This window comes from Lissotriton helveticus, chromosome 2_1 (assembly GCF_964261635.1).
Source record: "Lissotriton helveticus chromosome 2_1, aLisHel1.1, whole genome shotgun sequence".
NCBI lineage: Eukaryota > Metazoa > Chordata > Amphibia > Caudata > Salamandridae > Lissotriton > Lissotriton helveticus.
In genome coordinates, this window is record NC_136059.1 from 1554842635 (window position 1) to 1554914723 (window position 72089).

Consider the following 72089-nt stretch of genomic DNA (forward strand, 5'->3'; position numbering starts at 1 on the left):
CCCGTCTCTAGTGATTCTAGAAACATCGAATGTAAATGTGGGGCTATCGTATCTGGGCGGAGTTTGTAGAGCTCAATAGGAAGCCCGTTGGGGCCTGCGGCTTTCCCGGAACGAACAGAGCGGATAGCAATCGCGACCTCCTCCACTGTGGGCGGCGCATCAAGAAGTTCCCTCTCGGGATCAGACAGACAGGGCCGCGCAATATCGCGCAAGAGCAAGTGGGAGTCCTGTTCAGGTCTGTCGGACACAGGGGAGTACACTTCCTGGAAATAATCAGCAAAACATTCAACTATTGCAACCGGATCAGTGTGACTCACACCATTCACATCCACAATAACAGGAACCACTCGACTCGCACTCTCCCTCCTATCCAGCCAGGCAAGCAGTTTCCCTGCTTTGTCACCAACATCATACAGGCGTCCCCGCTGTTCCCTGTTCATCACTTTCGCAGCATCTGTGACCAACGCTCTATATTCAAATTGCTTAAGACCCAATAGGTGTAACCCATCTGGGGTGACCTCGGACTCCAGTTCTCCCTCCAGAGCAGTAATTTCACCCTTAAGCCGGACGATGTCCTCTCGACTACTCCTCTTAACGTTACTAATCAGGGAGAGGGCCTGGCCCCGGATAACAGCTTTATACGCCTCCCACAATGAAACCGAGGAGGATACAGAGCCAACATTCTCCGCAAAATAATGGTCGAGCGTCTTAATCAATTCCACTCTAACTTTGGGATCACGGAGGTACCAGGGGTTAATCGGGGCCACACGACCCTCCGTCCCCAGTTGCGCATCTACCACCAACCATATCGGAGAGTGATCTGATATACCTCTCGCAAGATGCTTTACCTCCCGTATTGCAGAGGCCTGGGAAGAGGGCATCAGAACATAGTCGAGTCCCGAGAGACTGCCGTGTGCCCCAGAATGAAAAGTGTACTGCGAAGTCCCCGGGTGAAGCAAGTGCCAACAATCGGTGAGCCCCAGAGTCTCGAGGAAGTTGCTTAACCATGATTGAGCCTTTGTAAGTTCCCAGGGAGGATAGCGATCACACATCCCCGAAACTACGGAGTTAAAATCCCCGCCCACCACCAACAAACCCTCTGGGACTCCCAGGATAACCTTTCCTAGGTCAGCATAGGTAGTAGTCTGGAGGCCAGGTGGTATGTAGACAGAGAGCAGGGTTATCACCTTCCCCTCCCAACGCCCAACAATGGCGGCATATCGTCCCCTATCGTCAAGGATGGTCTCATCAATAGCAAGAGGGAGGGAGTTTCGGACCAGAATGCCCGCTCCCCTGGATCCAGAAGTGAAACCCGAGTGTGCCAGGAGACGATAGCCACGCCTATTCAACGCATGGCACGTATTACCAAGCAAGTGCGTCTCCTGGAGGAGAACAACATCAGGGGAGAGACGTCTCAACAGCTGCAACACCACTCCCCGTTTTATCCTATCCCCCAACCCGTTGACGTTCCAACACAACAACTGAAGTCCCCTACCCCCCATCCCAGTATGCAGCCCCGCCCGCATCCCACACCCAGCGCAACGCTGTACAATAAAAGCTCGACATTACTGTGCCTTGTGAATAAACATGAAACCTAAACTTCAAACCCCCTTTCCCCAAAAAAACCCCATACATCTCACCCCCCTCCCCGCACCCCTGCGTGAGACTAAAAAGCCACCCCAACTTGCAGTGTGCCTGTCGCCCAAGTACCCAACTAATCTACGAAAAGAACCCCTGAGGAGGAAGGGTCACCCACCCCCCGCCCACCCCCAATAGGAAGAAACGTTCGCAAGCAATAATATCGTGGCATCAAACCACAGCTGAAAGTCAAGTCAATGGAAAGGGGGCCGATCAAGATCTCTATTCTTGTTCCGCCAGGCCGCCTTCTGCACCTCCTGAAAGTCCAAAGTTCCCAGAGTGTTCCTGCCCCGCAGGCAGCGAGTCCAGCCACTCACTTGCGGCCTCAGGATGGTCGAAGAAAAGTGTCCGTTCTTTATACACCACACGTAGACGGGCCGGGAAAAGCATATCATATTTCATATCCCTGTCTCTCAGCCTCTTCTTCACTCCTTGGAAACCAAGTCGCTGCTTCTGGACCTGCTGGGTAAAGTCCGGGTAGAAACTGACTGTAGTATTCTCGAAGGCAGTCGGACCCGACTGGCGTGACGTTTGCAGGATCGCATCCCTGTCCCGAAAATAAAAAATCCGAGCGATGATGGGACGCGGAGCGGCACCCGGCTTAGGCGTGCCTCCAGGGATCCTATGCGCACGTTCCACAGCAAAGAACTTACTAAGGCCCTTGGGTGCTAGATGGTTCAAGACAACGTCTTCCACCAGTAAGTCCACCGGAGAGGCCCCCAATGTTTCCGGGACACCAATCAGGCGGACGTTGTTTCGCCGGGCCCGGCTCTCGAAATCTTCCAGGCTTCGAGAAAAGTAGGCCTGGGCGGTCCGTAGGTTACCGACCTCAGCCTGTAGATCGGAGACGTCGGTCGTGAGGCTAGATGTCTTAAGATCGAGGGACTTAACCCTTTCATTGGTCTTTGCAAGGTCAGCCCTGATCAAGGTAACATCAATAGCGACAGTGTCCAGTTTGTGGGACAGGGCCTCATATTGTTGTCCCACTGTGGCCTTCATCGCAGAAATGGCGCCCATGACGTCCCGTAGCGACAGGTCCTCACGAATCGAGGATTCGTCTGCAGCAATAGTCGGGGATTTAGTCGGTCCTCCAGGAGAGCCCTTGGTGAAGGTATATCTATCCATGACATTCGATTGCACGGAATTCCCCCGGACACCCGGCTTGGTCTTGCGTTTTTCACCCTCAGGCTTGGTGGCCATTTTAGATCTGGAGCCCCGGAGGGAAGCCTGATACCGGGTAAAAATGGCTACAACCAAGTCGCCCGCATCAATGAGAAGGATGAAATACGGGCCTCACACCAGGCAGTGAACCAAATGAACCAGAGGCACTGCTCCGAGAAGTAGTAAGGTGGGAGGCAGTCGGGACAGGCCACTCAGGCAGAGTCAACGAGGCCCCTGGGTGAGAAACGAAACCGAAAGTAGACGACCGAGCCGAGATGACTCGGGTGGTCCGTTGTTGTTCAATTGCCGTCCGGCTGGCAGAGAAACAGAGCCCGGGCAGTGCCATGGAACAGGCCTGAAAAAGTCAGAGATCCATATCTTCGGCTCCCAAAGTCCAAATCAAAGTCTGTAAACGGATAATTGATCAGCGGGGTTGTGCCAGTAACAACCCGTCGTCCAAATCAGGATAGAAGTCAGGATAGTCGGTGGAGGTGGCGAGGGTCCGGGAGCCCTGTGCTCACGCGACCATCTTGGTTGCGCACGAAGCTCCTCCCCCCGTCCTATTGCATTCTTAATTGCTCTCTTAGATTCCCCCATTCCCCCTTGGTGTGTGCACCTGCCCCTGCCCTTGTTCCAGATGAATCCTACCCCTGTCCCATGTCCTGTGTGCCCCTGTCCCCGCCCCCCCCTTTACAGGCAAATAGGTCAGTGCTGACCTATGCATGGCTGCTTCCTAGCCCGTCGAAGTGTCGCAACCCCCTCCGTCCCGTTTCCAGTAACCTTACTAATTTCCTTGAAGTGTGCTTTTATTATCTGCTACAACTCCCGTTAACCACCTACCACAAAAAAAAAAAAGAGAAGAAGAGAAGACCCCCTCCCAATTACTACATCACAACCACAAAAAAAAAACACCCCCCCCTTTTATGTCCAGAAAAAGTGACCAAATTCCAGTGTCTTATATCTTCAATGTATTCAGGGGACTTGACTACCCATCCGGGACCCCCCCGGTCTGTTCTTCTCTTTAAATTCATCCAGGAAGGCTTGAGCCTTAATCTCTGAGAAAAACATCCTTGTCCGCCCTTCCACAATTATTTTAAGTCTAGCCGGAAAAAGCAGGTAAGCCTCACACCCTTGCTTCTTAAAAGGATCGATCATCTGGCGTAACCTCCATCTCCTTTCCACTGTGACGTGGCAGAAGTCGGGTCGTGCGAAGAAGGATACCCCCTTAAACATGCAACGATCCTGTGGCCTAGCCCTGTCCATGATATCCTGCCTGGCCAAGAAATTCCCCATGAATACCAACATAGCTCTTGGCTTGTCTTTCTGCGAGCCGTGGTAAGACTTATTTTGCGTTAAGGGGAATCTGTGTGCCCTCTGCACTTCCACATCCCAGTCCCATTTCACCATCTCTGGAAATGTCTCCTTGAAGAGTGTGACTACTAAGGCCCTCGGGTCCTGCTCTTCTGCTCCCTCCGGTATCCCCAAAAGCCTGATGTTGTTTCACCTTTGTTTGTTTTCCATGTCCTCTAATTTCCAGTTCATGTCCTCTGTAGTCTTGACTTGTGCCTCCTTGAACTCCTGCCACCTAGAAACCACATCCTCCATTTTCCCGGTTTTTTCTTCCACCTCCGTAACCCTACCCGCCATCTCAACATATAGTTTATTCATCTTGCTAAGAGAACTCTGGATTTTTTTATTCGCTTGTTTTGTCCTCCTGCCTTCTGCCCTCATTTCTCCCTGCATCTGTTTCAGGGTGGAGTACAACAGCCCAATTGTCGGGGCGTCCCCTTGCTGGTTCCTATGATGGCCTCTGGAACCCCCCTGAGCCAAGTCGTCCTCCTGATACATACTCGAGGTAGCTGAGTAGTCCCAGTCTAGTTTTTTGGTAACCTCCCTGTGTGTTGGACTAACGGGATCATGCCGTTTATAACGACAACGACTCCTCTGCTGTTGCTTCCTGTTGGAACAACTCCTCCGTCTCTGAGCCCGAAGCTGAGCCTGAAGACACCAAGTCTGAATCTTTCCTTAAAGAGGGATTTCCATCCGAGCTTCCGTCAGACTCGCTTTCCGTCATGGCCCCCTCTGAGGTCTCTGAGGCGCCCGTTTCATCATTTACTGAGTAAAAACAATCCTCAGTTGGCGTCCCTGGAGCCAGCTGCCCGTCTGCATTAGCCTCTGCTTCTACGTTAGCCCGCTCGAATTTAGCTGTTGAGTCCCGGCGAGCCCCCCCAACTCCGTCAATGTTCGTGTCATAGAGCGGCATAGCTATACTAGGTTCATTTCCAACATTAGCTGCGCTGGCTGACATTAACTCGCTATCCGTTAGAAGTTCCACAGAGTGAACTGTCTTATTGTCTTGAAAAATAACTACGGACTCAGTGCTGCCCACCGTGCCTAGGTCGCGGCTTACCTCTGGTGCCTCCATGGCTCCCGAGTCTCCCGGGTGCTCCCCCGCCGCTCCAGTGCCGCTAGCATCCGCAACATCTGTGCCTGAATTCACGCTCGCGGTGTTGTTGACTACTCGAGCCTCCGGGTCCACTGATGCCTTCCCTGCTAGTTCGTCCAGCTCTGGAATCGTATCCTCTGAGCGGGGGCTGTGCTCCGCATCCTGCGCACGCACCTCTCTGGCGTGAGCCGCTGAGTCAGCTGTCTCTGCGGTAAGCCTCACTGCAGCGCCATGAGCCACGAGATCTTCAGCTACAGCTCCCGTTCCGTTCCCTGCTGATCCGTCTGTAGATGCTGTTGATGCAGTTGATGCCCTAAACGCCTCCTGTCCGGGTGTTGACGCAAACAACCAACTTTTTTCATCATTTGCTCCGTGGGCTTTGGGGTCATTTTAAGCTGCTTCAACTTTGCCGCGGCGGCTGCTTTCTTCTCCGCCTTCTCCGCCCTTATCTCCGCTTTTGACTCAGCGTCTCTCTCTTTGCCCCTAGTTTTATCCTTCTCCTTAATTTTCCTTGAGTGGGACGCTGTATCTGACGCCAACTCCGAGACAGCGCTACTCATCTTGGCTGCCTGCATCCGCGTTACTGTGTGTGTTTCTAGGGGGATGTTAGCGTCTGCCTCGACCTCCCCTTCTGCTGCGGCGTCCCTGGTGTCCTTAGTTTTCGTGCGTGGCGGCATCCTGTAATTCAGGATACTCCAGCTCCTGCTCAACGTCTCCAAGGTCTCCACAAAAGGGTGCAGTACCCTACACCAAAAATCAGATAAGGCACTCAGCAAGGTCCTACTAAGTATCTTCGTTCGTCGAAGTAACGGCAGGCTATGGACTCTCTTCTTCTTCATAATCCGCACATTTCTCTTCGTTGCACACCTTTCTCTAAACAGCCATCAGGAGAGAGAGGTAAGAGCGACCTACTCCTCGGACTGTTCCGCGGCCATCTTCATGACCAGATGGTTTTGCAGTTGAATTTTACTCCTATTTTTGTGCACTTTTATTTCCTTATGTTCTTAAACTTTTCGATGTTTTGCTGAATCTCAATCAGCTTTTAGTATCTTCCAAGAGAAACTAATCTGCTTGATATCTAAACAAAATTGTGACATGTAATTATATAAACATTTTCACCCCACTTCATTGGTTAATGTGGATCATAAGCTCTTTGCAAACATTTCAGCAGTTTGTATAGAAACAATGCTTCTTGAACTGATGAGTTTAGAACAAGATGGCATTATTAAAAGACGATTGTCTTCTGATGACACTAGATGTCTTTTTAGTATCATTAGTAGAACAAAATATCCCATGAATTAGTAGCCATTACTTTAGCTGCTGAAAAAGTGTTTGATCATGTTGGCTGGCAGTCTGCACACAAATCCCTGGAATGGTTCAGACTTGGGGCTAAAATATTAAGCTTAATTTATTTATTATTTAAATTCAGCCTTATAGCACACGCTACAATAGACAAGAAGTCCAGTCTTCCAGCATTGTACTTATTCTTCAACGTTTATGAGTTGCTTTATTCAGGGATCAGCTGTAATCAACTTTGCCAATCCAACCAGCTTCTCTCACTCATACTACAACGATGCGAACAATATCAATGCGTTCCTGCAGTGCAGGCTTCCCTCACTCAGACAACACCCATACCTCATTCATACGGCATCTGTGTACAAAATTACCTTAGCTCAATGGCACAATTGTTGTACAGCCCCTCCTGGGCTTTTTCTAGAGTTAGGCCTAGTCTCCTAGGTACACTATCCCTGGTCCGAATTGAAAACGGTTTACTCCAGTTTTCTTTCCTCTTTTAACACTCCTTTCAGATACAGAGGGTGTTAAGAAACCCTCTGAAGTATCTTCATTAATAAATCCAAGATACAATGTGGTTCATGAAATTAAGTTTAATCCTGGAATAAGTCTTAACTTTTGTATTCCTCTTTTTTTTTTTTTTTTATAATTAATAGTCATGTGCCATATAAATTCTACTCACGACCATAGAGTAAACAGTAGACAAGATGCTGCTTGCTAGTTGAGTGAGGGTTGACACTTCTCTTTGCCAAAGACCCACTTAATTTTGCTTTTCTCCTCACAAAGACTTGAGTTGGGATCTTTACATGAAATTCATCCTCATGTTCATTCCAAGAGTTTCCAATGCCGACTACGCCCGTGAAGTATCTTCATTAATAAATCCAAGATACAATGTGGTTCATGAAATGAAGTTTAATCCTGGAATATACGATCCCATCCATATGCAAGACAAACAAGCATCAACTGACTCTCCTTAGAATCATCTTAAGTCAGCCTTTTACATGACATACTAAATGACATCCTTAATATTCTATATTGGAACGTTTAAAGATACAGTGCTAAATATCACACCCTCCTGCACTAAGTTTGCAGTTAACAAACAATATGAGGTTGAGGCTTACCTACCCCCAGCCCACTTGTTTCTATGAGTGCTGGGTGAATCTATTTGTACGCTTACTGCTTCTGTTTGCTATGGTATGCCGTTCGTTTTGTTTAAAAGAAAAAGCTAATAACATCATCTTACCCTTTCTGATAGCTGCCAGTGGCCGGATCTAGCTCACCACAGGCCATCAGGCTTGCAGTAAAGAGTGTTGCCAATTGCACCTCTTTCTTCCCAAATGCGAGCAGAGTGGGCTCGGGTGGTCAGTGCTTAATTTGAGCCGGAACTTTCAGGTGCTGAGCACCTGCACTTAATTGGTGTCCGGTGCTCGGCCCGGCACCTAATTGTCAACACTACATTTAGAGCAGTCTGCCACAAGGTGGCGCTGCTCATGTAATTTTGAGATGAACAGTTTATCAGTTGTTTAGGAAAACAATATACGTTAAAAAAATAACTAATACCTGCCTCCCCAGCCATTCCTTTAGCTGTGGGGACATGGAATAATCCGAACTGTCTCATTTACATGCGAGAGAGATGGTTAGTAGATGTTTTGGCAGTGATGACAGGGGCGATGGGTGGTGCAAGCTGCAGTGGCCTCCTGATCAGAGCCCTGGCACTTAATATTTTACAAATTAAGCACTGGGCTAGATCCTCCTGTCCCCAGGCTGCAGTCTGGGTACCTGCCGTGATTCGCTCTTATGCTGGCTTGCCAAATGTTGAAGCAGGTTAGCAAAAAGGAGAACAGCGAGGTTTGGCAATCAGGAACAATTTAAGTCTAATTAAACAATAATGTCCGGAATAACAGCCATATTTCTTACAGCTATGTGCTGAAATTAAATTTGCATTATTTACATGGCATGCTTTATAGTACTGTAAGTGGGAACAATAAAGTGAAGCTCCTGCCCCTTTGGGAAGGAAATGGTGGTACAGTGTGTCATAAATTGTGTGTTTAGGTGCTAGATCCCACTCTGATAGAAGGGGCCATATGGAGGTCACATTCTGTGGTGGCCCAGTGTGCCATGTGTGTTATCTAGTGTGACGCTTACTACTTGCCATTGTTTAGGCTTTATCTGATTAATGCAACGGATCGGCTGCTCTGGCATCGTGTCCTTGGGCCGAATGCAGGCCCTCTGCTGGGCATTTATTTGTGCTTATGAGTGTGTGCATCTGACTGATTTCTTTAGGTATTACATCCTGGGGCCATATGTGATTTACTGTTGCAATCGTCCAGGTGTGTTTGAGTCTTGTTCTTTATCTGGTGTTTCTATCACAAGAAGCACTTGGGGTGAACAGAGGGGAGCTATGTTATGTTGATCTTATAAAGGGTCACTCTGAAACCGATACAAGTGCTTTATGGTGAATTTAGGTAGTGCCAGCAACAAATATTCTGTGGGGTGCTGGGTCTTTCTATAAATTGATCCGATGCTAACATTACTTTAATCTGGTTTAAGGCTCCATGTCTCCTGGCAGCATGTCAAGGGAGGCACAGAGGACTTCTGACTACAGACAGACCAGCCTCTTTCAGAAAGGATCACAAACTCTTGCCCAGTGAAAAGATTGTGTTATCGTTGTCTGTAGTCCAGAAGAGCCTGGTTAGCAGGATCACATTTCCATTCTGTCTCGCTTTGTTATCTTAATCAGCTGTTTACATTGCCGCGCGCGCTCCTGGCTAGCACACAAACCCTTTGTAGACTGTTTCTTCTTATGTGCCAGCTGCTCTCCAAGCCCTTGCATGCATTTTTTAAGGGCGCACCTCCTCTGACATAACAAACACTCTACAAATGGTTACACTATTCATCCCGCTCTCAAAGCTTGTTTTTTCTTGTGCGCATGTTAGGCTTTTAATTTGCGAATTCTGGTCATATGCGCACTCTCTGTTTTCTTGCACGTATTGACTACTGGTTCATAATTTGATTGTTGTTACACTGTGTACCCCGCTCTCAAAACGTGCATTTACTTGTGTGTGTGTGTTAGTCTTTGGGGTGCTTCATATGCGAATTCTGGTCATATGCGCACTCTCTGTTTTCTTGCGCGTATTGACTACTTTTTCATAATTTGATTGTTCTACTGTGCATCCCGCTCTCAAAACACTGATTTTCTTGTGTGCACAATAGTCCTTTGCGGTGCTTCATATGTGAATTCTGGTCATATGCGCACTCATTGTTTTACAGAGCATATTGACTATTTATTTATTTATTTTGAAAGTTTTATAGAGCGCGGGCAAGACCCTTGCGGGTATCGGAGCGCTTTACAGTAAGTGTGTTTAAATATGACAAAACATTAGAGACAAGCAGGACCATAATAATTAGCGTCAACTTGCTTAATATACAAAAGGATACATCAAACATTCAAGATAAGCAGGGCAATACAATTAGCATCAGAAAGTATAACATAAGAAAAAAAGGACAAATCAAACATGATGCATAACCGTGGTGGACAGATAAGACATGGTAGTACAGTAGAGATACATACACATGAGGATATGTTTACGTGAATTTTGCCATATGGATGCCTTTTACTTCTAGTTTGAAGGAAGAGGTGGAGGGGTTCAGTCTAATTGTTTGGGGAAGGGCATTCCATATCCTGGGTGCCATTCCTTTGCCATTACTTTGTCATAATTTGATTGTTGTTTTAATGTGCACCCCGCTCTCAAAACGTTCATTTTCTTGTATGCGTGTTAGTCTTTGGGGGTGCTTCACATGCGAATTCTGGTCATACGAGTACTCTCTGTTTTCTGTTATGGGTTAGGAACACCCTACTACCCAAGGTGTTGTTTGCAGTTTGGGTCCTAAGACCCCAACTATATACAATATTTATAAAATCGGAGACCCAAGCACTCTATAAGTATCACAAAAGTGTGAGATCCAAACAGTAAGGATTATGTTAGCATAGAAATACAGTTTGTTAACATATTCAATATTCTTGTATTCTTCTGCACATTCCCTTTTACAGAATAAAACCGTATTTCCATGCTAACAAAATCCTTAAAGTTTGGATCTCACACTTTGTGATACTTATACAATGCTTGGGTCTCCATTTAATAAATATTCTTCATAATTTGATTGTTGTTCTTCTGTGCACCTTGCTCTCAAAACATGCATTTTCTTGTGTGCGCGTTAGCCTTTGGGGGGTTCTTCACATGTGAATTCTGGTCATACGAACATTCTGTGTTTTCCTGCGCGTATTGACTACTTTTTCATAATTTGATTGTCGTTCTACTGTGCACTACACTCTCGAAACGTGCATCTTTTTGTGTGTGTGTTAGTCGTTGGTGGTGATTCACATGCAAATTCTGGTTATATGCGCACTTTCTGTTTTCTTGCACGTATTGACTATCTGTTCATAATTTGATTGTTGTTACATTGTACACCCCTCTCCCAAAACGCACATTTTCTTGTGTGTGAGTTAATCTTTGGGGGTGCTTCACATGTGAATTCTAGTCATACGCGCACTCTCTGATTTCGTGTGTATTGACCTCATGTTCCTAATTTAATTTTCATAACATGTGCCTAACTTGAGTCTTTCAAAACGTGCACTCTCTTGGAGGCACGTGATTTCTCAAGGGTTGCTTCATGCGTCCTGCTTATACACGCACTCTACCTTCTAGTGCGCACCTTCTTTTATTATATCCCATGCCTTTCTGTTCTGTCACCGACCTCTGCCCACTGTTGTTACTAACAAAGCAGAGAAAGTGTTTTACTGTCTTGAAATGTTTATGATTGTATGCATATAAAAATATTTTTTTGCTTACCATTGTATTGCCTCAGGTTGAAAAGAAAACTGTTTTTTTCAACACAAGTTTTGGCTGCTAGCTCCCAACAAGACACACCCCAGCAGACCTACCCACTCCAAACCCTGCCCATTTAGACCACCATGTCACCACTGAACGCCCACATCATCACCAACCAGGGGCAAGCACACACCCCTCTCATGGCCCTTCAAGCCACCAAAGTGTGCAATGCTCTGGAACACATTCAGAGAGCTTTCGCCAACAAAACGGCAAAAAAGAACAAACATTGCCGTGAGTAGCACTTGCAAACCAAAGCACACATGTACACATGGCTTAAGGAGGGAACATTTGAATCCAAAATATTTGAGCATGCCAAAACAAACATAATTTTCAAACACAAAGGACATAATGGGGAAAGGAAGGAGGCAACCCTTAACCTCTGGACTTTGTTTGAAGAAAGGGCAATAAAGAACCTCACAGCCAGCACACTGTTGAGGCTTCAGCGCCTCTGCCTCCATACACCAGGATGTGTGTGGTTACAGCTGCAACACAAGCCTTGGGGTACTGTAATCCCCCCATACTAGAAGCAGAGGAACCACACTCAAAAATGGCATCCCGTGCAAATGGAGTTGCCACAGAGGTAGGGGGATCCCAATCACCCTCACCCCTAAACACTCCACATAGCCTAGGCATGCCCCGGTCCAAGGCCACCAGACTTAGATAACCAACTTGCACTGCACTACAGTGGAGCCTGACCTCAGTCCCTCCAGGGTCAGATGAGATAGGAATATCTATTTGAGCAGTTTTTAGCCATTCTAGATAGCGATCCCTCAAGTTTGGGCAACGAAGGAAGCTCTGGCTCCCCGGGTCAGAAAGTGAAGGTGGAGCTGTAGGGGGCATAAGAGAAACAGAAGAAGAGATACCCATTGGGGGAAGCACAGGAAGGTCTTGGACAAAGATAGACAGATCCGAATGCAGGGACGAAGCTAGGAGACTTCTGAAGGAAAGGAGAACTACCTCTCTCTGGAAGAGGAAAAGAGAAGTGGGTCAGGCGCAGGAAGTGAAGGGAGAAGGAATTGGATGATGAGAGGCTATTCGAGAGCCCAGGGTCACCGTTGAGCAGGCTGCCACCTATGCCCAAATCCCTGAGACATTGGGCAGATGAAGAGATAAGTAGGCAAGACATCTGATCCTCACTGAACCTGGATGCTCCATAAATAAGATACTAATAGCACAGAGACGTAGCCCCTCCGAAAGCAACAGCAATCAATTACAAAACACAGGCACTTTGGAAGGGTGACTACACCCCAAAGGAGATAATTGCGCTGAGAGAAGGCGAATTTTACAGGAACCCTTTTTGTAATTTGCCAGTCCAGTGGACAAGGGAGAAGGGTGAGTAAACTAGGCCCTGGCCACGAGAAGGATCATCTGAGCCAGAGGACAAGGCCATGAAAGAGGATTGCATTAGGCATGAGGGGGGAACATAGATTGGGACTTCCTCTACATGCAGCAAAGTCTTAAAAAATTGGAAAATACGTCATGGACAGGCCCACCACCCCTTCAGCAGCAAGGCAATTTCTGCGGGGGTGCAGGGATTGTTTATGTCCTTTGGGCCCAAAGGGGCTAGGAAGGGCTTAGGACTAAGCTTCCATCCCCATTAGAAGGGGCAGGGAAGTGGATAACCTGCTTTGAAAAGGACACAGCAGATATTACACTCACTGTAGGTGAAATTAAAAGCCTACTAAGTAGCCTGATAAGCGACCAGACTAACACTGTATTCACCCTAGCCCACATAACAGCAATAACTCTGACCAATACCCAGCACAAAGGGTTGGGGTTAGTATTATTTAACGCATTTATACATCAGATCTGGATGGCCCTAAGAGGAATGTTCCCCTGACCGCCTGGACTTAGGGAGACTGATGGCAGAGACTATTAAGCCTGAAGAAAAGTCAGCCCATATCGCACCCGATGCCCAGGCTGCTGGTGCAGGGCGACTCTTCGTTGTTCTCATCTTGAATAATTTCCAAATAAAGAGACGGGCACTGGAAGTAGGAAAACAAGAACAGGGTTTATTACTCATGAGGAGAGCCTGTCCTTTGGGACACTCGCATAGTGTCTTCGGGAGGTGCTCTAACAAGTTTCTCTGAGGCTTCGTCTTTTATACACAGGTTGGTGGCACACAGGCATCCTTTATTACAATCAACACTTTGTATAGTATGGAGGTATTCCAACACGTGGCTACAGTAGGGCCCTTATCCTCCATGCAATAGGAGGGGCTGTCATGCGGCTGAGTGTTCTGCTGATTCCATTGGAATGTGTGTGCCTGATCGAATCTCAGGGGGTGGGGCGGTCGTGATCAATAGTGGCTTCTTTCAAGAGAGATGAGTGCATACAGTGGTGGGCAATAAACTGTATCCTCGGGCTAAGGGATGACCAGCGGTCTGTGCAGACATTCAGGCTCAGAGGAAGAGGTCATCAAAGGAGGGGTGTTCATGGAGGGACAGGAGGTGTTGGTCAGGCGCGGGGTGCGATTCTTAGGGACAGAGTCATGCGGGAGGGGAGGGCTCATGACTTGTGCATGAGAGAGCGGGGGCAGTCAGGGTGCATGGGGGATGCTTACAGGGTCAGGGAAGTGCGCTGATGAGTGATCGGGAACAGGGAAACCATGGTACCTAAAAATGGCTGTCGGGTACGTGTGTGCATGGGTCTATGTTAGTGGGACAACGCAGTCAGAGTTTTAGCGATATCCATTCTGTTTACACCAAGGGGCACTGTGAACACAAATGAACGCCGCTTATGTACATACACATTGCTATTTTTAACAGAAGGTGGAGCTGTAGGGGGCATAAGAGTAACAGAAGAAGAGATACCCATTGGGGGAAGCACAGGAAGGTCTTGGACAAAGATAGACAGATCCGAACGCAGGGACGAAGCTAGGAGACTTCTGAAGGAAAGGAGAACTACCTCTCTCTGGAAGAGGAAAAGAGAAGTGGGTCAGGCGCAGGAAGTGAAGGGAGAAGGAATTGGATGATGAGAGGCTATTCGAGAGCCTAGGGTCACCGTTGAGCAGGCTGCCACCTATGCCCAAATCCCTGAGACATTGGGCAGATGAAGAGATAAGTAGGCAAGGACATCTGATCCTCACTGAACCTGGATGCTCCATAAATAAGATACTAATAGCACAGAGACGTAGCCCCTCCGAAAGCAACAGCAATCAATTACAAAACACAGGCACTTTGGAAGTGTGACTACACCCCAAAGGAGATAATTGCGCTGAGAGAAGGCGAATTTTACAGGAACCCTTTTTGTAATTTGCCAGTCCAGTGGACAAGGGAGAAGGGTGAGTAAACTAGGCCCTGGCCACGAGAAGGATCATCTGAGCCAGAGGACAAGGCCATGAAAGAGGATTGCATTAGGCATGAGGGGGGAACATAGATTGGGACTTCCTCTACATGCAGCAAAGTCTTAAAAAATTGGAAAATACGTCATGGACAGGCCCACCACCCCTTCAGCAGCAAGGCAATTTCTGCGGGGGTGCAGGGATTGTTTATGTCCTTTGGGCCCAAAGGGGCTAGGAAGGGCTTAGGACTAAGCTTCCATCCCCATTAGAAGGGGCAGGGAAGTGGATAACCTGCTTTGAAAAGGACACAGCAGATATTACACTCACTGTAGGTGAAATTAAAAGCCTACTAAGTAGCCTGATAAGCGACCAGACTAACGCTGTATTCACCCTAGCCCACATAACAGCAATAACTCTGACCAATACCCAGCACAAAGGGTTGGGGTTAGTATTATTTAACGCATTTATACATCAGATCTGGATGGCCCTAAGAGGAATGTTCCCCTGACCGCCTGGACTTAGGGAGACTGATGGCAGAGACTATTAAGCCTGATGAAGGGATAAACGACTATCACAGCAGAATGAAGGAAAGATGGGGCCAGGGTTTTGGAACAGCCGTGGGTAAATGCAGGCCTGCAGCTCACCTTTTTCTTCAATATCCTTAAAAAGGGACTGCCCACCAAAGTACAAAACAGACTAAACAACATAGTTGGGTTGGACACAAAACCATGGCCAGAAATACAGGCCCATATCATGCATTATTATTATAAGAAAATAGAAAAAGACAAAGACAGGCTGGGCCAAGTACAGAGGGACACAGCCAAGTTGGTAAAGCGGAAATTAAAAAAGGTAATGTTGGAGGGAGTAATTGTAGCCGCAGCCACACAGATATCCACGATCCCTATGGGAAGAGACACACAGAACTTCCAGGAATTCCAAAGTAATGATCGAAGGGCAAGAGGAGGTTCCAATGTAAGAGGAAGGGGAGGCCCAATGAAAGACAATGGAGAATGTTTCTACAGCCGTAAGATGGGACACCTTGTAGGAGATTGCAGGAACCAGAATGTATCATGAACAATAGAGATCCAGGCGGGAGGCAAGGCACACATACAACACCGAGCCCCAGCCCAATAGCCACAACACCCTCAGACGCAGAACACTTATGCCCCCCAGCGGGGCCCACCCCATGAAGGGCATCTAGGAGCCCCACCTCACCACAACTACAGATGAATGGGCCACATCTATGGCAGGATCAGCAGGGAACCCATCCCACAAATCAGCAAAGGGCCTTACTGATGGTACCATGAAGTCTTTTGACCACATGGCTTGAATATTGTCAACTGAGGCACTGGGTGTTGCACCTCTTGGTCTACCCTATGGCCCTTCGACCTTACACGCCCTTTGAGAAGCTAGTCCGGGCCTATGCTAGCTCAAGCAGTCTAAACTCCAACACCTACCTTGCACTCCCTTCACTAACAATCCGGGTGCCTCCCCTCTGTGCTGGCAATATCAAGAGGCTGTGGTAGATTTTGCCATACTTGGTGGTCTCGCAGAGTACTCCCCACTTACAGGAAGGAGATACTGGGACATATTAAGGGCATAATGGGATACCCGCCTCCTCCCTCCTATCTCATGGTTATTCTGGGTATTCGACCTCTGGGCTTAGCCGCAATCACCCATGCGGTTTAGAAACGTATTAGTTACTTGCTTCTAGCAGCGCGTCAACTCATAGCACTCATGCGGAAGCAGACAACTCCTCCCTCGATGGCTCAATGGTTTACCCATGTGTGGCACATCCTAGCAATGGAACAGCTGTCCTATAATTTAACTAAAACAGAGATGAAATTCCAACATGTTTGGAGGCCTTTGATCCAATATCTTAATCATATAGAATTTACCTACTTCAACCCCACTAAGCTTAGAACGCTCCAGCTCAGAATGACACTGTTTTTAGTACCTTGCCTGAATGTAACAAACACTATTGGATCAACGGGAACACTGCACCCTTTTCCACAGCGTAATAGTGCCCCCCCTTTGCATCCCACCCTATAGGCTGACCCTGACCTGTAATTGTTATGTTTGTTTTTGTTTCCTAGGTTTTTGTTAAAACAGCTCCCACACCAAAATGCTATGTCATATTGTGTCTTCAGACTCAGTATAATGACTGCATCTGATGTTGCTTCCTCGCTACTTAGTCTTTGTCACATACATATATGCAGCTACTCTGCTATCCCCACAGGATTGTGTGTTAAGCCTGAGTGCAGTTGTTTGCATTGCTGTGTACATGTTCTGCTACTTTGCTATATGATATTTAGAATATGAGTAAAGGGTCAGCCTTATACAAGCCTCTGCCCTTGCTCTATTGAGCTCCTTCATAGACGTGAGTTTGTACACCTTAAGCCTTCCCTTTTTCCAGAAGACTTGGACACTTGTGTTGGAAGCATAAGATCCTAAGTGCACTATTATTACTATGTAATTGTCTAATTTATACTGTAATGTTGTCTGGGAAACACCAATAAACAGAACTTGAGTAAAAAAAAACATTAGCAAAGGCCCCATAGTTCCCAGCTGCACAAGGAGGGCCAACAGTATGGAGATGGAGCTCACTGTTACAGCCCGGAACAAATACTGGGTCCAATGAAGGTGCCCAGGAAAGTCCATGTGTCCTGTATAGTCAGTCACACACAGGTTGGATGACGAACCCTCTGTAATCAATGACATACCTCACACCTTCCTAGTGAACACCGGGGCCACAAGATCTAGCCTCAAGGAAGGGAATTTTTCCCTATCACGGAATACTAGGGACACACAGGGGTTTTCAGGGACTGTCAAAAGGGGTCCTTTCTCCAAAATACTGGACTTGGAGATAGGTGGAAACCAACTCCAAGGTCAACTACTGTATCAGCCTTCATCCCCTACCAACCTTCTGGGGAGAGATATATTGGCAAGACTAAACATGACCATCCACTTTTCAGAAGATAGAACCATGACTTGCTCAATCCCCAGGATCTCCCCCTTACGACTTATGACCCTAAGACCCAACTCTGATAAGAGGGACACAGTCCAGGCATCAACAATAGACCAAGCCGCATTCTTCAAGGCAGTCCTTCACCTCATCACCAACGCCCCAACGCTATCAGGGAGACAAGTACAGCTGCCCAATTCATTCTTATTCCGTACCAAGAGCTGGAGCCCCAAGAGGAGGAAAAAGTGATAGTTGAGGCAGTGGAGATCAGACCCACTTATGGGGTCTTGAAGGCCTCTGACGATAATCAAGTCACATGAACATTTGACATTTTCTTCGACCCAGGTCTCTACATACAAGACATATCGGACGAACAAGTGTTCCCCAACTACCCAGAAATCTCAACAATCATCTTTGAAGATCCGATAGACATCAGAGTCAAACTGCAGCTCAAGGCCTTGGCACCTGTCACCACGGCAACATTCCTCAGGGAACAAGATATTACACACACACACACCCACAGCTATGGGCAACTGATCCACATGGTGTGAGGCTCTGCTGAACCAGTTAGGATCACACTCAGGGAAGGAGCAATCCTCCTCAGAGTGAAACAGTACCCACTGTCTGGTGAAGCAGAGCCCCAACGATACAGGCCCTCATCTATCAGGGAGTACTCCGTGTCGGGGTGTCACCTTGTAATTCCCCCATACACCCATGAAGAAGGCAAAGAGGGGAACTTGGCGCCTAGTACAGGACTTACGCTCCCTAAATAATATAGTGGGTCCAGAGTTCCCTGTAGTACCAGGCCCATCCATCATACTGACCAAAATCCCAACCGTGTACTTCTCAGTCATAGATGTTAAAAATGCTTTCTCCAGCATTTTGCTTCACCCCGACAGCCAGTACGGAATGGCATTCACATTTAGGGGAGCTCAAATGTTCCTTAATATGATCTTGAGGCTTGACCTGTCCAATTTCCAATGTAACAGCAACCTGTTACAATTTGCTGTTGATATGCTGATGGACAGCCCCACTGACCTGATATGCAGACAAGACTTTGTAGCCCTCCTCACTTTTGTTAGCAGAGAGCGGCTACAAAGTGGACAAAGAGAAAGTACAACATGTACTACAGGAGGTCAGCTATTTGGGTCAGCTGCTCTCAGCCTCAGAAAGATGTATCACGCCCGAGTAAACACACACCATTAGAGAAAAAATACCACCCCAGACAAAGAGGGAGATGCAAAAATTCCTCTGGCTCTTCAACTAGGCAGGGCAATGGGTCTTAGTAGCCCCCTTGCTGTCCGCAATGAAGAATGCAAAGTCCAGTGGTACCCAACTGACGTGGCCCCTTGATATATATGATTCTTTCACCCAATTAAAAGAAGAAATCACAAACACACCCATACTTGGGACCCCAGGCTAAAACAAGGAGTACTTACTGTTCTGCCATAGCGATGGTTGGGTGATGACGGCAGTGCTCACCCAGGAGTACCCCTTAGGGGTCAAACCCACTGCATTTTACAGTAGTCAACTCAACTCTGTAATGCAGGGACATTTACCTTGTGAGCAGGCCCTGGCTTTTCCAGCCTCTGCTGTGGACAAAAGCACCTCCATTGTCATTTGGGCACCCATCACCCTGTACACTGAACATGCTGTGTTCGTCATCAGACAGAAAGGAAAAGGCACCCTGACTATCCAAATAGTCTTAGGATATAGCTTATGCTATCCAGACTAGCGCTCAACATAGTGCGGTGCCATATCGTCAACCCAGCCACCTTCATTGACTATGAAGTACAAGAAGGACAGGAAGTCCATGACTTCCTGGTGCAGGCACCAGATGAATCCACCATGCCAGAAGAAGACCCAATCCCCAATAGTAAAGTCATGTTCGTAGATGGTTCCTCTTTCAAAGATCAAGAAACTGGTGTTAGGCACACAGGAGCAGGAGTGGCCACAAGAGATAGTTAGACATCTTCAGATTCTCTGCAAGTCTCAGTACACCTGACATTGGTCGGTGCCTCTCTGCACAAGCAGCCAAATTGGTGCCACTTATTAAGACCCTCACACAAGGCACAGGGGAAACCTTCACAGTATATTCTGACTCAGCCTATATTATAACTACTGTACATTCCAGTATTAGCAGATGGAAGAGAAGGGACTTCCTCAAATATGATGGCACACCAGTAATGCGCAGGGATCTGTTAGAGCTCCTCATCAATGCATTGACACTGACAAAACAAGTAGCAGTCGTCAGAAACACCTCCCATACAGGACTTTATCTCCCGGGGCAACACACTAGCTTACCGGGCCACAAAAGAAGTGGGCTACAGGACCACAGGAGCCATCCACAAGTTCCCAGTACAGGAAGCTGAGAAGCAAACTCCAGAGGACTCCTCATCACCTTCAGGGCCGGACTGGCTACTGGGCGTTTTGGTGTGCTGCCAAGCTGGGGGCTGATTTCACTGCAGTGGGGGCTGATGTCGTTGATGGGGGCCTGCGTGTGCTTCTAAATATGCAAAGCAAAACAAATTGTTTGAAGCAAACGCAGGTCTCCATCAACGAAATCAGCCCCCAGCTTGGCAGCACACCAAAACGCCCAGTAGCCAGTCTGACCCTGATCACCTTCCAAACTACCGTACACCAATGCGGCTAGATTATACCTCAGGAAAATCCAGGAAGCTGCTCTCCCACATGCACAAGAACTCAGGGAATGTAGGGGAATCACGCAGACCCCCCCACAATCTCATCTACAGAGACACATTTACAGGGAGGCCCGTCGTGCCCCAAAGCCTCCTCTACACCACCCAAACCTGCTCCACCTCTTGGCACGCACCCGTAAAGAAAGCATGCTCACCCACTCACAGCTAGACTGGTTTATTCCCTACACGGCAGAAATGATCTCTATGTACCTAAATGAGTTCACAGTATGCCAGCTGCACTCACCTAAGCCCACAATGAAGACCATAGCCTCATCTATCCCGAGACCCTCTGGCCATTCCAGGCACTATAGATAGATTTCATAGACATGATTGCCAGGTGTGCCACTTATCAATATCTAATAGTGGTGATCCACCCCTTCTCAGGTTGGCTAGAAGCAGGCTTCTACTCACACTGCAATACTAAAGCCACAGCTACCTTTCTGGTTCAAGAAGCCACACCCAGGTGGGGGGTACCAGAGGTCATCTGATCAGACAACGGTCGACATTTCGTAAACAAAATGCTCGAATACATCTATACCCCGATGGGCATAACCCACAAGCTGGTCTCAGCATACCACACCCAAAGCAATGGGGTAGTGGAACGCCTCAACAGCCTTCTAAAAATCAAGCTCAGCAAACTGTGCACTACCACAAGTAAGAAATGGCTGCATTGCTTGTCCCTAACACTATTTGCTGTAAGGAACATCCCAATCAGAGACTACTACCTGACCCCCCATCAGCTAGTCACTGGTAGGTCAATTCAGACACCAATACCTCAGAGCAAAAACCAAACTAAGTGCAGAGTTCAGCTCCAAGGCCTTAGGTAATGTAATGTATATGTATATATATATATCTGAATTGACCAAAGCTTGCAGACTCCTCTCTAAACAGGTTACCCAAAGGAAGGCGATGTGCCCCTCTGTAGGCCTAACCTACATCATATTGCAGCCCGACGACCACACTGCACTCTGCACTCCCTAGCACTCTGCACTCCCTAGCACTCTGCACTCCCTAGCACTCTGCACTCCCTAGCACTCCCTAGCACTCTGCAGTCACTCTGCACTCCCTAGCACTCTGCACTCCCTAGCACTCTGCACTCCCTTGTACTCCCTAGCACTCTGCACTCCCAAGCACTCTGCACTCCCTAGCACTCTGCACTCCCTTGCACTCTGCTGCACTCTGCACTCTCTACTCTGCACTCTCTACTCTGCACTCTGTACTCTGCACTCACACTCAGCACTCACTACTCTGCTCACTCACTCTGCGCTCACTACTCTGCACACTCACTTTGCACTCTGCACTCACACTCACACTCTGTACTCAATGTTATCAAATACCGAGGAGAGGGGACTGCCTGGAGTGTGCTTATGTGGAGAGAGAGAGGCCGCATGCAGCGTGCTTATGTGGAGAGAGAGGCTGCCGAAAAGTAAATGTTATCAAATACCGAGGAGAGGGGACTGCCTGGAGTGTGCTTATGTGGAGAGAGAGAGGCCGCATGCAGCGTGATTATGTGGAGAGAGAGGCTGCCTGGAGCGTCCACTTCCATGGAGATTGACCCGCCCACCCCAGCTCCACGAAAAAATGGCGGCCGCATTGCCGAGAAAAAAAAAAAATAAACAACCGCCCACCGCCGCATTACGTGATAAAAGGGGCAGGATGAGAAAAACATCGTAGGAACGCCCACGAATCGCCTCGGACCATGACGGACAGATCTCACTTCCAATGGCTAGCCTCCATTTATGGAGCTAGCCAATGGAAGTGAGAGGCGTGACAAAGGCACCATACTCTTCTCAAAAGTTTTCGCTCTGCGCGAAAGTCTGCTGCGCAGCTTTCGGCGAGGCGAAACCTAAAAATGTTGCACGTTAAAAAGCAAGCATTCATCAGTTGTGCCAAAAAGTGTTGCATGTTATGGCTAAGTATATAAGTTAACACCCTCCACAAAACCGTGACTTTTTTTCAGACGACATAATTAAAAATTGTTTAAGTATCAACATTTTCTCTTCCATTACGAGACGAAATAGGGGTGGTGTATGGCATCTAAAAATATGACATATTTTTTCTAGGCTTCATCACAACATCGGATGTGGCACTTCCAACTACCAGTGCCGGGGCCAGCAGCGCGGAGTGGTCCACTCCAGGGGCGGATGTGGCGGCGCCACAAGTGCCACCAGGAGGAGCTGCTGCGGGATATGGCTCAGCAGCGGCGGACGGTGGTAAATTATTATACTGCTTACTTATTGACATTTTAGAGTAGGCTCGCAAAGGGGTGTATGATGTACTGTACAGTAGACAGTACACTAGTAGAAGTACACTGTACTGTTATGAACAGTTACTAATTTAGAACTACATTTTTGCCAATCACGGAGAAGACAGTCACCCTTGACGTAGCCATAGCATTTGCGGCGGTAGTTCTCGAGTAAGCAATGGCCCCCTCTATTTGACTTCAACTCAGCTGTGAAACTTTTATCGTGAAGCCAAGTCAGATCAGATGAACTTGAGGGATGTGATGAACTAAAAGGGAATGAAGGGTGTAAGGAAGGACGAGTGAGTCGTAACATTTATGACTGTAAAGAATGATACGTGTTTTTGAATGCATGCAGAGGTGGCTGATAGGAAGGAATCAGATGCATGGCTGCTTGAAGCAAGGATGGTTGGAGGAGAAAGAAAAGATGACTGCCTGTGTGGGTGAATCAGAAAATGCATGTGTGGTGTGCATTGCAATATATCATTTGGGTGAAAGTGAAATGCAAGTCAAGAACGGTGGTTTACCAAATAAAATGAAAAGGTGTTAGTTGGTTGTTGAGAAAAAGTAAAGTAGAGAAGAGTCACCACAAGACCTACAACGAGGAACAAACATGGACGAAAGCTACTTAGAGCCAGTTGGCATGAATGCTCAGATCATAAAATATCCAACCAATTTATCCAAAAATGCAGCCAAAAAATTCAAACATAATATCTTGAGAAAAAACCCGGACACGCTGATCTCTGACCCCTACTTTAGCATAGATAAAGGCACTATAGTGAATGACTTGATATTCTTCACAAGCAAAACGGCTAAATGGCGCAATGCCATCACAAGAATGCTTAACACAAAAGCTATAATAAATATCCCACATGGCACAAAAATGATGATCACACCGTCAACAAGATGCAGAGCGGAACTATGCATTACCATTTATAAAAATGGAATAGTGCTGATACAAGCAGCCAATAGCGAATTAGATAAATTCGACAATGTATTCCCGACCTTAAAAGAGTCGGTAGAGGGCTCAAGATGTCAACTACACCAGACCACACAAGAAGACACTCCAGACAACAACAATACTACTACCAGAGACGTCAAACGAACTGGAGGCCATCAGGATCAATCTATAAAATCAGGAGACAAAATTGAAATAAGAATGACAATATCTGAGAATGAGACGGAAAGTACAGAGATGTCTACACGACATGCGAACAATGAACAGGAGCAGCTCCAAAGGGAAGAGTCGACGCTGCTCCCAAACGAAGAGACATCTCACACAGCGCAGACATCTCATTTGAGTGAGCCACTCAATGATAATCTGGAAATAAATAAGGTAGAAGATATCAACCATTCCTTACCTCTCTCTAGTACAACGCAAGCGACATCTAGAACCTCACCCACAAATGCATTCCTAATATCACAAAACATAGATAACACATCCCACATCGCAAATAGAAACAGAACAGACAACCAAACTGATGACAAAAAGAAAGGGATCTCGACAAAAGGAACAGATCAAAAACATAGAAAAGCAAAACGCAAATCCCGAAAAGATAGGTTAATCATTCCTAAGAGGTCACTCCAAAATCAGAAAGATATCAAAGAGCTTCAGAAACTAATTGGCAACATGGCACAAGACACACTTAGTACTCTACAAGCGATGGAAAAGATACTTGAAATGACGGTAAGCACTCACTCCAAGGTCGCGCATATCCAAAATCTTGTACACTCCTCTCAAAGAAAGAACAACGAGACGGCCATGCCATTATCAAGTAGGCACAACCGACCAGATAGGACGAATGATTACTTGTCGGAGGAGGAAACCCTTGCCTTACTCCGAACATATGAACCATCGGACCGCAAGAGAGGGGAGGAAATCAAAACAGTACCGATCGACCCTAATAGAACATCCAGACAGAATGAAAGAAAATCCAACCTTAACAATTTACAACAAGTCCAGCTAATAACCGAATCGAAAAATCCGAACCTTAGTAACTCAGGGAAACCTCTGATATGCCTTCTACTCAACTGTCGATCTGCAACCAAACATGCATCAGACATATCCTTACAGAAACGTGGCTATCGGAGTCATCATCTCCAATCATGGATCTCTTAGTACCACCTGAGTATAACATTGTGAGACTAGCTAGACTAAAAAAGACAGGAGGAGGTATAGCCTGCATTCACCGATCGGATATAAAGGTCAACCAAATACAATCCGACCCACTAGAATCATGTGAATACCTAGGTCTCAATATAAGATCAGCAGACAATCAAAGATGCAACCTGCATGCGCTTTACCACCCACCAGGAGATAACGCCACGTTCATCGATCAGTTAATGGAGATCATAACGGCCAACTTTAACACCGATGCCAAAAACATATTCCTAGGTGATTTTAATTTACACTGGTTTGACTGCAATGACAAACAGGTCAACGCTCTCAAAGACTTCCTAGCGGAGCTAAACTTCACACAAGCATGCACGCAACCTACACACTCGAAAGGAGCTATGTTAGACTGGATAATATCAAGAAACGAAGATACATCAATCCTCTCAATAGCTCCGTGTGACTGGTCAGATCATCATGCCATAACATTCTTGATACCCACAATGAAAAAGAGAAGGCCACGCAACCCATCAAGCTCAAAAAATGGATTAGAGATACAAAAGAGTTGAATATTGAGTTGCTAGTAGAAAGCTGTGAGAGAGACCTAAAGCCACCTAACAACCTGCAGATTGTAAATGATTTGACATATCACTACACAACCTCAGTTGCGAATATTGTCAACAACACCATGCCACTAAAACTGAAAAGAGTCACAGAGAAGATAAAAAATCCATGGTTTAATGGGTCACTGAACGAAGAAAGGCGAAAACTGAGAATGGCTGAAAGAAAATGGAGACAACACCCATCATCCCCCGAACTGAAATCCCTCAGAAAAATCAGAAACGAATATAATAAAAAGATCCTCAACTCCAAAAAGGAATTTATAAGATCAGAACTGGATAATGCCAAAAACAGACCACGGAAACTATTTGAAATCTTAAAGCAGCAATCAAATAAACTAGCCAAATCTGCCCAAGTGACTACAAAAACACAACTAAGCTGTGAAGAATTCTCAACATTTTTCACGGAGAAGGCCAACACGCTTGAAAAAGAGCTCAAAAGCGCAGCTGATAACCTACCCAACCAACCATTGTCAACGATCGATACCAGTTCGAAAACGGACAATAATAATGCAAAAAACAAGGCACAATGGGATACCTTCAAATTATATGACCAGAATACCATCGCCAGAACGCTCTCGGATATCAAACCTAACAACCACTATAACGACCCTCTACCCACGAAATGCCTAAAAGAAATCAGCGATATTGTGATTCCAATCTGGACCAAAATAATAAATGCCTCGCTATCACAAGGGATCCTCCCAGATTGCCTAAAAACAGGTCAAGTTGTCCCCATCATCAAAAAACCTACAGTGGACGCAGCAGATCCGAATAACTTTTGCCCAGTGACCAACATCCCTTTACTTGCCAAACTAATTGAGAAATGCGTGCAAGGCCAACTGAGCCAACACATCACCAACTTCGCTCTCCTAGTCGATTGCCAATCAGGATTCAGATCAGGGCAAAGCACGGAAACAGCGATCCTTCATATTGTTGATGACGCGCTACAGGCCCTAGACCAAAATCGAACATGCCTACTGATCCTCCTGGACCTGCCATCTGCATTTGACACAGTAAATCACGAAGCATTATTGACCAGGCTGCAGGACAGGATGGGAATGTCTGGAAATGTGCTGAAATGGTTTGAATCATTCCTGCGGAACAGAACACAAAGATTCTTGGTCAACCAATCACTTTCACCATCCTGCCCTAACTCAATTGAAGTCCCTCAAGGATCTACATTATCCCCATCTCTGTTTAACTTATATGTCGAACCTCTTACAGAAATCCTCCGAAACTCAAAGATATCCTATCACATGTACGCAGATGACACGCAAATATATATAAAGATTGCGTCCCTGGAAGACATTAAGCTAATGAATGAGACGTTAAAAATTACACTGCAATGGCTAACAACCAATCATCTGAAGCTAAATGCTCACAAAACAGAGTTCCTACAAATTTCACCACCAAGGAGCCATAAGGAAGTGAAGGAATGGACCAAGCTGGTGACAGCACTAAAATGCACCCCTACCCTAGTCAACTCAGCGAAATCGCTAGGAATCACATTAGATGAGAACATAGACATGAAAGCCCACATTAAATCACCGCTTCCATTTGAACTACATAAGAAAAATGAAACCATTCATCTCAAAGGCGGATCTCAAACTGGCAGTCCAATCCTTAGTTATCTCGAGGATTGAATATGGTTGCACCACCTTAGCCGGTCTACCAAAAATGTCCACAGCACCACTAAAAGCATGCCTCAATGCAGCGGCAAGACTCATCACTGGATCGAGGAAATTCGACCATATCTCTCCTCACCTGAAAGCATTAAACTGGCTACCCTATGAAGCCAGAATTCAGCTAAAAATAGCTTGTATCACCCATAAAGCGCTCCACTACAACACACCAAGATACCTTGCCGGGAAAATTGAATTATCAGGAGGAAGCAGACCAGCAAGGAGTGCCAAGGAGCTGCTGTTGAAACCATCCATTTTCCGGAAGAAAAAAACTTATGACCGAGCGTTCTCAGGAGCAGCCCCCAGAATCTGGAATTCACTCCCTCCAAACATTAGAAAAATTCAAAATACAGCAACATTTAAGAGGGAAGTGAATAACCTCCTGATGAGTAGGTTCCTTACATAGGGAAGACTGCTGATCACTGATCTGATCTATAGATGCCCTAATACAGAACATCTACGTTAGTAGAAGGGAAATTCACCAACGTGAATGGAGATATCGGCTGAACGATGATTCTGGACTGGCGTTACACCTTGAGACCAAGCAGTATCCTTATTTTCTACCTCATGTTAATGTGAATATATATATATATACTCACCTCCTTAAAGCCATATAATTTTCTACCTCATATATGTTTTTAAATTGTTTATTATATATGTTAATCTTTAACCTACCTCTTAATGTAAAGCGCTCTTATACCTACGGGTCTTGTTCGCACTGTACAAAACTCTAAAATAAATAAATAAATAAATAAATAAATAAAAGTTGGTACAGTTGAGACGTTAAGAAGAATGATAGACGTTTACTTTGGAAGCATGGATGGTATATTCTTCCTCATAGATAGCAGAGGTGTATGTAGAGCAGACGCTCAGTGGATGAAGAGTGTTACTTTGTTTGAACAGCATGTCCGTGCCAGAGTAGCACAGCAGAGGAAATCCAAATACTAGAAGTTGTGATTGTTAAGAAATTCTCCCTTGACTAACAGTACAGTAGTTTACTTTGCAAGCGCAGCATATATTGTGTATGTATTGTATAGTTGACATTATATCAAGTCAAGTCCCTTCCTCCGGCAATAATGGGTACCACACTCACTCCCTATGTTAATAATTTTCTTTCAGCTGTGTGAATCATGGGTGGACTATCGCTGTTGTTCACTCAATCTATCACAACAAAGCACCTAAAGTCATCCATCATATAAGCAAAGATCATGTGATCGGCTGGATACATGATCAGAAATGAACAATCTTCATTTTCCTTTTGTAGTATTGAAGGCCCGGGTGGGGCAGTGAGAAATATAAATTACATTGAGCAGTAGCCCTTGATGTAACCGAGTATGGCCAGTGCCACCCCTATAGAAAAGTAAGAGCTTCCCTATCCCCACCTGCATGTGCTGCTTAAACTAATGCGAGTCTGCGTCATCATGGCTTGTGTCTGTTTTTCTTGGGTGCAAGCTGACTGAGCTGGCATTATGCCGGCTACCACAAGTTCACGTACAAGTAATTTCTTTCGCAAAACCAGAGAAAAAAAAGAAGAAGACTGGTGTACTCTCTGATTCTCTGACTATGTAGTGAGTCCATAGTGCTGCTAGTAGAATTCCTGAAACTCCCACTAATGTTACAGGCCTACAAAGACGGCGGAAAGATACATGCCAAATTGTTATACTGTGCTTGCAAGTTGCTAGTGTTACTGTGAGACAACTTTCTGTTGAATTATTTTGTGTTATTGTTAAAGAGTATTGGTTACAGTATTTTTCTTTCTTTCTTCATATAGATGCTCCAGAAAAGCTCACCAGAAAGGGGATGGCTGTCCGGGCCAGGGCCCGGAAACTGGAGGCCATTTGTGCAGAATATCGCCGGCTGTGGGCTCGGGAACAGGAGGAGGAGGTGGCAACAGCTGCATCCTCCTCCAGGGCCCCCGGTCCACCTGCCAGCAGCCTCCAGTACGGCGCCGTGGTCCGACAGCCTCCTGCTGCCGCCGCTCAGCTGCAACATAACCAGCAGCTGCCCCCCCGAGAGCCTGGATGGCACGCCTGCGCCGGCTACGCCGCCGAGTGGACTACCTGGAGTGCACGGTGGAGAAGCAGAAGCACCAGCTCCAGGACCTCCACAGGGAGCTTCAGGACCACCTGTCCACAGGACACCGCCGGAAGTGACTGTGACCCTTGCCGCTTTTTTAAAGACTGTTGGGGGGGGGGGGGGGGGGGGGAATTGGGAGTTGGGGATTCTGAGGTACTTTTTGCGGGACATTGAAATGGACATTTGTTGGGGTTAGGGAGGGGGTGGTTTGGGTCTTTGGACTAGTTTATTTTTGTTAGGGTAAATATATAATTATTTATTTTACATACTTCAACATAGTGTACGCGTTCATATTACTTTGTGGATGATTATGGCTACAACAAGAACAGTGACACAGCAGAGTAACAAGTCTTGACATGTAGGAGGATGATGTTGAAGATGGATCCAATTGATGGTGGGCATGAAATTCAGAATTGATTTGAAAATACTCATTGGTGTTTTTTTAAGCAGAATTACAATATCCTAGGTTTCATCTAGCTGCCTTAAAATTTATTTGAAGAGGTTGCTTGTATCTTATCCTCCCTAGCAATTGAGTGGAATTATTGCTGTCATTTAGTAACACCTCAATGAAAACCACACAGCCCGGGGGAAGAGGGTTAGGGTTTGAAAATTGGATGGGAATGGGGTTTTTTGGTAAGGTTTTGTGGAGAGAGGAAAAAAAACACAGCATGTACAAACAACAAATGAAGAAAAACAAATCTTTGGATACGAAGATATCCATACATTTTTTAAGGGACATAAAAGAAGTGCATGCATGAAGTTGTTTGCTAAATGGATGGTTCGGTTACTGAAAAGTAGTACTAACTACAACTTACTAAGTAGTACTAAACTATTAGACAGTACAGGGCTGCTGTAATTACACAATTTCACTCAGAGAGAGAATGACTTAGTAGTACATTACATTAGTTTTAAAAATAGCAAAGAAAGTTATGAAATAGCTATAGGGATGAATTTGAAGCAGAAAGTCGCACTCATAGAAGTTCACAACAATAAGTTATTTAAAAAATAAGGAGAAGTGAAGAGGAAAGGATACTGTAACTGTATGTTGTCCTGTTCAATTTGGGAAGTTGCATGCATCCAGCCATTCCTCTTATTCGCGGTACTCCTCCATTCCATCTGACGCTCCGTCGATCAATCTTGGTGACCAGACACACTGTCCACTGCCTGCCTGGCAGATGCGAAATTGCGGATTGATTTTGTTCCCATGGCACAAGGTATAAGCCGGCCTGCAATTGTTGATGGAAAAACAGGAAGGGATATTAAAACAGCACTGAGAAAAAAAATACATTCAGAACAACATTACATTTGTGCCACTATTCTGGATCCACGGTACAAAAAGGCACTGACCTGCAAAGTATTCATTCCTTTTGATGAAGAAGATGTCTCAAAGTACACACATTGGCTAGCTGTGTCAGCCCCTCGATTAGAAAAAGAGCGGCAGGAAATTGAAGGAAACACCACAAGTACTACTGATGCAGCAGGCCATCCGGCGTCAAGGTCCACTTCTGTGGCCGAAGGCAGCCACTTTCCCTCACAGCCGTTACTGACAGCAGCAACAATATCCTCGTCATCATCACCTGCTCCAGGCCCAGCCATAATATTTTCGGAAGCGGATTGGATAACTCGGCAAGGGTTTGCTCGCTCCAGTGTTGATGCAAAGGAAACACATGGTAGGCAAAGTGGAGCACCACCCAGGGAGGCCCTTGAGTGGATGCTGCAGGCCTATCTGGATGACCCAACAGAGGTCTACATTGATCATGACCCATTGGTGTATTGGTATGGGAAAAGGCCTCACTGGCCACTGCTCAGCAGGCTGGTTATAAATTATTTGTCTTGCCCACTCGTAAGCGTGTCTTCGGAACGAGTTTTCAGTGCTGCTGGTGCCATTGTCACTTAAAAAAGGTCCCGCCTCTCTTCCAAAAATGTGGAGAGGTTAACAATGATCAAGATGAATCAGCACTTCATACCACCAGATTACAAAATACGTGAATCCACGCAGGAAGAAGAGAACACCGACTTAGGTGACGGAAGCTCTTCTCTGTTAGCTGACCTACTCCATGTTCAATTCACAGAGTTTGAGGACGAGCTCTACTTCCCTGACAACTAGGCTTGACAAACGTACTTTTTGACTTTTATTTCTGTGTGTCTTTCTTTGATTTGCAACTTTTAGCACAACAAAACTTTAATCACAACAAATTCATCAGCAGCTTCGTCTTATGTTCCATATTGAAGGTGCCGCTGTCTGCATTCCTGAAGTTCACAACTCAGTCATGCTCCTCTATCCTCCTCCTCCAGACTCCCCCTATCCATTTCCCTCAAGGCAGATGGCCGGATTACGCAGAATCTAGAAACTGTCGCTTCAGTCCGTACACGAGTCCCCTCTAAAGAAGTGGGACTGGAATGACTCACTATGCTGACTGCACCTTCAGCATACTTGTGGTGTTTCCTTCAATTTCCTGCCGCTCTTTTTCTAACCGAGTGGCTGACACAGCTAGCCAATGTTTGTACTTTGAAACATCTTCTTCATCAAAAGGAATGAATACTTTGCTGGTCAGTGCCTTTTTGTACCGTGGATCCAGAATAGTGGCACAAATGTAATGTTGTTCTGAATGTATTTTTTTAAGCCTTTCATTGACAAGAGGCGGTTAATAAGCTCTCCGCCAACCGATATGCGTCTTGTTTGTGAACATCAGCTCGGAACATTGAAGACACCGCCTTCAGTTGTTGCTCTAGCATGAACAACAATGGGATAGCTTTGCCCAAACTACAGTCCTCCCTGCTGACTTCACGGGTGAAGACCTCAAAAGGACGAAGCATGTCTGTCAGGCTTTTAACTAGGTCCCATTCCTCCGGCTCTAGCCTCATGTCTTTCGTAGCAGCAGACCGTATGTTAATGCTATTGACATACTCATTGATTACCAAGTACTGCTCAAACAGACGTTCAAGCATGTAGAAGGTTGAGTTCCAATGTGTTGCCACCTCCTGGATGAGTCCTTTGCCTGGCACTCCACGGCTACGTTGAATGATCCTCATCTCCTTCCGGGCCTTAAAAGAATGGCTGAAATGTGTGCAGATTCTTCGGCAGGTGGTCAGTAACTTGCTGACTGTGTTTTCTCTTTTCAAGAAATTTTTAACAATAATGTTAATGCAGTGCGCCAAACACAGCACTCTGAAGAAGCCACCATCATGCATGGCCTTAACTATATTACTGCCATTATCCATGGAAACATAACCAATCATGCGACTTCTTGGCACCAGCCATTTAGAGACCTTACTCTTAAACTCATCCAAAATGTTTAATGCAGTATGAGATTTCTCCATGGCAAACATGGCTACTGTTGCATGTTTCCGACTCGCTTGAAAAATTGTGGCATGGTCAACACCTATAGACATCTTTCCTCTAACCCTTGCAAAAGAGACCCAGTGTGCAGTGATGCACATGTAATCCACGGCTTGGCAACTGGTCCACATGTCTGTTGTCAGGTGAATAAATCTGACCCAATCGCTTCCAGCACATCTTCATGTAGTGCTGGAACTGCAACTCTGGCAAAATAGGACCGGCTAGGAACCTTCCATTTAGGGCAGACTGTTGCTACAAATTCTAGAAAACCCACCCCTTCCACGAAAGAAAAAGGGAGAAGGTCCAGCGCTAGCATTTTAGCCAGCTTTGCGTCATACAGACGGGCCGTTGGGTGGTTACGTTCAAATGGCGCCTCCGATCAAAACATGCTTTTAATGGTGGTCTGGACCCTTTTCATATGTGATGATGATGATCCAGACTTCTTCAACCCAGTTAGGCTCATTGATGTACTTTTTCGCATTGGTGTCTCTCCCGGACTCTTAGTGTGCCTCATACATGTTGCTGGGGTAGAGAATGTGGGCGCTACCACTGCAGTGCTGCTGACAGGGGTACTGGGTGTACCAGAAAAAATGTCTGTTGCTTCTTCACTTCCCCCCTGCACGATCAGCCCCTCGCCATCATCAGATGCAATATGAATGGATACATTTGGTTTTGGTGTACTTTTGGCTTCCCGGATCTTCCTTATGTGCGCCTCCCAAATGATAGTGTGGTGTTTTTGGAGATGACCTCTCTGGCCTCTAGTACCATAGTTGGTACCAAGCTTACCAAGACGAACTACAGTTTTACAAATCGAACAAACGACCATGTTTTCCGCCTTTTTGCTAACACTAAAATAGTCCCAAATTGGGGACTGGAGATGTCTGCTGGTGGTGGAGGTGCTACTTTCATTGCCAGATGAAGTGGAGGATGGGCGTGGCTGAATTTGACTCTGTTGTGCACTTACAGCACCACTACTTGAGGTAATGGAGGTCGAGCTGGATGGAGGTCCCTGCCGGCCCTTCTGACGAGAAAATATGGAAGCTGTAGGTCGTGTTGGTGTAGTAGTTAACTGCATTGGTGGTGGTACCAGTGCCACGCTGCCCACATCAAGCTCAGAAGCAATGTTTGTCTGCTGCATGCCCGCTGGGCCTGGAGTGACGACTGTGAGGACTGGGTCATCATCAGACTGTTCATCAGCAGCAGAATACACCACTTCTTGTTCGTCGTCATCACCCATAAGTGGAAGCCTTGCGGGAACCTTCCTTTTAGGCTTAGCTACCTTTGTCGGCTCATGGCGTGCCTCACTCTCAGACTACATTGGTGGGTTCCAATCAACATCAAGATCATCAGAAGGAAGGGGGCTTGAAGAAGAACTTGTAGTAGCCCTCCTTGACCTTTTTCTTGCTGGGGATCTGGAAGACAATGGATCATCATCAGGAGGAGTGGCTTCCTCGGATGATACCGCCGCTTGAATCTCGATTTCCTGATGTGCCCCTACTTCTGGAGGAACCAGCATTGTGGGCAGTTGTGCCGCTCCATGCACCTCTAGTTGCGCCTCTCCATGCGCCTCTCCATGCAACTCTTCTCGCACCTCTCCATGCGCCTCTCCATGCGCCTCTCCTTGCGCCTCTCCATGCGCCTCTCCTCACGCCTCTACTTGCGCCTCTCCTTCCACCTCTCCTTGCACCTCTCATTGCGCCTCTCCTTGCGCCTCTCCTTGCGCCTCTACTTGCACCTCTACTTGCGCATCTCCTTGCGCCTCTCCTTGCGCATGTACTTGCGCTTGTACTAGTTGCACCTGTGGTTGTCGTTGCGGCTGTGGTTGTTGAACACTCGTCAGATGAGTTACACCCTGCGTTGATTGGATGCTGCTTTCTTGCGATGAGCCAACATCACTGGTCGATGGTGATTGAACAATTAAAGTGGCTGCCTCTGCAGCACTCATGGCCTTGGACCTAACTTGGCTTGGTGGCACTGAGCCCAATGAAGCGGAGGTGCTGCTCCCAGCTTGGTCCCCGGCATACCCCGCTGCTGCAGGCGTAGTTTTTTTTCTCCCCAAAAAAGTGTCTGTAGGCACACCAGTCTCCTTGGTAAGTGGCGCCACTTGCTTCTTCTGCTCCTTCTTACTGGCAGTGGCACTGGCAACTTTCTTGGTGGAGTAGCTACGGCCACCTTTCTTTGTGCCCATCTTCTTCAGATGTCAGAACAGCAGGCCGCAGTTGCACGAGTTGCAGAGTTGTCTGTGGCCACAAGTGACGTCACGTGACGTTGTGCTGCACACACCGCAGCAGGACTTCTTCCTGGCACTGATGATGAACGATGACTGATTTGTGGTTCTCTTGTGCACCTAAAAGCAAAGGAAACCAGAGGAACATCAGTTAAATAAATGTTGCATATGTCGTGCTTCAATTAATATTTGCAACTAGGCATTTATTTTTACCACACACCCAACAACGGAAAGACCCAAAATAAAAATTGCAATTCTAATCAAAAATGGATGTTTACATTAATAGAAGAGACACCCCACAGAAAGACTTGGTCCATGCACCATCGAGTACCCCTGGGCATAATGGATGAAAGCAAGGCAAACTGGGTGCAGGCCTGAGCACACTGCCTGGCTTCAAAATGGCCTCTTGAGCCTTGAACCCCACCACATGGCCAGGCCCTGCCTGTACCAGGCCTCAAAATGGCCCCCACCCACATGACCAGGCCCCAACAACACCCCAAAAAGTCAAAAAACACACAAAAATCACCACAATCCAATGCCATCCATGCCCTCAATGATGGTTAAATTCAAGACACCCCACAGAAAGACTTGACCCATGCACCACTGAGTACCCCTGGACATAATGGATGAAAGCAAGGCAAACTGGGTGCAGGCCTGAGCACAATGCCTGGCTTTAAAATGGCCCCTTGAGCCTTGACCCCCATCACATGGCTATGCCCTGCCTGGAGCAGGCCTCAAAATGGCCCCCACCCACATGGCCAGGCCCCAACAACACCCCAAAAAGTCGAAAAACACACAAAAAACACCCCAATCCAATGCCATCCATGCCCTCAATGATGGTTAAATTCAAGACACTCCACAGAAAGACTTGGCCCATGCACCACTGAGTACCCCTGGGCATAATGGATAAAAGCAAGGCAAACTGGGTGTAGGCCTGAGCACACTGCCTGGCTTCAAAATGGCCCCTTGAGCCTTGACCCCCACCACATGGCCAGGCCCTGCCTGTACCAGGCTTCAAAATGGCCCCCACCCACATGGCCAGGCCCCAACTGTCATGAGCACCACCGGTAGTCACAGACTGCCGTTTAGCTGCACTGAATGCAGCATAGAGTGCGGAAGCAGAATGGCCGTGAACTGAACTACAAGATCCAGAGGCATTGCGGCTCACGCAAAACGTGGGTTACGTCAGCTCCGAGGCCAGAATAAGATGGCGGCGGACGGACGAGGCTGTACCGATAATTCTGGTGTTTTCTGGATCAGCGGTCAGTCTCTTGGTGGTTCTCGTTCCTAATCTTCGCAGAGGCGATAAGGGTGCACATGCACCAATCCTGTGACCGCCTATTCGTTCTTACCCATTGATGGAACGTTAGTGCTTTCATTGCTTTTCTTTGTGGCATGTACGAGCGGGGATCGCTCTTTCTTCATGTCAGTGACATTTGTTCGTTTCCTCTGTTGGTTGAGACCCGATTTCGGTGGTCTCGTGCAGAGGAAACTTTGCCTTATTTTTGGTACTACTTTGTTCATTGTGGCTTCTTTGTTGGCTGTGATCACGACCTGGGATCACTTGCAGAGGGGTACCTTCTTGTCTTGGTGATAGATTCAAGACACGTTTGTATGTTAGCAGAACTCTGAATCCTCGTGCTTCTAGGCGTTAACATTTACGTTGCCTTACCTATTCCTTAGTGAGTTCAACTAGGAATATTTTCAGTTGGTTTTCATTGAACCTTGCTTTCATCATTCACTGGAACCTGGCCTTGGAGTCATTGTTTGTTCTTACATTTCTTACAGGAGAGTTTAGAGGGCAAGTGCTAACGAAATCCTTGATTGAATTCTTCATCACTCTAGATGGTATGCACTACTAATATGACATAGGAAATGTAATGCGTTTGAACCATACCTCATACAAAGAAGTAACTGTGTGTTCATTTATCGTTTTGACTTGAACCAGAGTGTGAAGCAACCTTACCACTGCCTCTCTTCTCTCTTCTATGGCCTAGGCTCATCTTATTTTCCTTTACAGGTGAGAGGAAAACAAGGCTGGGTAGAACAGTGCATTGTTACATGTTGTATGTTATCATATAGTACATACTTACGCTGTGTTACCTTCTGTCTCCCTCAAGATCTCCCTCCCCGCAGTCCCTACCCTTTCCTTCCCCTCGCTCGATCCCCTCTAAGTCTGTGTTGTTATACCAAGCCAGATTTGGGGCGATCCAGAGGTGGGCCTTTTATACTACATCAACACCATCCTGAGGATCGACCTAGTGGAGCCTGACACCAACAACACCCCAAAAAGTCGAAAAACACACAGAAATCACCCCAGTCCAATGCCATCCATGCCCTCAATGATGTTTAAATTTAAGACACCCCACAGAAAGACTTGGTCAATGCACCACTGAGTACCCCTGGGCATAATGGATGAAATCAAGGCAAATTGAGTGCAGGCCTGGCTTCAAAATGGCCCCTTGACCCCCACCCACTTGGCCAGGCCCTGCCTGTACCAGGCCTAAAAATGGCCCCCATCCACATGGCCAGGCCCCAACAACCTACCAAAAAGTCGAAAAACACACAAAAATCACCACAATCCAATACCATCCATGCCCTCAATGATGTTTAAATTCAAGACACCCCACAGAAAGACTTGGTCCATGCACCACTCAGTACCCCTGGGCCTACTGGCTAGTGTGGCTTTACCTGCACCCAAAATTAAAAAACAAATTCCACATATAGCAGTGAGATAAAATTCCATGACATAAATGAGATTTAAGTTCAACCGAACTCACAGAAACAGTTGTATCATGCACCCATGACTAACCCTGGGCCTACTGGATACTGCACCTACCCACAATATATTTTTTTTAAAGTTGTGAAAAAGTTTTAAAATTGTAGTTGCAGCAACTGCAATGCCCCAAACAAACAACACCAACTTCCTTTGTGATCCAAACTCCAAAGTCCAAAAAGTCCACAAACACAAATATCCAGCAGCAACCACAAAAAATAATCCTTCCAGCTCCAGATCCAAATGAAAAGTGACCAGGACATGGACAAAGCCTTGGAAGGAGCCTGCTGGACAGGAACAGGAAGTTGGAGACTCTGGGGCACTTCCTTCTCCCACCCTCCCCAAAAATGGACTCCTTGCACAAAAAAGTGCAGCCAAATGTCAATCTGAGGAGTTATTCTGATCCAAATCATCATTTTCAGAAGGTTTATGCTGCCTGTGGTGGATTTCTTGTGCAGATTTGCAATTTTTGCAAGTTCGGGAAAGCGAGCTGTTCAAATCTCCCGCCAGAAGTCAGCTGCGCGCCGCATCTATGTGTTCGCAATTGTTTACTCCCGCGATGCGTGATCGCGGGCCCTTATGACGTACTCGCGTTGTCAAACTCTCGCTGTGCAAGATGGCGGGCCGCGATGATGTACTCGCGGTCGAAAAACTCTCGCGCGATCACGCAGCAAGATCCAAAATGGCGCAGCACACGCAAACCAGGAGAAAAACAACTCTGCAAACTCAGAATCACGGTAAGTCAACGCCGCGCACATGCGATATTGTATTTTTCGAGCGCGACCAAGCAAAAAAATCCGCCAGCTTGCGAATTGCGGATTTTTGGGCAAATTCGCGTGATTCGCGGAACGCGAATTTGCCAAAAATCCGCAAATTGCGCGAATGGAACGGATTTTACGCCCATACTTAATTCTGTACTCGATATTCTTGTAGGTCGATATTCGGTCCGTCGATATTCTGTCAGTGATCCAACTGGAGGTTGTCATCTACGTGACCTCTTGCAACCTTGATGTTCCCTGGACGTATGCCTCTGCTTGGCTGCCAAAACAACACCCCCTTCCCAAAACACTACAGGAGAGTACTCTTACTCTGCTTTGGTGGGTGGGGGGGCAGAGATGTTTAGTGCTGCTGCACCTGGGGTCTGTGTGTGTGTGCGTGCAGGGTGGATGATGAGTGTTGTGACTGTACAAGTGCAGGGTGAGCGATGTGCCTTTGTGACTACAGTGAAAGTTGTGTGACTCAATGAGCGGGGGAGAGTGGTGTGCATGTATGAGTGCATGGGTCATAGTTGCCAAGTTTCCAGTTCCCTGCATGACTAGCTAGGCCATTTCTTTTTTTCCCTCAGAATTTTGGAACTTGTAGACTTATTAAACCCACTATGAATGCGGGACCAAAATTCCCAGAATTCTAAGAACAAACTCCTCCTTTCTTAACTAGTAACGCATTGATCTGGGAAACGTGGCAGCTATGCAAGGTGAGTAATGAGAGTCCACTGGGTGAGTGGTAAGACTGTATGAGTGCAGGATGAAGGGTGTGGCTTTGCGAGTGTTGTGAATGGTGTGCCTGTCTGAGCGAAGAGTGTGATGTGTGACTGTATGAGTATAGAGCGATGTCCTTTCAAGTGTGCAGGATGCGGGCGGGAATGCACTGGATGAGAGGTGTGACCTTGTGAGCAGTATGCTTGTGTGAGTGTAGGGTGAGTCAAACAATGTGGGTCTGATTGCAGGGTGAGCAGAACAATTTTTTGTGTAACTGATGTGTCTGCTTGAGTGCAAGGAGAGTGGAAAGTTTTTGTGAGCCCATTTACACCTTTTAATCAGAAACTTGTTGCAAGGTTTCTTGAAATGTATGAGGAGAATCCACCATTCTCACCCTTTCTTTCTAATATTTTCTTGCAGGTGAAGACCCCATCCCCCACAGCTCCCCTGTATGTTTGTTTCAAGTTCACTTTCAATTGATATTCAGCTTAAACCTTTCTGCCCCACAGTTTTTAAAATGCACCAGCCACCACTGACTTTTTCACTGCTAAGCAGAGATAAAGTGCTTGAGCTTACTCCCTAAACCATGGTAAAATTGGATTATACCTGAACGAAATATTTAGTTTACTTAATAGTCCTTAGTTAAGTGGTATGCCATATACAAAGGGCTGGTAAATTAAATGCTACTAGTGGGCCTGCAGCACGTATTGTGCCACCCCCTAAGTAACCCTTAAAACATGTCCCAGGTCTGCTGTTGCGGCCTGTTGGCAGTTTTAAACCGCTTATGCGACCCGGCAAAAATCAAAAACATTGCCAAGACTTAAGCCCCTTTTTAATATATATAGGTCACCAATAAAGTAACCGTAGATAGTCCATAGGGCAGTGTGCATTGTACTTAAAAAGTTGGGCATGTACTTTTAAGTTGGGAGTTCAGGCTGAACTGCTTCCATGAGGAGCAGAGTCAAGAGTGATTTTCATATGGTTAGATCCAAACTGAGGTGGCATGGTGGAGAAAAAACGATGCGGCCCAGAGCGTTTGCCAGTTACTAAAATGAATTTAAGCATTCCATCCATCACCTTGTTGTTTTTAACTTTTAATTGGGAGCAGGTTGGAAAGACATGTTTTGTGTGTCTGAGGAGCTGTAATTTAAAATCCTTTTTAATGGTAAAGTCAGATTTTAAGTCACAATTCTGAATATGCCGCTATTAGAAAGTAATCACATGGGGTGGTGTGCACACCTTTTACTCAGTTTTAATCTCATACTTTACAGCAGTTTAATCTGGTTGTCCTGTGTGCGTGCAAGCCGGGGTAGTGCAATGCCCGAATGCACGGACTTTACGTACAAACATATGGGGAGAGTATGGTTAACCCTCCACTCCCTAGCTGTGCAGCTAGGGAGTGGAGGGTTAACCATACTCTCCCCATATGTTTGTGCTATTAGAAAGTTGACATTTTCTTGTTGTAACTATTTGGTGCCTCAAGCCTGTTTCTGGGTCACATGATTGGGTGTTGTTGTCAGGGGGCCAATGTGCACTTTTCCCAGACAGCCGCACAATATAGGGACTAGGAATGCCTGGATGGGCAACCACAGGCAAGTTGGGGGGGTGAGCCATGCACACTCCCACTTGAACTTCAAATGACTGTCCCTGCTCTCACACAAAGTACTTCACACTAGCCTATTGTACCTACATACACTAGGACCAGGGCAGGGAGGCAGGAAATTCCAGACACTTCTATGAAGAGAATCCTCCAGACGTTTCTCCTACTTTAAAAGAGGCACAGAGTATAAACAATATGACCCTCAGACCCTCTCTTCAGATTCCTGCTGGACCTGTGGAAAACTCAGAAGAGGAACTGCTCTGCTGCCCTGCTACCTGATGAAATAGGACTGGACCTGCACCTTGAACCCAGGACCACCAGAACGACTCGAAGGACTAGGTGACTTGTCTCCAGTTATAAGCTACAGGGACACAACAAGCTTCGATACCCTTGAAACCTGCACCTGGACTCTGCCTGCTGTGAATCCTAATCCTCCAAGTGGTGCCTTTTTAGTCCTTGACAATTGGAAGTGGGCATAAAGGTGCTCTGCCAGCCCAGCTGTCGTACCAGCATAGAACCGACGCAACCCGACGCAGTCTTCGCAGCTCCTCATCGGAACAGACTCAGCACAATGCAACTCAGCACATATCTCTCATCCTAACCTTCACAGCTCCTCATCAGAACTGAGGAAGTGCAACACAACTTGACATGGACCTCACCTCACAGCCATCGCAGCTCCTCTTCGTAACCAACACAGTGCAACGTAATTGGATGCATGCCCCACATTGCTCCTCGGAACCGCTGCTGTGCGGTTCAACGCCCTACATCAAGCACAGAAGGTAAAGCTATGAGCAGGCCTAATTGGTCCCTGTATCTGGCCCATCACGGTCAGCCTGAATTTGTGCATTTATCCCCGCCCGGAGCAAATAAATACCCACAGTTGGCACTTTGTGCTTTTAAACACTATTTTTACCTAAACCTTTAAAATTGCATATCTCCGGTTCTACGAATTGGAATTTTATTGTTTTGGTGTCAAATAATTTATTAAAATCTACTCTAGCTGTCTAAATTGATGTGGTATTTTTCTTGTGTTGTGTTTTTTACGGTATTACTGTTTGTGTCGAACATAAATACTAATACATTGCCTCTAAGTAAAGCCTGATTGCTTTTATGCTAAGCTACCAGATGATTAAGTGCAGGTTAATTTCGTGATTTTTTGTGGTTCGCCTTGATAAGGATAATATTTACAACAAGGGGTGGTGAGGGACAGAGTCTCTGAATTAAGCAGAATACTCTCACCCAGTCAAGAGATCAGGGCTAGATCCAACACCGTTTTTTAGCTCATTGCACCATCCCAGTTTCAGAACCTGGCTGTATGCAAATTAGTCTGTCCCTGGCCCAGTGCATCATGGGAACAGGGCAGACCAGACTACAAAAGCCAATTCCTACACTGGGAAGGAAACAAGCTTCCGGGGACCGGTTTCTGGCATTACAGCCGTCTTCGGCCCGGCTTGCTTGAATCCTGATGGTGCAATGAGCAAGGGACTCATGTCTGAGTATACCCTTCCACGCTTAGGGTGGACAAAAATATTTACAACAAGGGGTGGTGAGGGACAGAGTCTCTGAATTAAGCAGAATACTCTCACCCAGTCAAGAGATCAGGGCTAGATCCAACACCGTTTTTTAGCTCATTGCACCATCCCAGTTTCAGAACCTGGCTGTATGCAAATTAGTCTGTCCCTGGCCCAGTGCATCATGGGAACAGGGCAGGCCAGACTACAAAAGCCAATTCCTACACTGGGAAGGAAACAAGCTTCCGGGGACCGGTTTCTGGCATTACAGCCGTCTTCGGCCCGGCTTGCTTGAATCCTGATGGTGCAATGAGCAAGGGACTCATGTCTGAGTATACCCTTCCACGCTTAGGGTGGACAAAAATATTTACAACAAGGGGTGGTGAGGGACAGAGTCTCTGAATTAAGCAGAATACTCTCACCCAGTCAAGAGATCAGGGCTAGATCCAACACCGTTTTTTAGCTCATTGCACCATCCCAGTTTCAGAACCTGGCTGTATGCAAATTAGTCTGTCCCTGGCCCAGTGCATCATGGGAACAGGGCAGACCAGACTACAAAAGCCAATTCCTACACTGGGAAGGAAACAAGCTTCCGGGGACCGGTTTCTGGCATTACAGCCGTCTTCGGCCCGGCTTGCTTGAATCCTGATGGTGCAATGAGCAAGGGACTCATGTCTGAGTATACCCTTCCACGCTTAGGGTGGACAAAAATATTTACAACAAGGGGTGGTGAGGGACAGAGTCTCTGAATTAAGCAGAATACTCTCACCCAGTCAAGAGATAAGGATCATGGTTGTTGATTGAGTAGTGTATTCACCCTCACACCCACACCAACAAGCAAATTCCTCATAGTCAGTATTCCTTTTTCTATACTGATCATATTTTTGGGTAGTGTTTCTTCTAATTGAGAAATACTGCCTCATCCACCTAAGGTGATTGATATTTTGATTGCTGTAACATTTCATCAAATGACTTCACGTTTGAAAAATTCTATGGATGTTACATATAAAGCTTGGTGGTATGAAGATTGTTTCCATCATAGCCTTGAAAGAGCATATATAACTCCTCTTACTTTATCTCTTAAAAGGGAACAGTTGTGGTTGCCTCTAACAACATTCCTTAACCACTTGAACGCTATGGGGATTTTTCCCCTGTGCTGGAAAATCCAGAACATCACTCTTCATGACGAGCTGGGCTCGTCATCAGTGTAGCAGGAGGCTACTGCATGACGAGCCCAGCTCGTCATGAGCGTGGAAGGGGTTAACAACCCTAATTTTGATTGTTAGATATTATTGTTAAAGAAGTTACTAAACCTTTGTTGAATAGGTTTATCCAGACCCTCCAGGATTTTGCAATTTCGCGATTTGCTGCGGAATTGACACTTTTGTAAAATTGCCGCGATTTTTACAAAAGTGCCTGCAAAATCGGCACATTTGTAAAAATGCAGCGATTTTTACAAAAGCTCCCACAGTGTTATTGCAGCGGCTTAGCCTGATGAAAACTAAATACTTTTGGGCTGGGTGGACTGAAGGAAAAGTGCATAAAACCCCACCAAAATTGGTTATTGACAGGGGGGATGCTAAGCACCGTACTATGGAGGGAAAGTCTCAGATTTCTAAATAAGGATCCCGTTAAATGTAGTCGCTCAATAATACGTTGGGCCAAGAGATAAATGCAACAGAGGAGTTGTATAAAAAACTACGGTAGAATGGCAGCTTTGTGTAGATGTGGCACGCACTCCCAACCCGCTGAGGCAGCAGCACTCCTACAATCCAGTGGAAGGCCGCTCAGCTGGACTCCATCATGCTGCGCCCAGCATGTGCTCGATCTCCCCCTGCCGCTGCGTTGCTTTAACGAGAGGAAGAGGACAGCAGATGGACCTAAATACCCAGACCTTCCAGGATTTTGCGATTTGCCGCGAAATCAGCACTTTTGTAAAAATGCCGAGATTTTTACAAAAGTGCCAGCAAAATCGGCACTTTTGTAAAAATGCCACAACTTTTACAGAGGCGCCCGCAAAATTACTTCTGTGAGGTGGAGGCAGCATCTGATCTACTGCCCGGTTCATTATAGTGAACCAGAAGTATGAAATGTGTGAATGCAGCTCGGTTTCTTGCTACGTTTGCAGTGACAAATTCTCATATTGCAGAGAGGAGGACATGATTTTAAGGGGCTTCCTAATTGGATCAAACAGTTTTTGGCTTGGGCATTTCAAAGAGTTCTGTAGCACAAGGTATCCGTCTCACTCCACTTAAGGATTTTGCATGTTAGTGAAGCGTTGCACTTACAGCGATTAGATTTCTGCTGCCTATCGTATATGGGCAGTGCAACCTGCTTAGACTGATGGGGGCTGGCACTGCAGTGCATAGTGCGGCAATATACACTGGCCTGAGACTTGCAAGAGTCTCGTGAGTGCCTGCTGCTGTTAGGAAGGTAAGTCTGCCTAATAATGAAAACAAAGTAGTTTTTTGGAAGAGTATTGCAGCGCCGCTGCATGCAAAATGAGGGGCGGGGCCCAGGGCTTAAGGTGAACAGTCACGAATAGTGAAAAAAAGTACTAATTTCAGAATAGTGTAATGTTGGCAGGTGATTTTGGTGAGACAGAATAGGTCGGAATGTGTGTGCAAGGGGTGGGGGAGGAGGAGGTGTGGAATGGTGCCAAAATGGTTGTACAAGATGTTAATGATACACCTCTGATTTCCGTGGAGCAGAGGGAAGCTACTCATCTTTGCCATGCCCCGGTTGTACGGCTAGTTCTATACCACAAGAGGTACCTCGACATAGACGTTTAGGTGCTGTGCCTATATGAGTGCTTTGTCCTGTTACATGTGTGTGCACTGATTTATGTAGACACTGGGAATAGAGATCTCCATGAAGGGCAGGGAGGGTTCAGCTGACCCTTGACCGAAACATTGCCCTTGCATCCTTCGGCCCCTTTGTGGCTGTAGTCTGCTTACGTTTAATGATATGGGGTTTGTAGTGAGCTGCGGGTCAGGGATGACCCCAGATGTGCAAGTTCTATACCCTATACTAGCCAAAAATGAGCTGCATGAGGAGTAACTGTTCCATACCTTGCATCCCAAGCAAAAACTAGGAGTGACACTGGTAGGGGGCGTTTTAATCCCTGGTAAAAGCATGGTTTACAATGCATCTTGGGATCCTTAGTCAAACAGCACCAAGGCAGAGCCTGGGGCTTGATGCAGGTACAGGAGCGAACTTTGCCTGCAATAACTGTAAGAAACTGAGGAAGTGTGCTCTCCTTTATCCACGTGTAACAAACCCAGCTCAATCCCTGGTCTGGTTGATGCTGCAAAACCGCTGACAGCGTCAATTGTCAATTGTAAAGCACGACTACTCACCCGTTAGGGTCTCAAGTTGCTGATTGGGTGGAGTGGATCTGCGGTTCAGTCGAAGAGCAAGGTCTTGAGATCCTTCCTGAATTGAGGCAGAGACTGTGATTGGCTGGGTTGTAAGTCAGGGATTTCCAAGCCCTCGCAGCACGGTAGCAGAAGGATCTTCCTCCAGCTGTGGTCTTGTGGACCCATGGGGTGGGGGCCAGGGCCAGTTGGGCAGAGCTGAAATGCCTGGTGGGTGTGTGGAAGGGGAGGCGGTGGCGAAGGAGCCTTCACCTGTGGACTGCTTCCTATGTTCCATATCCCAGGTTGCCTATTCAAAGTGGAATACTCTGCTAAAACAGTTTCCATTGATTTAAGGCTGAAAATGAATGATTATGAGTAAAATATGGGCCGCAAAAATGCCGCTAAATTTCCATTTTTGTGTCGCTAAATTTCCATATTTTTGCCGTTAAATTTGCTAATCCATGCCGCTTTATCCTGGGTGGTCTGTTTATCATCTGTATTCCAATAATTGTATGAAGATTTAAAGTATTTTATTGTACATGCTTACAATTTATTATTGATATAATCTTGTCTTATTATACTTATTATACTATGTTTATCTTTGCATTGTACTTGATAAACCAGTTTTATTGCTAATTATTATTACATTATATGACTTTGATCATTCTGTTCTGTACATGGCATTGCACTAATGTATCTCAAAAAAGCATGATTAAACTTTTAAAAAGTTGACAAAGATAGTAGTGCACAAGCACACACTTGTTTTCATGGCCCAAAGTATTTGAGGTCACTGAGCTAAATGTATCTGACAGTTTGAGGCAGGCTAGCACAATGAGCCAAAGCAGTCTCTCCTATCACCTTGGTAAGGATGACAACCTTCAATATCACTTCATCCAGGGGTGTAGCTTAGTCAATAATATTAGGGGGTTGTGAGCTGACAGGGTGCATCACGGTCCCAGGACGTTGGTTTGAAGAGGTGGGGTCGTCTTCAGAGGCTCTCACTATGCCGCGGGCCTGGGCACATGGGACATACGGGTCGCGGTGCTGTATACCTTAATGAGCGTATCTGTGAGGCGGAGTAGCACGCTTGTGAGACCGGATGCATGTGACTGGGATGAATATAGTCAGAATGAATTGGTGTTGGATTATGAGGAGGGCAGTGACGAATGGGAGAAAGATGAGATGCGAGATGACGAAGGGATGGGTGAACAGGTGACATGGAAGGATGGTGGAGGTGAGGCAATGGGGGCGCAGTTGGTGTCTTTCAGAAGGTAAGAGTTTATCAGAAAGGCACTGCAGGCAAGCAGCCCGGGATAGGTGGTGGATGCTGCAAGGAGAGAGGTGACGGTGGCGGATTGCCCACCGGTATGAAGGAATGGTAGTCAATATGGGAAGGTGGAGATAAGGCGATAGGCCAGAAGGGTTGCAAATCAGTGAGAGTGGGGGACGGGGTAATTGAGGGTGCAGGTGAGAAGGCAAAAGAGGCACAGCCAATGCAGCTGACAATATAAGAGGCCACAAATGTCAAGAAGAAGGACCATAAAGGGAGAGTGCAGACTAACAACACTTTGTCAGACGCCAAGGTAGGGGAGGAGAGCAAAGAGGTAGATCAGTATAGGAAAAGGCTACACACTTGGGATTTGTGATACCTCTGGGTTCCTGCATATCGGGTAAAACTTAAAGCAGGATTTGGAAACACAAGTATGTGGATGTCTTTAAACTACTACATAGGGACACTCGGGCTAAGAAGAGATCTAAGGAATAGTAGTGGGAGATGGAACACTGGCCCAGGGTACCCATTAACATGGAAGACTGGATGTTGACTTTTCTAATATAGGCCAGCATCTATTGTGAGAAACATTTGGACAGGGCCATTGTGCTGTTCAAATACTTGGATATTATTTGGAAGGCGCAGATGCATTTTGTGGGTTATGTTTGGCTTAGTTATGATGAGGAATTCAGGGTTAGAGTCAGCATCAGTCCGGGAAAATCATGAGGGGGATGTGGATTCTGAATTTTGGCTGCAATGGATGTTTTCCAACCAGCTACCAGCCACTACTCACACGGCTGGTGGCCTCCCTGCCACTAACCGGCCTCCTGCTCAACAGGGTGGGGGGTATGTGCCAAAAAGTACAGGACCCAATGTGGCGGCATGTCGAAACTTTACTAAAGGTTTCAGCTCGAGACACCCCTGCAAATTCAAACATGAGTGCTCCAAATGAAGGGAGAGACACTCATTAAGCAGTGTTTTACCTTGACCAGCCCAGTTAAACAACAACAGGCGTAGAGGATGAGGGGGCTTCAGACACCAGTTAGGCATAAGGCCTCCTATGCCAGTTAGGGTAGAGAGATTGATCCCCTGGCTGGGGTCATACTCAGATAGGGAGCCAACGTTGAGATTGGAGTGGAGCTTTTGGATGGTTTTTGGGTTGGATACCAAGGGCCAAGGTGGGTAGAGAAATTGCAATCGGTTAAGGCTTTGCTGAGAGTAGTGGCAGCTAAACTGGAGAAAGAGGTTGAGGCAGGGAGAATCATAGACCCTTTCTATGAATGGTCCTTAGAGAATTTAATCATATACCCCCTGGGGTGGTACCCAAAAAAACGGGAGGGGAGTTCAGAATGATACATCACCTGTCCTGGCTTGAGGGATCCTTAGTGAATTATTTCATTGCCACGGAAGACACAAAAGTAGTGTATGCCTTTGTGGAAGTTGCAGTGCACTTGGTGAAGCAGCGTGGGAGGGGGGTGGAGCCAGCCAAATGTGATATCAAGTCTGCCTTTCGGATTTTGCCCATAAACTTAGAGTATTTTCCATTGTTGGGCATGCAATTTGGTAGGGCTATCTATGTAGACAGAGTTTCACCAATGGGCTGTACCATATCCTGTGCACTGTTTGATGCTTTCAGCACTTTTCTGCAATGGGTCTTCTCGAAAAAAAGTGGGCACAAGGAAGTGTCTCATTATCTAGATGATTTTCTGTTTGTAGGAAGAAAGAACACAGGTGAGTGTTGCAAGGTGTTGAGGCAATTTGAGAAGTTGGTAGGTGAAGTGGGGGGTGCCCTTAGCCCTGGAGAAAACCGAAGGCCCCAGTACTGTTTTGACATTTTTGGGCATTGAACTGGTGGCAAGGTTGGCAAGGGCAGGAAATTCATCACTTTTTGAATGAAGTGATTGGTTGGAGGCGAGTGGAGTTGAGGAGCATGCTAAAGCTGTTTGGTTTCTTGAATTTCGCATGTAGGGTGGAAGGACTTTTTGCAAGAGGCTGGGCATGGCGATGTCCGGTGAGATTTTACTGCATCACAGACTGTGGATTTCTTTGGTGGTGCATGCAACCTCTGTATCTGGAGAACCTTTTTTGAGAGCTTTAATGCTGTTTACGGAAGATAACTGGCAGGTTCTGATTTTTTCACATGCGGATGGAACTCACGGTATTGGCCTTTTCTGGCAAAGGAGGGGGTGTATTGAGTGACAGCAGACACACTACTTGAGTAAGGGGAGAAACATTGCCTTTCTGGAGTCATTCCTATTGCTGGTGGCACTAGCAGTGCGGGCGGGAAATTGGCCAAGTGAACAGCGATGTTCAACGTAGACAACATGACAGCAGTGGACTTGGTGAACAGACAGTGAGCATGAGGCCTTAGGGTTCGACAGTTTACGTTTCATTGCTTACAACAGAACATTATTTTCAGTGTGAAACATGTGCCATGGGGGAACAATGGCATAGCAGACTCCTTATCTCATTCAGAGTGGCAATGTTTCTGCAGTGTGGCACCAGGAGCAGAGCACAGAAAGACTCCACTACCACTAGATATTTGGGCATGGGGGGAATGAGAGTGATTGGACTGTTGGAGAGTGCTTTTGCGGAGTCCATTAGAAAAGTTAGCAACTGGCATGGAAAGAGATCAAGAGTTTTGAAGGGAATTCACAGATATCAACGCTGCAGGAGAACCGAAGCAAGGAAAGAAGAGTTATATATTTTGAGTTGTCTTTAATTGATAAAGGTTTATCGCCCATAACCATTGCAGGCAAATTGGCTGGTATTTTGTTTTACGGCAAGTTGTAATGGGGTTTTGACCAAGCATGGGATGAGATTTTTGGGAGTGTTCCTAAAGGGTGGGGTAGAGAGGGGTGGTTATGATCAGTTTGAGGTTGCATCTTTGAGATTATGCATGCCGTGGATGTTTTTTGGCACGTTCAGGGTGTCGAGTTGCCAGGATCTGCCAAGTAGGCAGGAGTTGTGCATAGCTAGATAAATCTCGAGAAGACATAATTGAGGATCTGGTTGAGGAGCTCAAAGACAGGCCAGGCGGGTAAGCGGAGATAGGTGCGGCTTCGATAGGGGGGCAGGGCCGAGATGTGCCTGGTAAGGAAGTGGAGTAAGTTTCAGGTGCCGCTAGGGTGGAGTCAGAATGCTGTATTTTGTTATGAGCGGGGAAAAGGCTACTGCTTTCCATATGCTGGCAGTGCTGTGCATGGCGTTGTGAAAATTGGGAGTGGACCCTGATAAATTTGGGACGCATTAATTTATGATTGATGTAGCCACAGCTGTGGTGCAGCTGGGATGGGATTGGAGCCAAATTCCGAAACTAGGCAGATGGAGATCCAGATGCTGTGAGCAAAAGTAGGGGAGGTAGTGGGTTGAGGGAAATCAGGGCACGTGCCCATTTACTAATGTCTTGTTTTTCACTGTAGGGTGTTTGAGTGGTCATCGGAGGAGCACGCTGGTGACTTCGATAGTTGGACATTCTTTTGTATGATGGGCAGCTAAGTATGAGGGACGGCAGATCTATGCACGGAGCCTAGGATTATCCAGTAGCTGGCATGAAGTGCTATAGTAGGGTTGAAGCGGGATGCAATGGGGCAATTTATTGCTTTTCCTAGCAAAGCTGGTTCCGCAGAGGGGTTGCCCTGATATGCTCCTTGTACCTTTAGGGGAAAATTATCTGGTAAAATTGTTTGGTCTGGTGCTGCTGCAGCACATGCAGCAGGATTTGCAGTTATTAAGAGTAATTTTCCTGGGGCATGTCTGTTTTGGACAACGTTTGTCCCTAGGAGACATATTAGAGGATCATTGAAGCATTCGGCTATTGACAAACCCAGGAGAAAGCTGAACAGAGCGATGAGGGCTTTTTGCATGGCAATGGACATTAAGGTGATATCTCATGGGGGCATTAAAGAGGTGGAGCAGTTTATTTTTCGGAATGCTGGGGTACATTTTTCATAGTTTGGGACTGCATACTACATATGGTGCAGAGGAGTGTACGAATAGTCACCTGTGGGTGGAACTATTCTGGGGATGGGAAGCAGTAAAACGCCCTACCAGGTTATCATGGCTGCTGGTAGTTGGGGGAATAGAGAGTCACAAGCGGGCGTATCCACCCCTTGGTGGGAAGTGATCACAGTGGCGGGAAAGACAGTGGAGGCTTATTTGGAGGAGTTTTGGAAGGGTAAGTGAGAAAGAGACTGGGGAATGTAAGGAGGTCAGTGAGTGAAAGGGTAAGGAAGGAGGCCAAGTTATAGGTTGCTAAGGGGGGAAGGCTTGGTGCGCGGTTAGAATTGTTGGGTGAAGAAGGGGTTTATGTATTGAAAAAGTTGACATTATGTTAAAGTTGTATTGAAGTTAACAAACAGTATTCCAAACCTTTCCGAAAGAATGGCCGTTTACGCTTCATGATGGTGTATGATTGTTTCATGAGGTGAGCCCATTTGCCCAATAAAAGTGCTCCAAACTAGACAGAGGGGGTCATGTCAGAGCTCAACAACGCAACTAATCATGATCACAGTAGGGGCTCTTTGCAAGTCCTGTGAAATCTGGTTAATAGCACACCTGGTAGATCCCTTTATCGCTTATTGAATTTTTTACCTGATGTGAAACTCTAGCAGATTCGTACTTGTACTCATTCCCAGACACCAGACTGGATTAAAAACAAAATTTTAAGAAAAAAGTTTTATCACCTGCATCATGCGGCCCTTTCTAGCATCAACAATGGCATCATATCGCTCCACCAAACAACACACATCACATCTAGAAGTGACTTCAGTTCCTTTTTTTCACACCTCGAACTGATATGGTATCCTGAGCTGTTGTGTTTATGCAGTATTTCTTGCAACACTTTGACATTAATTCTTTGATATGCTTGACATAATATATAACAGCAAGTCCTCGTGTTTCAATCGTTGAAGAATTGTAGGCAGCATATGCCAGTTGTGGACTCTCATGGCTTTTTCATTTGGTGTCCTGGCAAGGAAAATGATTTTGGCATATGTGCTCTATGCCAAAGGATGCTCCCTGGAGAACTGAGAGAGAGTCAGACCAAGCTTTTCATGCCATTCTCTCTCAAGTCTGTGAAATGTGCTAATAAATCTAAATAAAGGACAAGCTCAAGTCTTGCCATGGATAAGCAATGGAGGGAGACAGGAATCATCTTCTTCTTGGTTGGAGCCTCTGCCAGTTTTCAAGCCTATCTTCAAACACCCTAGCTTCCCAAAGCCTGGATATGTTAAAGGGGTGAACCGGTTAAGGCATTTGAAAAGCAAAGCTCTATCTGAGACACCATGGTCGGCTCACTAGGAGATTGATGTGATGTCTTCGGCATCTAGCAGCACAGCTGCAGTGCTGGCAGCTTCAGTCTGGTGTTGGCTCCCTGGCCTTCAACTCTGAATATCTGAAGTTGGTCTTATTATCAGTGGAATGCAGGCTCCGGCTACCCTGTCAAAAGTGGAGCCAGTGACATCCTTTTAGACTTTGGTCGGATTTGCCTCTGAGTCTCCTTTGGGAGTATGTTTCATTCCATTTCATTTCATTTTTATTTAAGCTATTTTATATAACAGGGATATGGCTCAAGGGCTTTATATCACTGCACAATGTATAACATAAGGAAAAAACCCTATCTTGTTAGAGATCATGACCTGTTATACTATAACACAAGGAAGCAATAACAGTGTGTGACAAGGTGGTGAGAAGAGAAGATAAAACTAGTATACATTAGTAGTGAAGGATTTGGGGGAGTTAAAAGAAAATAAATAAAATACAATTAAGAGCATTCAGGCAGGAGGCTGGTAAATGGATTCCTTCAAGGGTGAGGTAAAGATGTCAGCGAAAGATTGAAACCTAGTTGCTTCATTACAGGGACAATTTTAGGGATAGTGGTGCCCGGTGCAAAAATGCCCCTCATCTTTCCATAGACCTTCTCTTACTTGCATTTAATTTGTTTTAAAACACTGGTAAAGGTAGGCTTTACTAGTAAGGATGTATATCTACCCAAACCTTTTAGCAACATCATGAATAGATAATAAAAGACTCGGGCTGGGAAACAAAATCCTACCTATTTTATGCAGTTTGCATGCAACTCTTTGATGACAGTTCTTAAGAGTCACAGTTCTATATTAGAGTTGTATCTTATGATCTGTGGTAAGAAAAGGATCACTGACAAAAGCAATAATCCACTCAGCTATGCAAAAATAAGGATCGGTGATCTGCACGGTACACGTTCTTTACAGAAGGCATATTAACCCTCTGCGCTACTTTATGGAGAGTCAAAACTGACACTAGATAAAACTCCAAAATCTCTTTCTAGCAGGAACATTAACCCCAAGAGTTATCTTGACATTTTAATTGGTGCCTGAAAGCTGACGCAAAAGGAGCTCTGCTGCTGGTGTTTTGAAATGGTACTTTAATGTTAAACACAGCACCCCTCTCCCCGAGGTCAACGCCCTCTCCCCAGATCAACGCCCAGTGCGACTGCACCATTTGCCTTGCCCTAAATCTGTCCCTGTCCCATTAGAATGCAGGGGGTTCTAGTGTAAGTGAATTATATCTGTGAAAGTGGCTTTGTGTATAGAGATTTGTGAGTGATTTCTGGAAAAAAGCAACGGGGCCCCTGTAAATAAGGATAATACCCTAACAAGGAAATATAACTAGTTTGAAAAGAGGATTGCACTGGGCAAGAGTGCTACTAATACAACTGTGCTAACAACTATATCATAGATATACAAACAAAAAAAAATTAAACTGAATCCACATGATATATCAAAATATATTCTGTTTATTATTATTATAAGTTTTTCTTTTTCTTTTTATTTCTTTAGTTTATCGTTGATGTCAAAGAATCTTAAATGTCATTACATACAAACAACTGTAAAAAAAGACTAAAATCACAGGAGTAATAACACGTTTGATATATCCATAGACATGATAAGGTATAACCACACAGAAGAAAAAAAACAATCAAAAGATAAGATAGAAAAAGAAAATATCTTCAGGAAATTAATCAGGAAACACTGGTTGAAAGATATAGATGTCACCAGGTGACATCTATGTCTTTCAACCAGTGTTTCCTGATTAATTTTGGATATTAACATCTAATTCCAGCTTTATATTCCATGATCTACGCATACATCATTGTCATTGTCATCAAAGATATTTTCTTTTTCTGTCTTATCTTTTCCAAATCAACAATTTGGAGTAAGGTGGCTTCGGCTGGCACTCTGTCAGAAGCAAGCTTGGCAATCATTGAGATTACTGATCATGATGTGACGCACGAGCTTTAGAGGCACAACTTTCTCATAGCTTTCTTAGGAAATGTAGGCCAGAGATCGGATGAAAGATGTTAAAATTGTTTACATCTGTGGAAGGCTTCTTTATAAGAAGTCAGACCTGGCTGATTTTGTGACATTGAAGAGTGTATTAACAGTGTCCAGTAAGGTAAGATCCACCACAGAAAGTCTTCACAATCTTCCAGGCACCATATCAGTGAAGTGGTTTGAAGATTTCTGTAAGGAAATGACTCTTTTTGCATGTTCACCCCCACAATTTTGGACTGATGCTTCTGACTTATCGACTCTGAGAATGCAATGAGGCCTGCTAATCAGACCTCAGTGCCAGTGTTCTACCCCATTACAAAGTATACGTCGATTTGGCTATCACCAATATGTATTTTATATATGTGGTAACAACAACACTTCTAAATTGTTGTTTTGCAATTTCTGCCCACCTGGGGAGTGGTATGAAGGACTCCCAGGCATAGGAACAATAGCAGCCTACAACAGGGGTGAGGTATCACCTTCCCTTCACAGAAAGCCACTCAGGGTGTTAGCCCAAAAGGCGAGCTTCAAAGGCGAAGCCACATTTGGTGTCCAGATGGCGTTCACACTCCTGAGGGGCTGTACCTTGTTCAGGTAGACAGGCTGGAGACAGCAAAAGTGAGTGAAACCCAGTACCCAAACCAGTTTTCCCATTAGCGTCCAAGCTCCTAATATCGGAGGAAGGGTCCGGACATCTTCAGAGGGGACAGAATAGTGCACTCTGGTACTCTGGCATTCCTAGATGCCACACATAGCCAGAAAGTCGTCTCTAAGATTGAGGTGACCTGGTAGCTCATTGGCTAGTGACAGCATCATACTCCTAGGAATCTTTCTGTGAATATATATGTTTCCTGGAACCTTCCACCTCAGATCACGTAGTAACTCGAACCAGGATGGAAGAAGAAGTGCCCTACTGCCACCTGGACTGCACAAAAAGAGAGGTGCACCGTCTGCTGGACTGCACAAGTGGCACCTTGGGCTAGCGAAGAGAGGACATGCCTGTGGCTCCTGACTCTGGGAAAGGTCATGCCCCAGACCAAAGGAGTGGCTCAAGGTAACAGTGGACTGACCCCCTGGAACCAGCACCAGGGTCAGCACAGCTGAAGAAGGCCACACTGGCAAACGTATACCACCGCAGAAGATTTGCTGCTAGCTGCTATTGGGCGCCCCAAGAGACCAATCGCCAATGGCTAAAAGTTGTACCCAGGTCAGCCGGACCCAGAAGTGTCATCTGAGTTCAGATTGGTCAGCCAAGAGTGACACCAGCCCCCACCAAAGAATTAAGCAGGGACCATTGTCAACGGAGACCAACTGCAGCTGCTCTTCTACAGACTCAAAGAGAACTTTGAGTGACCCTCACTTCTGTGGCCAAAATCGCCAGACCTGACCCGTGTACCAAAAAATAACCACAAAGGCACCCCTTTTAACCACACAGTACCCGGTGCATCCTTAGGCATCTTCATCTCTTGTATCCTCAACATCAGGACCACTCCATTGATGTCTATGGCGAGAGTGCTGTAAAGTGTGGAACTGGACTAGAAATGCTCTGATGACCAGGTAATTGTCCAAATCCACCCCAATGGCCTCCCAGACCCGCCTGTTGAATTTGGTCACTGAAGCTGGGCTGAAGCAGTCGAACTAACGTTTACAAACTTTTCAAAAGTTTATGAACTGTACGGTTGCCAGTGCTTAATTGCAGCAGGAGTAAAAATTAAGTTTCTTTAATAACCCGTATCTTAGGAACCCTCTTAGGAACCCTCTGGTTGATTTTGCCCATCTCACACTTCAAAAATTCATAAAAATATCATCTATTTTTATAAATTAGTGTTGTGTTTCTTTCGTGTTGCGTTGCTTTCTGATTTTGTTGGTTGGTACTGTTAAATGCTTTACATTAGTTCCTTTGTTCAAGCCTTGCTTCTCGAAGCCATAGCTACCCAGGGTTGAGCTTATGGTTGTGCAAACAATCCTGACTGGACCCACAACAGTTTTCGAAAGTGTATTCCACTGTAAGCCTGCACAGCGATAACATATAATACACTTAAATACTCTCGATTTGACATTAGTAATGTCCCATACAAAGAGGGAGTTCAGAGGCACCTATTGATGATATAGGTTGGATCTGAGATCTAAGGGTGAGAGGAATAAATCTACTATTAAAAACAACAAGAAATCCTGGGGTCTTTAAGAAAAGGTGACATGTCAAGTGTAGCAATGTCACTACTACAGAGCCGGCTTCAGGCTCAACCCTTCGCCGAGGTACAGACGGAAAGAGCGGTGCCTTTTTTCCTGAACGGCTGCCAGGGCGAGGTGAGGTGATTTGCCCAGTAGTCACGGGTAACCCACTTCTTGACACATCAAAGAAAATTGCGTCACTATATCCTTTTGTTAATACACCAGCAGCAGCATCGCAGGTCCTGATGAAAGCTGAGACGATTTAACAGGCTCTGTTGGCTGAAACATGTAAATAATAATAATAATAAACCATTTATTGAGCGCCTGGTTACACATAAGACAGTGTGTCCCCGCGCTAATTGCTGCTACGATTTCCAGAGGCAGATGATACTAGAGCCATAGGAGGGGAAAGTTACATAATGGGAAACAAGAATGTCTTAAGTTTACCCCGGAATCTAGTTTCCGAAGGTTCCATGCGAAGATGTAGCGGGAGTTCATTCCACTGTTTAGGGGCCAAATATCTGAATGAGCGGCCGCCCATCCTGGCCCTCTTGACTCGAGGAAGTTTGAACAACATTGTGCCGGAAGATCTTAAATTCCGGGTAGGACGGTGTATACTAAGAAGATTCTTAAGATAATCTGGGCCTTTACCTGTGCGATGCGATGTGCAAAACAAAGGACTTTAAACTTAATCCGTTCCCTGACTGGGAGCCAATGAAGCTTTGCTAGCGCGTTCTTCCCAGAGGCTCTTCGAGGAAGCCCAAGCACAAGGCGTGCGGCAGCGTTCTGGACACACTGAAGTTGGTGGAGGCCTTTCACACTCAGGCCTACTAGCAGGGCATTTCCATAATCAAGGTGGGGGGTCACCAAGGCATGGACAATAGTCTTTCTGGCACCTATTGGAAGGAGATCTAAAACCTTCCGAAGGACCCTTAGAACGTTGAGACACCTACCTGTCACCTTGTTGACGTGTGACTTAGAAGAGAGGTCCGAATCAAGCATAACGCCGAGATTTCTTACCGAATCCACAGGAGTGGGCGGGCTACCCAGTTCAGTAGGCCACCACCTATGGGACCAGGCAGATACTGTTTTCCCCACCACTAACAGTTCTGTTTTTTCGCCATAAAGGCGCAGACAGTTGTTGTTCATCCATGATGTCACTGCTGACAAACAGTTGGAAAAATTAGTGGCATCATCACTGTGGTCGGGCGTAAGCTTGAGTATTAGTTTGGTGTCATCAGCGTAACTGACAATGGCCACCCCAAATGCCTCCACCACATGAGCCAGGGGTTCCATATAGATGTTGAACAAAGTAGGGCTCAAGCTTGAGCCCTGAGGAACCCCATGGCTCATCTTTCTAATGGATGACCTGAAGGGTGGGCAGTGAATTTGGAAACTCCTATTGGCCAGGAAGGAACGTAACCACTCCAGTGCTGATCCTTCCACCCCCAACTCAGAGAGTCGGGACAGCAGCGTTGTGTGCAGCACGGTGTCAAACGCTGCACTTAGATCTAATAACACCAACGCTGCTGTCTCACCCTCATCTACTAGCTTTCTGAGGCACTCGGTGGAATAAAGAACGGCTGATTCCGTGGAGTAGCCAGGTCTAAATCCTGATTGTGAGGGGTGGAGGAGGACTTCCTCCTCAAGATATGCCATAAGCTGCTTATTCACAACCTTCTCTACAACTTTGGAGCAGAAAGGAAGGAGGGAGATGGGGGGGAGATTTTGGAGTTGAGAGATATGAATATTTGGTTTCTTTTTAAGAGGGATCACCTGAGCAGTTTTCCATGCTTCAAGTACATGACATTCCTGAAAGGACAGTGTCACCATATGGCTAATATGGTCAATTAGCATACTTTCCATAACCTCTTTGCAACGTGCCGGAGGGCATACGTCGCTGGGGGAGCCGGATTGTATGTTATTGATGATAACTAACAAGTCATGTCTTTCAGGTGTTGTGAAGCATGTAAGATGGGATTTCTTGATGGAACTAGAACTGTCTCTCGTGCCTCTTTGTTGGCCTAAAGGATCAACACTGGGTATAAAAGTGGCATGGATTTTATTAACTTTTTCCAAAAAGAAATCCGCAACAGAATCGCATATCTCATCAGAAAATGTATCTTGAGCTTCCAGTCTAGTAGGAACCGTAAGCTCCTTATAAATAACAAAAAGTTCCTTAGTGCGATTGTCTGCCAGTTCAATCCTGTTTTTGAGATAAGTACTTTTCTCAGATCTTACAAGTTTTTGATATTTTTTTAATTCCAACTTATAAAGAGCTTTATGTTCTGGAGTATAGTTTTTTCTCCAGCTCCGTTCCATGGTTTTACATTTAGTTTTAGCCAATTTCAGTTTTTCTGAGAACCATGGTGCAGTTTTGGATTGCCTTGCCGGGGGTTTGGTAGTCCAGGGTGCTACTTTATCCAAGGCATTGGACATCCAACTTTCATAATTGCTCCATACCTCATGTAGGGTATCACCTGATGGTAGGGGATGTTCTGATAGGGCATTTCCAAACGTTTCTGGGGTAAATTTCTTCCATTCCCTGCGTTTCTGAGAAAGAAGTATCCTAGGTCTAGATTCTAGGGGCACGTTCTTAATTTCAAATGGGATGATGCTATGGTCCGATCAAGTCGTTTCAATTGGGGGTAGGACTCTAATATCCTCCCAGTTGGCAAAGATAGGGTCCAAAAGATGGCCAAGTTGATGCGTAGGGGCTGTGGATACCAAATTAACCCCCAGGGGTTTCAATTCCATAACCACTGCTTGCGCCTCTCTACATTCTATATCATCGAAGTGGATGTTTAAATCACCCAAGATGAGAAACTTTTTATATCTTAGCACTGATTGAGTTGTTAATTCCAGAAGTTGGTTCCCAAAGTTAGCAGCACTTCCTGGCGGGCGGTATATCAATAGTCCATTAATGATATTCTTCGGTCCAACTCTTATAGTAAAGAAACCACTCTCACTATTAAGTAGTGAGGTCTTAACTAGGGTGCATGCCAAATGTGATTTGTAGATAAGGGCTAACCCCCCTCCACGTTGTTTTTCTCTATCCAGCCTAAGTAGACTGTATCCAGGGGGAATAGCTTCGAGGGCATCTGGAGATGAGACATCATCCATCCATGTCACTGTGAGAAACATTGCTTCCGGACTTCTATCTCTAAGCAACTCATAAATCTCAATTTTATGCTTAGCCATGGATCTACAGTTTAATAATATCATATTTAATTTAGTTTCTTCTGTCACGTCCCTTTGCAGAGACGGTAGAGTCTGGTTACCTAATGTATATCATTTAACACCACCACGGTTTTAAATTTAGTCCGTTAGTGCACTGCTTATTAACCCTAGCGGAGTACGTCCTATAATAAAGAGTTTCTTGGGGCGTCCTCGAGCTAGTTTTAATTCACATCCTACCAGTTTTTTACTTCTATCTTAGAACCTAGAGGCGTGTGTCAATAATTATCTGTCATATGTGACCTTTGCCCAGCACCGCTTTGTGCTAGTAAGACTGAGATCTGGCATTGCTCATCACCTTGTAGCCTTTCCAAAAATGAGGACTCATCCATCTGATGATGTATTATGCCCGTGCAATAACAAAAGTAAAGAGAGCACAATGCACTTTATGTTGTTTTGTAATCTTTATCAGAATTTTAGATGTTTTTTTTTATCTCAAACCATTGTTTGTCACCCATAATATTAGGTCACATAAAGTGGCTATGAAATTCCTGTTGACATTAGGTGATCCACTGATATGTTACAGTGCTGCCCAGTTCATTTTAAAAGCAATTAACGTGAGGAGAAATATTAGAGTATAGTAGAATAGAACTGAAACAATATTGTAAAATTGGTAGGTGATCTTACTATATGCAATAATAATGATGTGTTAACTCTGAAGCCTTTATTGAGAGAAGGTCCCTTAATATATTATAAGAAATGAAATGTTTTTAACTAAGATTGTATCTGTCTTTTTAATTTGTCCTTTACATTTTATATGATTGTAGTTTTATGGCTACCTCTTTGATACTCGAATAAAGATTTGAACCGAACTGACATTAGGAATGGAGTTCCTGCACAGATGGAGCCATGAATTTGGACCAATCCCACTACACTTTGCACATTAGGGTAAAAATATTCATACTTTCTGTTATTGGAGGAAAATAGGTCTCAAAAGACTTTACATTCTTGTAAGAGACATGTACAAATGCTTCACATTTGCTTTTGGGATCTTCAAAGGTGAGGATAGATGAAGGTGTATTTGGTGCATATGTGAAGTCAAAGAGGAATTTTGAGCAATTGTCAGTGTTATCTACAAAGATTTGATATGTGTGGATTTTTCATAGAAAATTCATTTGCGATTATATGGGCTTGTAACAGAGGAAAATGTTCTCCAAATTTTCTCTAAATGGCTGGGAAATGATCTTGTTGTGTAAAGATTCTTGAAAAACCATGGAACTGAGGGCTTTGGTCTCTACTCACCGAAAATCGCTTCAACTCCTCGTTAGGGGTACTAAGCCCTATATACATGCAATCACAATGGGAATTCTTTTTCTGTCTGAGAAGTGATAGATCATCTAGAAAGACCATCATGCAGAGGTTGTAGTTGATTGCTGAAAGGCTGACACATCAGTCATTCATTGCCTTATCACTCAAAAGGTCCTTTAAAATACTTTCAGAATTTTGAAAGCAGATGGATTCCTTTTTTCAGTTGGCCAAATGTTTTACAATGATTAGTATGCAGTTTGAAAGGCATCAGCAAGTAGTTTGACCAGTCTAAAAGAATAGGTCTATTAACAGATGTGAAGGGCTCCTTAGAACTGATGAGATTAGGAATGGTTCCTTTTTTGTAGGTGGGCTTACCACAATGTTGCAGAAAATTGCTATCCTACAATACTGAAGAGATTAAGTTAAGAGATCCATTTTTGTGATCACTACAAAACAAAGAACAGTCTAGCCCTTCAAAAGAATAAACACGGCTCTATTTAGAGTCCTATGATAGAGTTAGCAGTAATGAGCTCACTGAGAACCAGAACAACATGGACTAACACGGATACCATTCATTATCAAAAGATATATTTATATTTTATTGCATTTTTTTCAGAATAGAAAGTTAATTAACATTTTTACAAAGTATAAAACAATTAAACGGATTCTCACAAGAATGATATAATCAAAAGTAATTCAACAAGAGTCCCACACATCCCGACACTCATTCTATCAATCATAAAACAAACTCACGCATTCTTACCAGATCCTATATAGCAAAAGAACATTTTTTCACACATACTCCCACATTCAACATCAAATCAATAAACATCAGCCTAAAGTTGCCAGATGTTATACATAAATACGAGGTCCTGCAGAGTCTCAAGATGGAAATTGGAGACTAGATGGTCAGGATACAGGACAGTTTCATAGCGCCAACGCGCGTTTCCGTGCTCGGCCGGATCTCAAGGCCGCACCTACGTCAGGGCACACAATAGAGAGGGGAAGTGGGGGAGGAATGGGACAACGAGATCAGCAAACAATCACAAGGAGAAACATTAAAATCCTCTCATGCGCTATCAGTCGGACTGCAGCAGGCTAGATAAGATGCGTCTTGGGGGAGACAGGTATCGCCCGCAGGATTTTTTAAAGAGAACACAGATGCAGAAGAGTATTCAAGACAGCTGCTTTTGGGTTTCGTGGATATACTCCAAGGCCCTCAGGTTAAGACGCAACCGAAATAGCAGGAAATTGTTATTAGCCAGGGGGAGGTCTGAACACTCTCTGAAGATTGGGAACCTGGCTGGTGTAGATATGGCGGAATGTAAATGGCTTCTAATTCTGGACACTCTCTGAAGATTAGGAACCTGGCTGGTAAAGATACAGCGGAATATCAATGACTTCCGATTCTTGATAAGCAGAGAATCCACATAAGCTCAGGTAAGCAGACGCCACGGCGAAGAGCGAGGACCTTCAGGTCAACAGGTCCCGAAAGCTTTTTGCGATCACCCCAGTGAAGAATCAAGACTTCAAGGAAGATGTTCCAGTCCGCAAACAGAAGTTGATAGGTGAAGCATTCACACATTCCTCCAAGAAGGTGAGGTTGTCACTAGGGGGCGGTAGATGCCAGTGAGTCTGAATTTTGGAGAGTTCAGGGAATTTATTTGCATGAGCAGGTACTGAAAAAAGGGTAATAGTCTCGATCTTTTCACATTTACAGAACTCTTGTGAATGATCACAATTCTGCTAACACGTCTATCATCATGATCACACCGGATGATGGAGTAATGTGGGGGCAAAGTGGTCCATTAAAGTATGTGAAATGTCTTTGGGATAGATTTTGGTTTCCTCAAGGTTATTAACGTCATAAGAGATGATGGTGTTGTCAACCTCCATTCTATACGTCATGGCTGACCGACAGTTGTGTAAACATATAGAGCAACAGGAAGTCAACTATTCTGAAGAAGGAGGTAACTAGCGGTTGAACAGAGATCTTGATGAGGTTGTGCTGTCTTAGCTAGCACAGGGTTGAGCGAATCTATGGCTAGTAAAAGTGGCAGTAGGCTAAGTGGTGGGAGCCAGTACTCAATCGAGTTTGTAATAGAGTTAGAGTAATTGTAGCTGTCGAGGAACTCGTTAATTTCAGCATCAGTGAGGGAGGTCCAGGATCTGTAAAAACATGGGGACTGATTATTCTTGGGTCTTAGTGTTAATTTACCTTTTTTGGGGAGAACAAGAGAGGTAAGACTGAAATTGGAAGGATGGCAGGAATTGAGCTTCTCAATGATAAGCGAAAGCTGGTTGATCTTGCTAAGAAGATCAGTTTTTGAGGAAAACTGTACCATAAGGTTTTGGCTGACAGAAAACTGACCAGAATTGGCATCATGGTTAGATGACTTGGATAGTGGCTGGAGATTAGCTTGTTGACCAAAAGAGGTGACGTTAACCATGGGGATTTAAATAGAGGATGTAAGGAGGGGCGAGAGGGCTGCCCTGTTTCGGTTGCTAGTTCATCCATGTTATTCTGTGAAGCCGTATTCAAGCTACCTTGGGGAGGGGAAAAGTAAAAGACTGGAGATGTATGGTGGAATTTTTGTGAAAAAGAGAAAGGTATAGGAAGTCTGCAGTTAGAAAGGTTTTTGGGCAAAGTCACAGAGAAGAGGTCTGGGAGGAGGCAAATGCTCTAAAACATTGGGGACTTAGGGCCATATGTATCCAGGCAAAATGGGTTCGCAAACGCCGAAATTCGCAGAATTCCAGCGTTTGCAAACCCATTTTCGCTAAATGGTATGTATGAAACATTTTTGGTGCAAAATAAGGAATCGCTAAATTTGCCATTCCTTATTTTGCGATTGCATTTAAGGAATTGCAAATTTTGCGATTCCTTAAATGCAATGTATCAAGGAAAAAACCATGCCAAAATGCCATTAAGGAATCGCAAATTACCACCAACTTCTAGTTGGTGGTAAGTTGCGAATTCTTTTAAAAAAGCTTTTTTTTTAAAATCAAAAGGTGCCATGTGACGCTCATACATGCCCTTAGGGCATGTATGTGCGCCATATGCGCACACATGTCATTTTCAGTGGTGCAGCAGGGTGTTCTTGAGACACCCCTGCACCCTTGAAAATATTCACAAGTTGCGATTCGCAAATTTCCCCTTCATTCCTATGGGCCTCCTGGCCCATAGAAATGAATGGGAAATTATTCCTTAATTGCGATTAGCAATTTGCTAATCGCAATTAAGGAATTTTAAGGAATCACTAAAAAGAAGCGATTTCCTACATACATACCATTTTGCGATTTTTAAATAGCGATTCCTTAAAAATCGCTATTTAGGAATCGCAAAACGGAATGTTGATACATATGGCCCATAGTGCCTGGCAAAAGATGAAGGAGGGGAAAAGTGTAAGGAATAGGGGAGAGAAGTAGTGTGAGAGGCTACTAGAGTAGAATGATACTCAGTTCTGTCAGATCTAGTGGATAAAGAACTTGGTATTGGAATCAGGCAATAAGAAATCATAAGGCACATCAAAAGTCCTTTCCTGAAAGTGTGATTTGTGGGTTAAGATGAGTGTCAGAGCGGGGACAGAAGCGCGTAATGAGAAGGGTGAGGGAGATGTTACTGTTCAACAGAAGAATTCCTCCAGGGACGTATTCATTTCAGAGTGGGCATTGCTGGGGGATGGCAGAATTGAGAAGATTTGTGGTGTACAGTGGCCAGAACATTGAGAATTGGAGAACTGGGGGCAATATTAACCGGAGAGATTGAGCACACCTTGAGCTCCTTGAAGGCACAGTGTAGCGAGTGAAAGAGTGAGTAAAAAAAGAGAACAATTCTCATTTGAAATTGTGCCATGATCTTACCATTGTTGAAAATGGATAATGTCAGGTTGGCCTTGAAAATTGGAGAAGCGGAAATAAGCTTTCATCTGTATGGGATATTAGATAGTACAGAATTCGGCTGTTCTTTGGTGAAGGTTTCCACCTATAAGTCGGTTTCGTGTGTGAAAAATAGTAAGTTCGTTTTGTGGTTCCCTTTACGAGCACATATATGCACAGTATTGGTCAGCACTAAGTGTGCCTGGGAATTCTTTAGGATCTTTCGGTTATTTTCTTTTCGCTGAATATTTAGATAACTAGCTATGAACAAGTTAGGGACACTTTTGAATATACTTTGAGGTACGGTGGGTGTACTGGAGGTTTTACGGGGATGGAGATTAAGGCAGTACCTGAGAGAAAAATATGTTAGGGAATTGAGTGATCAATTACTGGAATTCAATGTACAGGGTCATCAGCTATTTTCAAGGGATAACACTAACAAATGGACGAAGTCTCAGAAGGAAGGTGGGTGCTCGGCAAGCATTAGAAGTGAGTAAGGTCTAATGACAATGACAGTAAATATCATATTCCAGGTTACAGTGGTGTGCAAAAAATTAAATGGATGAAGGATTAGAGCCTGAACCTTGTGTGCGCGGATCAAAAAGAAGCTCCTCAAATCAAAGACAGGGTTCAATTTCAGGGAAGCCCCAGTACTTCAATTCGCGAAATATGCTGCTGGACTTTACTTTGTACTCCACAAGTGCACTAATTGTGGTTAGTCTGGGCAACATTTACTGTAAAAAAAAAAACTTCTGTTTCCTCCATATGGACTCTCATACAAAACAAAACTGGGCCTACCATTTAATCAGCAGGGACCTTGAAGTCCAGGCAACATCTTGTCTGCTTCAAGATGTCATTCTGCCTGTCTGAGAGAATGTAAGTGTCACCACGGCCCCAGCTTTGCAGCATCCTTGTTAGCACTGACCTGCCCCTCCACTCAGGGGTGTGTGTATGTCTTGTAACTAGTTTACTCCAGTTGCAGCAGCCTCACTCACTGCTCACCGCTTAAGCTCAGCACTGAAGATGTCAATCATGCATCTAGTGGCGAGCCTAATAAAGTGAGACCTAGCCCCATCTACAACATGTCCTTGGAGCATAAGTCAAGCGCCACATGTGTCATTTTGTTTCCCACAGCCTAATAAAGGGGTTCCCTAGACTCTGACAGCACCCAGCAGAAAGCAAGGGGCCTTTCAGGAACAGCAAGGCTTGAAGAATTCTGGGTCACTGCCAACACCAATAACAGTAGCCTGAGGAGTAGACAATAGTTCTGAGAGTATTTGAGGAGTATTTGAAAGAGTAAGAATTGCCTTCTCTCTTTTAGATTCAAGAAAGAATTTCTTTAGGAGGCTGTACTAGCAAGGATACTTCTGTATTCTTATTGACTCAATGAGGAAGTGGTGGGTATTCCACCTGCTTTTAGACCTAGGAGGGCAGTGTATTTCAGCTGATGGTTCTGGTGTTGTAAGCATTCTTTTAATTCACAGCAATTTTAGACTGTACAGATGTTGCAAATTGTTTGCCTGGTAGAGAACGGATTTAATAACATTTGTATGGTTAAGGATTATTTAGTTGCTGTTTTGACTTGTTGTTTAGACCTGCAAACATAAGGAGATGATGGACAGAGCGCTGAAACTTTTCTTACACTCACCCCCAGTCACAGATCTGGGTTGAATCCATCATCGTTCTTTAGCTCACTTTGCCACCCAAGTTCAGAAACAGCCATATGCAAATCAGGCTTGGCTCTGTGCCTCATGGTCCAGCCCGAACTGCCAAGCCATGTCTTCCCTGGATGGGAAACAGGCATCCTGAGACCGGTTTCTGGCTAACAGCCGTGATCAGCCATTTGTTGTTTACACCCGAGCAATTCTCAGGTTCCCTGTACTTGATAGATTCCTTAAGATTTTATAAAATAACTTCGCCTGAGGCCCTTACTTGATGTGTGTTGTGACTTGAATTTAGGTATATGCTTTCCAAAGGCTTCTTTTCGGAACGTATGCATTAATTTCATATCAAATTTCTGTTTGGACTTTGACTTTTTAGTGACTATCACGTCGGTTCCTTTTCAGTCCTCCACCTCATCCCTTTAAGGAGGAAAGTCGGCACTATTGGTTTGAAGCTAGAAGGGCTCCAAAGATTTATAGTCATAGATCTAAGTACTAGGGGGCAGATTTATGAAGGCCTTGCGCCGCCGGTGCGTCATTTTTAACATGGGAAAAAGTGACGCACCGGCGGCGCAAGGCCTTCATAAATCTGCCCCTAGGGATTTTTGTACGGAAGATAACTTGTTTGTATTCTTTGAGGGCAGGAAGATGGGCCATGCTGTTTGGAAACAGATGGTTTCTCACTGATTCTATCTGACAGTAAATTGTTGACAGGAGTTGGCTGGAAAGTCTTCTTCTGAAGGATTCAGGTCTCATTCCACCAGCTGTTTAGATGTGTTCCTGTGCTGTCAATTTGTAATTCTGCTACTTGGTCTACCATCTACTCCTTTCCAAAGCATTATTGCCTGGTGATGGGGAGCTGTGTTCAATTTGAGATTGGTAAGGTGGTGAGTCTTTTTTAGTTTCAATTGGAGTGATATCCTATGTTCGGTATTACTTTGGAAGTAAGGAATCTGTAGGAGTTAATATCAGTGATGTTCTTCCTGATGAAGATGATACCCTCTGCTGATTCTTTACGCACTCCCATCCTCCCCGTTTGAGGATATTCTTATTACTTGCTGTTTTTGGGTCAATTTGTTTACCTCTGTAAGTCTGGTGGAGGTGCAGAAAAAGGACAGAACTAATGACGTCCCTGCACATGATGTGTTATGAGGACATCAACCGTTGTTTTCGGGGGACCCGCAAGACACCATTGTCGAAACTGAGTGGTGGTGCCTCATGACGTTGTGATGGAGAATGGCTACGCAAAAATATCTAGATCCAGCCTGGCACGTGGGCAGGAGTTCAAGTAAGGAATGTGTACTCGAGTGTGCAAGGCTAAGATGTTTATGGCCTCATTTATGAAAAGTGTTGCATCGCTGCGTGAAAAGAGCGATGCAACACTTTTCAGTGTGCCCTCCTTGCGACACCATGGATGCGCCGTATTTACTGTACGGCGCTCCATGTCGCAAAGATTTACAGATACGTCAGAATTCCTGACGTATATGTAGGCAAAAAATTGACGCATTGCTGGAGTGTGTCTGAAAACAGATACAACTCCAGCAATGTGTTCTTTCACATGGGGCAAGCCCCATGGGAAAGGGCCTGCGTCAGCCTTAGCCTTGCTGTGAGGCAGGCATAGGTATTTGACGCAGTGGCGTCCTAGAAGTGACGTGGTGAAATCTGATAGATTTCACTGCGCCACTTCTACGACCCATTTTGTGGTGGAATGCCCACCCGGCATACATTATACTTGACACAGGTATAATGTAGCACAGAGGTTTACAAAGTGACGCATTTACTTTGTAAATATGTCTCAGTGTGGCTCATATTTTACGCTGCCAAAAAAGTGACACACTGGTGGCGCAAGGGACTCATAAATAAGGCCCCTAATATTTTCACATATGATTTGCACCAAGTTATATTTGTAGAAAATTTGGTAAAAAAAAATCCTTGCAACATAGTACTGTTATATCGGGTATAATCCTGATTCAGGAAATTACAGTTTGTCCCCGAATCGTGATTGTGGTATCATGAAATCAGGGTGTATTACAAATGCCAGTAATGATAATAATGATAATAATGGTATTAACGATGTGATAATTATAATAATCATGCATATCATTTTAAATAGTATTTCAAACATTCCAACTGGCCTTTATTGAAATAAAAAAATGCAGCTCACAAGGTCTTCCATGCACATGTCAGACAAGAGTCAAGATGGCCGATGTTTATTAAGATAATGTATTTAAATAACAAAAGCTTTGGGGCTTATTATCAACAACTAGCAATATTTATCGCTAAAGAAGCTTAGCAACATTTTTTTTATCGCCAAGCATCGCCGAATGTTATCGCAGAGATAACGTGCTATTAGCAACGTTTGTCTCCAATGCGATAAAATAACCGGCGATATCGGCGAATGCGTGATTATCGCTGGAAAAACAGCCATATTCACGCATCATCGCCAATAGGCTCTTAGCCAGAATATCCACCTCCCATTGGATATAATGGCTAAGAACTGGACTGAGCAGGCGTTAGTTTTTAGCGATATTCGCGTTTAGCGCTGATTTTTTTATCGCTACGCCTGCCTTGCTAATAGGCGATAGCGACGTTAGCGACTGCTTTCAGTCGCTAACTGCCTGGGTATGCCCACTTTGCATGTCATTAGCGATAAATATCGCTGACATGCAAAGCGGGCCCCAAACCGCTCGCTATCACCTAAAAGCTGTCGCTAACTGATAATAGCGACAGCTTGCTAATAGGGCGATGAAATTATCGCCGCTTTGCGGCTGAAAACGGCCTGTAAAAGCTGCGATAATTTAATTTCGCCTGCCTTGATAATATGCCCCTCTGTTACTACAAACTAAGCACCCATTGAGGGAGGATATAAACCAGCGAATAACGGGTCTCAAACAACTCATACACCTACCACAAAAAGGATGTCAAACTCTGTCAGAACAAGACGACATATATCAAGTCTATAAGTCTATACAGAAGAAATGATGACTGTTCCGCCATGTTGTTATCACGAGTGCAAGGCCAAGTTGACCTTCATTTACCTACTCACGCCTAATGATGCCTTACACTGGGAGCCGCCAAGCCTTAGTTGAGTAATACCTCTTGCTGCTCGGGGAACAATGCAATAAAAATTTCATTTTTGACAATTATTAAGATCTTAATGTAACCGTGAAAGCTTGAGCTGTGGCTGGTTCTAAGATTACATCAAATTGCACTTGCCAAGGCACAGTTCGACACAGGTCAACTTGTGGTTGTTGAATGTTTGCCATGGGCACCAGGTACATGTTACAAATAATTGATTTGTATTTCTTTTAATGGGTTCTTGGCTTGGTAAGCCCATTGTGATCTTTTTTTCAAATTCCACAACAGCTACATTCTGACCTTTTCAAAAACACAAGAAAATGGCTGCCATTGACTGCACCATTGGAAACTATGGCAATTAGAAAAATGTGATGCTCTTGTAAATTGCATGCATAGATACATTTTTATAAATGGACTAGTTAACGGGGTGGGGGGTAAACTGGAATATCTCTGAGTGTCAATAGAATTCGACTGGAAACAATAAATCCCAAAGCTCGACTGCCCTTAATTAGGGTCCAGTGTATAGTGAGGTGCAAAGAGGGTTTTGCAAATGCAGATACTGGAGTAGAAGAATTTATCTTATGTTGTGTGGATTTTAACATTCAGTATTTGAAACTGTTGGGTGTCTCAGAGTGCATAGTTATTGCACCTCAATGAAGGGTAATCACAAAGAGGAATAGGTCCAAACGTTACCCCTTCCATTTTGCGCTTGGGTTACTACCCCATCTTGTGGATCAGAAACTTTTGAACGGTTTGCAGCTGGAATTAAGGCAACAGACCATTGATACATCTCATACCAACACACTATTTACAAGGGACACCCACGCCATGCCCCTTCCATATAGCGATTTGGTATGAAGCCGGTTGGGACTTAAAAGTCCTCTGCATGGTAATGGGCATGCACCCCTGCCCTAAGTGCCCAACTGTACTTAAGTGTGCATCCCTAATGCCGATTTTTGTTGTCATTGGTGAACATGGATCATCCATGTGCATCCTGACATAAACCTGTCCCACCGATTGTGGTCTTGTTGGACTAGGAGGGGCACCCAAAGTGCTAAAGTTATAGTTGTGGAAAGCGACTGCTTTCACCAGGAGCTAAGCAGCACAAGTGTGTTGGTGGCAGCATAATGTGTAGTGATCGGTAGGAGAGAACAGGTCCTTTTTAACTTGTCCTCTTGAACAATTGGGAGCCCAGGGGAAATGAAGGGATTGAAACAGGTCGCCCCCCACTCAACAACACGAGACCTGTCCCTATATTATGTAGAAACAATTGTGTCTTAGCAGATCCCCTTCTTAGGGTGTCAATAAGCCGTGAGTAAATCTTGCCCTACTGCTTAATTATGCCCTTGTGATCATGAGTTTCAACTTAAAAATGGTGTCTAAAACTGTGTGTGGCACTAAAAACAACAACACACCCTCACCGCACCTTCTAAAGAAAAGAATTTCCAAAAAAGGGAGAGGGGGAGTTGGCAGTGCCTCACGGGAGCAACACCCGCGGAGGAATAAACAGACTGATACTCGTCTGTGTCCTCACGTTATCATCATCAGCAACTGCCAACTGTAACAAAGAAAAGGATAACAAACAGTGCAGACAACATAAACCAAAAATGTGCTCTGTGTCAGTGACCCAATAAGGTGCGACCACTCTGATCTCAAAGTGTGACTCCACCACCGTTTAAAAAGAGCAGAGCTCCACTAGCTAAATTACTTTTATTCAGTGCTGTGTGCCCGCTCTATTAAAACCAAACCAACATGTTTAATAGATTTGTCTGCAATTTCGTCAGGGTTTTGGGTCTTCGCGTTCTCTGCACGTCAATTCTTCATTTATTATACCTGTAGTTGTATATAAAATAGTGCCACTCACACACATGGTCTACGTTACACTAATCTCTTTGTTGTGGCCTCTGCAGAAACCACACTTTTTCTATTCAATAAAATGCACTCGTTAAATTGTGAATCTATTTACCAGGTAGCAGCTAAATGCTTATGTACCAGCGCCTTCATAGAAGAATCACCCAGCCCGGTGCCTGTAGCCTTGTTGTAGGTACCGGACAACTGCCCTCGGTCAGTGCTGTAGTCAAAAAAGGAAATAGTATTTAAACATCGTTAAGCGTGCAGCTCACTCACTCATTCCTATCACATATACCCAATCCAGCCTTGTGTGTGTTCACTCGCTGTGCGTTTGTGACCGGGACCGTGTCTTACATACTTATACGCGACTTTGTAAACTTTTTACAGTGCTAAGCCGGACCCGTTAGTTATATCTTAACGCTTCCATAAAACGGCCTCTTTGCGCCCGTCTAGCTGCATGACACCTTTAGTTACCTCTTACCGATATTTGTGCAGGTAGCTGGCCTCCGCTCACCCCCTGTGTGGCCGCCTTGTCCACCATCCCAGTTATATGCAGTTATCGGCTTGTCTCGTTACTTCGGCGTTTTTGGTCACGCCCATTGCCTGCTTTGCGTACCCTGCGTGTGATTTAAGACACGTGATCCCGGCGATGAACAAAGCGGCCATCTTACAGTGGTACTCGGATCATGGTTTTTAACCTTATAATCGTGATATACTCTAGGCGAACATCCTTGCCTATATAATATGTATTCACCATCATTCTGTAATCTGTATTTACTATTGTATTTATGCTTTAACAAGGTAACGTGTTTTAATACCTAGTTTTGTTAGTGTATGGTCATATCTGTCCTTATTTTAATATGGCCGCAACCGATCTGTTTGTTTACAGAGTTGGTACCCCTAGAGTGGTTGCGCCTTATACACATTTGCATATCGAAACAGTCCTCCCTATGGGCTCTGCAGCGGTGCGTTTTAAGAA